This window comes from Triturus cristatus, chromosome 8 (assembly GCF_964204655.1).
Source record: "Triturus cristatus chromosome 8, aTriCri1.1, whole genome shotgun sequence".
In the NCBI taxonomy this organism is placed as follows: Eukaryota; Metazoa; Chordata; class Amphibia; order Caudata; family Salamandridae; genus Triturus; species Triturus cristatus.
In genome coordinates, this window is record NC_140591.1 from 1,075,351,628 (window position 1) to 1,075,423,716 (window position 72,089).

The 72,089-nt window shown below is 39.2% G+C and overlaps 1 pseudogene; it reads left to right on the forward strand.

The window, feature by feature from the left end:
- Positions 1 to 2,353: 2,353 nt before the first annotated feature.
- LOC146805402 (uncharacterized) lies at positions 2,354 to 30,644 on the forward strand (annotated as a pseudogene).
- Positions 30,645 to 72,089: the final 41,445 nt, after the last annotated feature.

Below are 72,089 nucleotides of genomic sequence, written 5' to 3' on the forward strand. Positions count from 1 at the left end.
TGAGGATGAATTTTTGGTGGAGACACCACCCAAAGAACGTTTTTCTTCAGTGGTGTGGAAATGTTTTACTTTTCCCGAGGGGCAGAATAAGACCAATGCCACCTTGGTCACATGCAAGATTTGCAAAAGAGTGCTGTTGCGAGGGGATCCTAACAAGAAATACTCGTACGGCACGTATGATGAAGCACATGAGGACCCTTCATCCAAACAATCTTGCAAGAGAAGAGTGCCGACGGATGAGAAACACTCCTGCTCCTGCGCCTTCCACCTCATCGCAGCCGAGCACATCAAGAGTGCATCCATCAGCCCAAACCTTGGACATCCGTCCTCAATTTCAATTTTTAAAAGTGCTCTGCACTAAGTGCAATAAGACTTTGTGCTATTGTGAGCAGTCGATCGATCTGATCTGCCGCCGGCAAGAAAGTCACATTTGCTAGTTTTTCTTTTTTTTTATTGTTCCCTGAAGTTCATTGTTTGGTTTCTCCTGTTTTGTTTTTTGTTTTTTTTTGCAGAAAACCCCCCAAAATGTTAAAAATTGTTCAGAAAACCCCCCAAAAATTATAAAAGAAGAAAGAAGAAAAAAAAAGTTCTTGTAAGAACTAACTTTCCTGGTTTAAAAAAAGAGCTACATTTCTTTGTTAGTGTTACTTTAGATGAACGTATGTGAAGTACGTAATTGACTGAATGAATGCATTAGTAGCGTATGGTGAATGTATAAGTGCAGAACAATGAGGAAGTGCTGCAGCATCACACAGTAACCTCTTTAACTGCAGTGTGCTGTAGTACTTCCGAAGCACAGGGATGCAACATATGTACATAAATAAGTTGCAAATCTATGCTTCTGTCTGCACGGCTGCTTAAACTGCAGCCGTGTGGTGACACAGGCACCCTTGCACCATAGTGCAAGGATATCTGTGTCATATGCTGTTTGTTTTTCTACGGGAAGACACACCTTCCTGCACAAAAACAATGAGAAAATGCATTTTTCTCCTTCAATGTATGCTGAACATTTCAGCATGCATTGAAGATATAAAAATGTGGAGAAATTAAAACAATTCTCCTTGTTGTGCTTTCCTACACCAATTTTAGAACGGTGCACCATTCACACACATATCAAGATTTATGATTTCTGATAAATCTAGACATGTGTCTTGTTCTATGAGTATTCAGTGCAATCATGCACAACAACACTTATAGAACACCCTTTCAACACAAAGTGGTCTGCACGATGAGCTTGTATTTACATTGAGTATAAAAACTGCACAGAGTGCCTTTTCCTCTCTTTGTAAATATGAAAGAGTATCTTACACAATAATTATGTTCCAAAAAGTGACATATTTCCGTTTTTAAAATCCCGTGCGAATGATAAAAGGTAAGCACAGAGTTTTGTCTGCAAAGATGTTCAAAGAAGAATGATTGAAATAATTGCGGTCCTTCAATAGCTAAAATAGGAAATATTATGAACCCCTCAAATCTCTTTTTTTACAGGTCACATGATATCTGATTATGGTCAGATTTCAAAACTACATAGGTATAAACAGAGTGTTTTTAGAAATGTTTCAACTTTGTAGCTTCTTGCAGACCTCCTCATTCTGCATATTGAGACTTAGTTAAACTTACCTTCACAGTAATAGGAATAATCAAGCATTTACAATGCAATGGTCTCGGCAATATTATAGGTAGAGCTATTGGTATTGCTCATTATTTTGTTATCATTTTTGTATCCCTAAATAAATGGCATTGTCATTTCTATTGGCATTAGTTTTTTTTTTGCATATGTGATACCTATTGCATTAGCAGAGAGAGAGTGAGGTAGTGAGATAGAGAGAGAGAGTGAGGTATTGAAATAGAGAGTGAGGTAGTGAGAGAGAGTGAGGTAGATAGAGAGTGAGGTAGTGAAAGAGTGAGTTAGTGAGTGAGGTATTTTCTGACGTAGTGAGATAGAAACAGTGAGTGATGTTGTGAGATAGAGAAAGATTGAGGTAGTGAAAGAGAGAGTGAGGTAGTGAGGGATGTTGTGAGGTATTAAGATAGAAACAGAGAGTGATGTAGTGAGGTAGTGAAAGAGTGAGTGTAAGTGACTTAGAGTATCTGAGAGAGAGAGTGAGGTAGTGAGATAGAGAGAGTGAATTAGTTCAAATGTCTTCGTACCAGCTGTGCTGCTGAAGTTTCTTTCACTTAGCATGACGTTTCAGAATACTGTCAATGGTTGCCTCGCGCGGCGCAAGATTTCTTTCACACCTCGTTATGATTGGCTGTAGCTGGAGACCATGTGTTTCCTGTTTGATACTAGCTCTGTGATTGGTCGGTTAGGCGGGCGCTGCCGGCCGGCCGGCTGGCCGGCTCCAGAATTATGGTGGAGGTCGGCCAGAGGTTGTTCTGGGTCCAGGCGCCCTGGAACCAAGTTGTCCGCGTAAAGGGGGTCCCGGAACACCACAGGGGAGTATTGGGGTTGAAGAAGGTGCTGTCTGGGTACTGGGGAATATGCAAAGAGTACTTGTCGGTGATCAAAGAGGTAGGGTATTTTGAGGAGGAGAATCTTTTACTGGAGTTGCAAAGAGAGTGTCAACAGCTGCAGTCTGGGGCCGCCAACCGCAAAGAAGATCACGCTTCATCTAGTCGGGATGTGAAGTCATTAGGGCAGGCAACCGAGTTTATGGGAGAATGGGTTGTGGGGCGGCATGAGAGAGCAGTCCGTAAAGACCAGCAAGGGGCAGTGAGCCCAAGACATTGGAAAGGAGAGGAGGGAGTCATTGGTCATAAGCTAGATGCTCTGAGGGTACTCTATATGCACCTTCTTAGTCGTGCTGCCTCTGCCGATCACTGGCCTTTGTCATCCTCACGTCAACGCTTCAGCTCAGCCAGAATGAACAGCGGCTCCACAGAGACAATTGTGGGCACTGCTGTCCACCCAACACACCGCAGGTTCCTGACAGTTGCTTTCAGGGAGCGTGCAATCGCGCCCTTCACGAGTTACAGGCTTTCAGCAAGTCCCAGGGGGCTGTTCTCTGCTGCCGGCCAACAGAACTCTTTCACCAGGGCATATTCCACCCCTAATGGAGCTGGGAGGAACAACGGCTTACTGAAGCAACCGCTCTTCCGCAGCCCGACCGCCTACTACTATATCCTTGGAGTCACCGGTTCAGCCACGCAGTCCCAGATCAAGACAGCCTACTACCGCCAGTCGTTCCGCTACCACCTGGACCGCAACAATGGCGACGAGGCGGCAGCGCTGCGCTTCACCGAGATTAGCGAGGCATACCTCATCCTGGGCAGCGTCACCCTGTGCAAGAAGTAAGACCGAGGAACCCCAAGCCAAGAGGACGTGCGGGCGGCGGGGAAGCCTCCGGGGAAGGTGGATGGCTCTACCATGCCCAAGAAGACCGAGAGCACGTCGTCCTCGTCCCGCTACACTCCCATCAAGCCAATCTTCGACGAGTTCTATCGAGCCCACTATGGCAAGCAGCTTGAACAGGAGCGGTACATGAAATGGAGACGCGAGGAGCTACAACGGCAAAACAAGCACACCACTGCCTTTCTCCGAGGCAAAGCAGAAATGCCTCGGAGAAATGCAGTGGCGTTTTCGGATTCGGGGGCGTGTTTCTTTTTCTCTCCTCTTGCCATTGGCTGGAGGAGAGAAAAACACGCCTGAGAAAGGGCGTGGCTAAAAAGTGGAAAGTACAGCACGGAACACACCCCCGAATCTGAAAAAGACGGAGCCTATTTGGAGGGACGGCTCTCTCCTCCAATGGCTGGCCTCCGTTTAGGAAGCCAGCCAATGGAGGAGAAGCAAAAAGAGAGGCGGGCTAAATAGCCACTCTAAGAAACATTAAATCTCCGGACTTCCGGTTCTGCCTTCGGCAGACCGGACGGTCCCTCGACCTAAAAATGGTACACATTTTTTTCACATTTTCATTCCAATGTAAATTCATAAAAATTGCTTATTTTAAAATTTAGATCTGTGAAAGAAAAGGAAAAAAAAATTATAACATGTAATAATAAATTTTTTACAACACAGCATAATTTCCACAAAGTATTTTCTTGCCTTTTTTGCTGTTCTCAGAATATATTAAATTTCACTAAAAATAGTGATTTCAATCGTACTCATCACTTAACAGCGGGCAAATAAAAAAACAATCTCAAAGATTGTTAAAAAAACCCAACATGCTATTCTCCCAAAAAAAAAAACAAGATACAAATCACAGATATATAAAATGCATACAGCTAACAAACTTTTATAAGTTTAACTTACAAAAACTGTAAATGTTGTCGCTTTAAAATATTCTCCAAATCTAAAGATTAATTTTTGGAGGCTGCACCACGCCCACAACGTTTTCCTTCAGTGGTGTGGAAACTTTCTACTTTTCTCGAGGGGCAAACAAAGACCAATGCCACCTTCATCACGTGCAAGATTTGCAAAAGAGTTCTGTTACGAGGGGATCCTAACAAAAAATACTCGTGCGGCACAGCAAGTATGACGAAACACCTAAGGACCCTTCATCCAAACAATCTTGCACGAGAAGAGTGCAAACAGATGAGAAAGACTCCTGTTCTGTATCTGTAAAAAAGAATCACAAATAAATGTATATTAATAACTTTAAAATGTATACTATTCCATTACTGTACAAACACATTTTATATAAAAACTGACTAAGAAACTATAGCCCTGAACCACAAGTGTGACGATGGTTAAAACACTACATGCATAGTGCATACTACTTTGAAGCAGTTCATGCCCTAAAGCCTACCTCACTAAAACACTACATGCTAACTGACTAAATGATTACAGTACTATAAGGAGACACACTGGGTGAGTGACAGGGTGTTTGCTAGAAGTGTATGAATACTAACTAGGGAATTGAAGGTGTGAAAGGCAACTGTGTAGGTGATTAGAGGACTGCATCCATACTGCATAGGCATTTAAAGCAATCTATGTGCTAAGGCCTGGCTCACTGCATGACTACTTGGGTACTGACTGAATGATTAGAGTACAGTAAGGAGAGTGCCTAGGTGAATTTATAAGTGCTAGGCTTTTCGCACTGGGAATGGATTAGTACTTGGTACTGAATGGGTCACTAGAGGAGTGCAAAGGCAGTGACAAGATGTTTGCTGGACTGTATGGATACTGACTAGGAAATTGAAAGTGTGAAAGACAAGTGTCTAGGTGGTTAGAAGACTGCATACATAGTGGATAGGGGTTTGAAGCAGTCCACGTGCTAAGGCCTGGCTCAGTGCATGAATACTTAGGCACTGACTGAATGATTAGAGTACTGCAAAGATAGTATCTTGGTGAATTTATAAGTGTTTGAGTTTTGGCACAGTGAATGGATTAGTACATGATGCTGAATGGGTCACTAGAGGACTGCAAAGGGAGTTACAGGGTGTTTCCTTGAAGTGTATGGATACTGACTAGCGAATTGAAAATGTGAAAGACAAGTATATAGTATGTTAGAAGACTGCATGCATACTGCATAGACATTTGAAACAATCTATGTGGTAATGTATGGTTCACAACATGAGTACTTGCAAACTGACTAAATCATCAGACTACTGCTACGTTAGTGCCTGGGTAAAACTTTAAAATTTTCAGTTCTGGCACAGTGAAGAGAATACTACATGGTACTGCACTTTAGTGTCAAACCCTGACTCATGTTATCAATGCATAAGCAAAGAATAGCTTCTAAAGCTAGTAAAACTTGACAACATGACTGATTTTAAAACAGTTTTCTGTCATCAAATACACTATGTTACCAAATGCTTCTCTCACAATCCTTACCCAAATGTACACAGACTCACAGTGTGATTTTAGACAAGCAACACTATCCCTAGCAGTTTACCAAAACTCATTCACTAGTCTAGAAGAGGTAATGGTACTTCACACAATCTACATATTTAAGAACAGCACATTAGTGTCAAAGCATGACTCATTTAATCAACACATAAGCAAAGACTGGCTTCTAATGATACTAAAACTTGACAACATGACATGTTTTAAAAGAGTTATCTGCTACAAAAATACATGATGTTACCAAATGCGTCTCTCACAGTGGTTCCCAAATGCACACAGACTCACAGTGTGATTCTAGACAACAACCACTATACCTAGGACTTTACCAAAAATCATTCACTACTGTGGAACTGATAAGGGAACTGCACACAATCGACACATTTCAGTACTGCACTTTTCTGTCACAGCCTGACTCATTTAATAAAAGCATAAGTAAAAACTGGCTTATAATTCTTCTAAAACATGACAACAAGACAGGTTTTAAAACAGTTATCTGTCAGCAAATACACAATATTACCACATACTTCTCTCACAGTGGTTCCCAAATGCACACTAACTCACAGTGTGATTCTAGACAAGCACCACTATCCCTAGGAGTTTACCAAACCTCATTCACTACAGTGCAAGTGGTAAGGGAACTGCACACAATCTACATATTTCAGAACTGCACTTTTGTGTCAAAGCCTGACTCATTTAATCAAAGCATAAGCAAAAACTGCCTTCTAATGCTACTAAAACCTGACAACAAGACAGGTTTTAAAACAGTTATCTGTCAGCAAATACACGATATTACCACATACTTCTCTCACAGTGGCTCCCAAATGCACACAGACTCACAGTGTGATTCTAGACAAGCAACACTATCCCTAGGTGCTTACCAAAACTCGTTCACTACTGTGCAAGGGGTAAGGAGACTACACACAATCTACATATTAAAGTACAGCACATTAGTGTCAAAGCATGACTTATTTTATCAATGCATAAGCAAAGAATGGCTTCTAATGCTACTAAAACTTGACAACATGACCAGTTTTAAAAGACTTATCTGTCAGAAAATACACAATGTTACCCAATCCTTCTCTCACAGTGATTCCCAAATGCACACACACTCACAGTGTGACTCTAGACAAGCACCACTATCCCTAGGAGTTTACCAAAACTCATTCACTACAGTGGAAGTGGTAAGGGGACTGCACGCAATCTACATATTTCACGACTGCACTTTAGTGTCAAAGCCTGACTCATTTAATCAAAGCATAAGCAAAAACTGCCATCTAATGCTACTAAAACTTGACAACAAGACAGGTTTTAAAACAGTTATCTGTCAGCAAATACACAATGTTACCAAATGCTTCTCTCACAGTGGTTCCCAAATGCACACAGACTCACTGTGTGATTCTAGACAAACAACACTATCCCTTGCACTATAACAAAACACATTTCTTCATCTAGAAGGAGCACTACATTTTAGTGTAGAAACATAACTCATTTCACAAATGTATAAACAATGACTGGTTTCTAATTCTACCAAAATATAAAAACAGCACAGTTATCTGTCTGCAAACACATGAAAAACACAAATGCTTATCACATAATTGTTTCTACATGCACACACACTGTCAATAAGATCGTAACCAAAAAAGTACTCCCTACACTTTAGCAGGAGAAATACATTAGTCTGATTAAAATCAAAATAGTCTGCATACATTCCCTCACAATTAAATAACTCACCTTTCAAGTTGTTTTATAGATTAAGAAGTATGTCAGTCACTCACCATATTTTCTTTTACAGAATCGCTGCACTGTGCACCTCTCAGCAAAAACAAAGAATGGAAAAGTTTCCCTTTCATTTTCCACACATATACATGTAAACATCAAATCACAATCCTTCACACATAAACTGAAAAGCAAACACACATTTCTATTGGTTAAACATTTCAACCCTTTCCAACTGAAATATATTTCAACCCTTCCCCCAATCTGCCTTCTGCCTGTTACCATAGAAACAGGTCATGGAACACTGCACTGAGCTCACAGGTCACAAGTTCAGCACACAATCTTACTAAACAAGACAGGAAGTGTGCTTGACTTTTCAACATATCAGCTTATCATATATAATGTTCCTTACAATCTGTTTTTGTTAACCAATAAGAATCATACCTTTAAAAAACAGAAATATACACCCTACCTTTCAGTGTTGAAAGTAGTCATACAACCAATGATCTCTTTTCAAAAAAGATTTCCGTGGATCCGCGCACACAACGCGAGAGAATCCGTGCAACCATCGCGATAGGATGCGCGCACCGTGCACGCATTTCACAGTTTAAAAAAAAGAAAAGGGGGCCCCAGGGGGTCCTTCTAGGACCCCCTAAGCACCTCTAGAGGGTCAGAGTATTTCCACTCTGCCCCCTTTATATTTTTTACACACTTATTCCTCGTGCTTCTTCAGCCTCGCTTCTACCGAGGCAGAAAATGGCCGCCAACAGTTCCTGGTTTCGAATGTAGACAGACACTCGACAGCCAATTAGCATTCAGCGTGCAATCGGGGGGGGTGCGCGCTCGGTTTGGGGAGGGTGCGCTTACTGTGCGAGTAGGGTCCGCGGATTCTCCCCGGCCATAGATATTTATGTACTTTTAAATCTAATTTTCTCAGGAACTACTGAACGGATTCACACCATTTATGCAAAAAAACGAGTCTGAACTGAGGACTACCTCTTTTCCAAATTTGGTGTCATTCCATTCAGCGGTTCGGGCTGTAGCTGCAACAACAGATCCTATGGGAAATTGCATGGGGAAAACACGTTTTGGGACCCCCCTTTTTTCTCGGCCCTCTTCACGAATCACCACAAAACTTTCAGGGTAGGAGCGGAGCGGAGCTGGCCAAAAGTTTGGAAAATTTCGCGAGCATTCGTCAACCGGCGCCAGACTTATTGGGAATAGAATGTTGCGGATTTCCTATGGAAAATAGGTCATAACTATAACTACCTACTGGCGACCGCCAGTAGGTAAAATATATATATTATCTACAGGCGGTCGCCAGTAGATAGTTATAGTTAGGACCGAGTTCCCATAGGAAATCTGAAAATTCTATTTTGAATAACTTTGGCGCAGGTTGACGAATCCTCGCAAAATTTTCAAAACTAATGGGGCGCTCCGCTCAGCTCCTACCCTGAATGTCTCGGGGTGATTCGTCAAGCGGGGGCTGAGAAAAAAGGGGGGTCCTAATTGTCTTTTCCCCATGCATTTTCCCATAGGACCTTTAGTCGAAGGTACAGCCCGAACGGCTGAACAGAATTACTTGCAATTTGGAAAAGAGGTAGTCCTCAGGTCAGGCATGTGCCTTTTGCATATATGGTGTCAATCTGTTCAGTAGTTCCTGAGAACATTGCAGTTAAAAGTACATAAATATCTATATGCGCGCACCGTGCGCGCACGGTGCCGTGCACGAGTGTAATTTTGATTGGTGGTTAGATGTCAGTCAACATTCGAATCGGTCGAAATCAGGAAGTGTCGGACGCCATTTTGTGTGTGGCAGTGAAAAAGAAAGGTGGAGAACGTGAAAAGGGGGCAGGGTAGAGAGTTCCTGATCCCCTAGCCTTTGTCAGGGGGTCCCTGAAGGATCCCGAAGGGTGAAAAAAACATTTTATTTTTTTTCAAAAATTCAAGGGGTGCGCGCACGGTGAGTGCACGGCGGCAAAAAATTCGTTAAAAAAATAGAATTAAAAATCAAGTGTAAGTGTTTAGATGTTGGTTGGCTCTAAAAAAAAACGTTGTATTCATTGAGTGTTTTTTGGTACCTATAAGTAAGTACCGATGCAGAGTCTTTAGTTCAAGAGGAAGACTCTGTTCCCTTCATCTGTAAAATGTACACCGTCTCCTCTATAAATGCCTTGCCACTCCCCTCACTATTTCTTCTTATTTCCTGGGAAAAGGAGCTGAACAGGTATCAATTTTACTTGAAAATGGTAGAACAGCAGTCTACTTCAGGGAGTAAGGAGGAGATGTGGATGCACTCAGAAGCATTGGTTCATAGTAGTTTCTGTTCCAGAATCTTCAAACACCACACCCACTCCCCTCACTATTTCTTATTATTTCCTGGGACAAGGAGCTGAACAGCTATCAATTTTACTTGAAAATGTCAGAACAGTAGTCTACTTCAGAGAGTGAGGAGGAGACCTGGATGCACTCAGAAGGTGTCTTTCAGTAGAATGGCAATATGAAAAGAAAGATAGTTGTAAAATAGAGGCTAACATACTTTTTTTTAATAAAAAGAACTCATTGGCTGTTTCAGACCATTCAACACTAAAAACTAGGCTGTATGTTTACATTTTTAAAAGCATGTTTTGTATTGGTTCAGAAAAATGTGTTCCCACAGAACATTACTTTGGATTTGCTGTTAGGTTTGAAAAGTCAAGCAATCTTGCTCTTTGGATTAGAAACATTGTGTGCTGAACTTCCGACCTCTCTGCTCACACCAGTGTTCCATGATCTGTTGCTATGCTAGCAGGCAGAAGTCATGTTGGGGGTAGGAATCATTTGGAAAGGGTTGAAATTTGCAACCAATAGAAATGTGTGTTTCCATTTAAAAGAAAAGTGGAGAACGTGAAAAGGGGCAGGGTAGAGAGTTCCGGACCCTCTAGACTTTGTCAGGGTATCCCTGAAGGATCCCGAAGGGTGAACATTTTTTTTTTAAATTCGCGGGGTGCGCGCACGGTGCGCGCACGGCGGCAAAAAATTCGTAAAAAAAATAGAATTAAAAATCAAGTGTAAGAGTTTAGATGTTGGTTGGCTCAAAAAGAGCCGTTGTGTTCATTGAGTGTTTTTTGGTACCTACAAGTAAGTACCGATGCACAGTCTAAAGTTCAAGAGGAAGACTCTGTTCCCTCCATCTGTGAAATGTACACCGTCTCCTCTATAAATGCCTTGCATGTTGTAATGCAAGTTGTTGTGGTATATAGAACCCATACCATAGTCTCTGAGGAAAGCAGAAACAGACTTATTGACGTGCTTTCTTGCTTTCTCAATCTGCGGACAGTATTGGTTGGACCAGTTCCACTTTTGCCTTTGGCATATATTAGAATATACAAAGGTAGTTTGTGGAAAAAGTGACATCAATTGCATAAAGGTGTCCTTAACAAGCATTTCCAGACCTACCCCAGTTAAAGTGCCTAGGTCATTTCCACCACAGTGCACAATTATAAGGTTAGGCTGTGGTAGATGTAGAAAGGATTTCACCAAAGGCATTAATTGGTGCCACTTTAACCCTCTCTGACCAATCCATTTAATGTCTACATTTGGCAAAGCAAGGTCTTTCACAATACCTCTTTTTTCTGCATACTTTTCACTCCAGAAGACATAGCTATGACCTACAATCCATACTGTGAACATCTTTCAAGGAGATCTGGATGCACTCAGATGGTGTCTTTCAGTAGAATGGCAATATGAAAAGAAAGATAGTTGTAAAATGGAGGCTTACATACTTTTTTTAAATAAAAATAACTCATTGGCTGTTTCACACCATTCTACACTAAAAACTAGGCTGTATGTTTACATTTTTACAAGCATGTTTTGTATTGGTTCAGAAAAATGTGTTCACACAGAACATTACTTTGGATTTGCTGTTAGGTTTGAAAAGTCAAGCACTCTTGCTCTTTGGATTAGAAACATTGTGTGCTGAACTTCTGACCTCTCTGCTCACACCAGTGTTCCATGACCTGTTGCTATGCTAGCAGGCAGAAGTCATGTTGGGGGTAGGAATCATTTGGAAAGGGTTGAAATATGCAACCAATAGAAATGTGTGTTTCCATTTGAAAAAATGTGGGAAGCAATGTGATTTGAAGTTAACATGTATATGTGTGAAAAAAGGAGAGGGAAAGTTTGCCGTTTACTGGTTCTGGTGAGAGGTGTACAGCTCAGAGATTCTGACTCTGATTATCTGCTGTGTGAGTGCCACATTTCTTTCTCAACTAACTACTTTTAAAGGTGAGTTATGAATTTGAGAGGGGATCTATGTGGTGCATTTTGATATAAATAATAGAAATGTGTTTCTTCTTTTAAAGTTGTGTTTTACATTTTATGTTTTTGAAGATATTTAACTGCCATGAACTTGTAAGATATTATGGAGTATGTCTTCACCATAAGTTAAGGTGTACTGGTATCACTCAGGAATACTGTTTTGTGCCTAGAATCACATCATGAGTCTGTGTGCACAAAGAAATTGTTGTCAGAGATTTAATTTGTGTTGCTCTTGTTCTGTAAGACTTGCACTCGCAGGAAAGGGGCAGCTTGTTTTCTTGAACTGTGATGGTTAGCATTCAGCACAAATCAATATCTCACAAATGAGAGGCAAATGCTAACTGACATATGATATCTCGATAACGAGTGAGGGTCAAAGGGATAAAGTTTTAAGACTCTAATAGTTGTGAAATCCCCAAGTCAACAAAATAATACACATAAACAACTTATGAGTCTAATATGGTTAAGGACCTTGACACAATAGTAAAAATGATGCTACAGCTAGTGAGACTGCGAAATCATGTATGCCAATGTGTGTATATACAACTATGTATGATTCCCATCATCCACCCGACGTGGTTAGCTTCATCATCTGGGAACCTAGGGATTTTTTCAGAGAACCATCTTCTACTTTAGAATTGTAGATCCTGGTCTCATGAATCTCCCAAACCATCCAATGGTGTGATTTTGTTGTTCGATGAAGATAGGGTGAGATGGTTGCAGTGCTTGTGCAAGTGCTAGTGTGTGAGTGCTATCTAAAAACTATCTAACAAGGCACTAAGAGAACTTTATTGAATCGCTACCTTATTGATAATATTTAAAAACAGTGCTGTAACAGTTTCAAAAATATAATAACTGTGTTGGGAAGGGTCTACATGTTTCTGCTACTGGACGAAATTCATCCAAGCTTTCATCAGGACCAATAAAGCTACTGCAAAGATCAATAGTGCCAAAGTGACTAAAAAGTGATAAATACAACCTGGACCCAAGTGGGGGCCAAGGAACTCCGTTGGAAGTAGTTTTACTTCTCTGACCCAATTTGTGGTGGGTGTGCGCCTCACCTCACCTGGCAACTGCTCAGGTTTTTGGAGGCCCCGCTCTATCCGTCGGTACCTCTTGTCGGAGCTGAGCTCGAAGGGGACGCCATTTGAAATCAACATGGTAGATTTTCCTTCCACTCCTGCAATGGGTGAGGTAGTTCCTACATGTTCAAAACTCCAATTAACCCTTACCACACATGTACTCTTACATACATCTCTGCAGTCTTCATGCAGTTGTGCAAGCGTCCATGCAGATCTCTCTTGCACCTGACAATACACAGTCTCCAGAAGCACACTCTTAGCACACAGGCAGCTGATTTTCCTGCACTCCCATGCTTACTATTCAGCACTGTGTGGTATTTCAGATACCAGTGTGTAACGCTAACACATTCAGCGTCACCAAGGCTCATTTCCTTTGCTCTAGTCTAATCACTCACCCAGGTTCCACATGCTCATGGTCTCAAGTAGCTGTTAGGACATGTGCTCTTTTCTGCCTCTCTAAACTATAAGGAAAATGTGTCAGGCTGTTACAGTAATTATCACTTGCTCTACCACAGTAGTAAATGTGCTTTGAAATTGCCAATCAAATATCGTTTTATGCCTAGAATGACACCATGAGTCTTTCTGCACACAGGAATTGTTGTCAGAGATTTAATTTGTGTTGCTCTTGTTCTGTAAGACTTGCACTCGCAGGAAAGGGGCAGCTTGTTTTCTTGAACTGTGATGGTTAGCATTCAGCAAAAATCACTATCTCACAAATGAGAGGCAAATGCTAACACATTTGAAATCAACATGGTAGATTTTCCTTCCACTTCTGCAATGGGTGAGGTAGTTCCTACATGTTCAAAACTCCAATTAACCCTTACCACACATGTACTCTTACATACATCTCTGCAGTCTTCATGCAGTTGTGCAAGCGTCCATGCAGATCTCTCTTGCACCTGACAATACACAGTCTCCAGAAGCACACTCTTAGCACACAGGCAGCTGATTTTCCTGCACTCCCATGCTTACTATTCAGCACTGTGTGGTATTTCAGATAGCAGTGTGTAACGCTAACACATTCAACGTCACCAAGGCTCATTTCCTTTGCTCTAGTCTAATCACTCACCAAAGTTCCACATGCTCATGGTCTCAAGTAGCTGTTAGGACAAGTGCTCCTTTCTGCCTCTCTAAACTATAAGGAAAATGTGTCAGGCTGTTACAGTAATTATCACTTGCTCTACCACAGTAGTAAATGTGCTTTGAAATTGCCAATCAAATATCGTTTTCTGTCTAGAATCACACCATGAGTCTGTCTGCACACAGGAATTGTTGTCAGAGATTTAATTTGTGTTGCTCTTGTTCTGTAAGACTTGCACTCGCAGGAAAGAGCAGCTTGTTTTCTTGAACTGTGATGGTTAGCATTCAGCACAAATCACTATCTCACAAATGAGAGGCAAATGCAAACACATTTGAAATCAACATGGTAGATTTTCCTTCCCCTCCTGCAATGGGTGAGGTAGTTCCTACATGTTCAAAACTCCAATTAACCCTTACCACACATGTACTCTTACATACATCTCTGCAGTCTTCATGCATTTGTGCAAGCGTCCACGCAGATCTCTCTTGCACCTGACAATACACAGTCTCCAGAAACACACTCTTAGCACACAACCAGCTGCTTCTCCTGCACTCCGATGCTTACTATTCAGCACTGTGTGGTATTTCAGATAGCAGTGTGTAACGCTAACACATTCAACGTCACCAAGGCTCATTTCTTTTGCTCTAGTCTAATCACTCACGCAGTTTCCACATGCTCATGGTCTCAAGTAGCTGTTAGGACATGTGCTCTTTTCTGCCTCTCTAAATTATAAGGAAAATGTGTCAGGCTGTTACAGTAATTATCACTTGCTCTACCACAGTAGTAAATGTGCTTTGAAATTGCCAATCAAATATCGTTTTCTGCCTAGAATCACACCATGAGTCTGTCTGCACACAGGAATTGTTGTCAGAGATTTAATTTGTGTTGCTCTTGTTCTGTAAGACTTGCACTCGCAGGAAAAGGGCAGCTTGTTTTCTTGAACTGTGATGGTTAGCATTCAGCACAAATCACTATCTCACAAATGAGAGGCAAATGCTAACAAATTTGAAATCAACATGGTAGATTTTCCTTCCAGTCCTGCAATGGGTGAGGTAGTTCCTACATGTTCAAAACTCCAATTAACCCTTACCACTCATGTACTCTTACATACATCTCTGCAGTCTTCATGCAGTTGTGCAAGCGTCCATGCAGTTCTCTCTTGCACCTGACAATACACAGTCTCCAGAAACACACTCTTAGCACACAGCCAGCTGCTTCTCCTGCACTCCCATGCTTACTATTCAGCACTGTGTGGTATTTCAGATAGCAGTGTGTAACGCTAACACATTCAACGTCACCAAGGCTCATTTCCTTTGCTCTAGTCTAATCACTCACCCAGGTTCCACATGCTCATGGTCTCAAGTAGCTGTTAGGACATGTGCTCTTTTCTGCCTCTCTAAACTATAAGGAACATGTGTCAGGCTGTTATAGTAATTATCACTTGCTCTACCACAGTAGTAAATGTGCTTTGAAATTGCCAATCAATATCGTTTTCTGCCTAGAATCACACCATGAGTCTGTCTGCACACATGAATTGTTGTCAGAGATTTATTTTGTGTTGCTCTTGTTCTGTAAGACTTGCACTCGCAGGAAAGGGGCAGCTTGTTTTCTTGAACTGTGATGGTTAGCATTCAGCACAAATCAATATCTCACAAATGAGAGGCAAATGCTAACACATTTGAAATCAACATGGTAGATTTTCCTTCCACTCCTGCAATGGGTGAGGTAGTTCCTACATGTTCAAAACACCAATTAACCCTTACCACACATGTACTCTTACATACATCTCTGCAGTCTTCATGCAGTTGTGCAAGCGTCCATGCAGATCTCTCTTGCACCTGACAATACACAGTCTCCAGAAACACACTCTTAGCACACAACCAGCTGCTTCTCCTGCACTCCGATGCTTACTATTCAGCACTGTGTGGTATTTCAGATAGCAGTGTGTAACGCTAACACATTCAACGTCACCAAGGCTCATTTCTTTTGCTCTAGTCTAATCACTCACGCAGTTTCCACATGCTCATGGTCTCAAGTAGCTGTTAGGACATGTGCTCTTTTCTGCCTCTCTAAATTATAAGGAAAATGTGTCAGGCTGTTACAGTAATTATCACTTGCTCTACCACAGTAGTAAATGTGCTTTGAAATTGCCAATCAAATATCGTTTTATGCCTAGAATGACACCATGAGTCTTTCTGCACACAGGAATTGTTGTCAGAGATTTAATTTGTGTTGCTCTTGTTCTGTAAGACTTGCACTCGCAGGAAAGGGGCAGCTTGTTTTCTTGAACTGTGATGGTTAGCATTCAGCAAAAATCACTATCTCACAAATGAGAGGCAAATGCTAACACATTTGAAATCAACATGGTAGATTTTCCTTCCACTTCTGCAATGGGTGAGGTAGTTCCTACATATTCAAAACTCCAATTAACCCTTACCACACATGTTCTCTTACATACATCTCTGCAGTCTTCATGCAGTTGTGCAAGCGTCCATGCAGATCTCTCTTGCACCTGACAATACACAGTCTCCAGAAGCACACTCTTAGCACACAGGCAGCTGATTTTCCTGCACTCCCATGCTTACTATTCAGCACTGTGTGGTATTTCAGATAGCAGTGTGTAACGCTAACACATTCAACGTCACCAAGGCTCATTTCCTTTGCTCTAGTCTAATCACTCACCAAAGTTCCACATGCTCATGGTCTCAAGTAGCTGTTAGGACATGTGCTCCTTTCTGCCTCTCTAAACTATAAGGAAAATGTGTCAGGCTGTTACAGTAATTATCACTTGCTCTACCACAGTAGTAAATGTGCTTTGAAATTGCCAATCAAATATCGTTTTCTGTCTAGTGTGGTAAATAATTTAATTACCGGGACTTAATTTGATACAGAAACATAATAAAAAATAGCTCAGTAAATAAGAGGCAGAATCCGTGGTATTAGAGGTTCGGAATGGGCTTTATTCCAATGGATGATTCGAATCGGTGACTCCAAGTTCCATCACCACGGAGGTTCAGGAAGTGAAGTACATACTTTATTGATAATTAATCACTTTTATACAATAGGCATTACAGTGAAGCAAATGCAAGAGGCGTAACAATTGATAGTGTAGATAGAACATTCATGCGTAGCAAAAAGTAGGCGTAACTGGGTGTGACTAAAGAACGTCATCAGGTGTGATGTCATAATAGGGTGGTTCCATGAAAGAATTTCGCAATGTCAGCAGAAATACTTGGCAGAAATGCGCGCGCAGCAGCATGACGTGTGATTGACGTGCAACTAGGGGGTGAAGGGGACTTGACATTTAGCTCTACATGTGGCGACAGAAGTCTGGAGGGTCAAGTCAACCTAATCCCAAATCATATCTAACATCCTATGTTTAAAGAACTATGTTATCCAAAAGAGAGGTCTTCTTAGAGTAGAATCTTATTCTATACTGACTATACTGACTGTTAGTGCGTGTACAAGCGTCTAAGTGTCTACACTAGATGCGAGGGCAGAAGTCTTCCATAATAATAGGGCTATGAATTACTTGCATAAAGACAGAGAAGCCGGGCCTTTGCTCGGTAGCTGGAAGAATGTTTACTTAAACTACTAGACAGGAATGCATTGGGCAGGGAGCGGAGCAGATAATTTCGAAGGTGAAATACAGTTTTTGGCAGGCAGCAGGCTGATGTCAGGCTTCGTGAGCCGCGCAGGGAATGAGACAAAGTTCATGGTCACAGATGCAGGCTCAGACTGGAGTTTCAGAGGCAGAAGGCAAGAAAAGCTTGATGACAGAATCAGGGCCTACTTGCCTGGACTGTAAAATGGCATAAGTGAACCATATAAAGCCGGTGGCCTTTCATACTTAGGAATGGAATATCCGGCCTATTTATGGCGGATCTGAAAGAGGACATGTTGACGGTGGACGCACATGTGTTTGCGTCTTCATAACTGGAACTGGAGGGAACATACATGTACTTGTGATTCGTACATGAAACCGTTGGGGTCCAAGAAAAGGGCAGCTTGTTTTCTTGAACTGTGATGGTTAGCATTCAGCACAAATCACTATCTCACAAATGAGAGGCAAATGCTAACAAATTTGAAATCAACATGGTAGATTTTCCTTCCACTCCTGCAATGGGTGAGGTAGTTCCTACATGTTCAAAACTCCAATTAACCCTTACCACTCATGTACTCTTACATACATCTCTGCAGTCTTCATGCAGTTGTGCAAGCGTCTATGCAGTTCTCTCTTGCACCTGACAATACACAGTCTCCAGAAACACACTCTTAGCACACAGCCAGCTGCTTCTCCTGCACTCCCATGCTTACTATTCAGCACTGTGTGGTATTTCAGATAGCAGTGTGTAACGCTAACACATTCAACGTCACCAAGGCTCATTTCCTTTGCTCTAGTCTAATCACTCACCCAGGTTCCACATGCTCATGGTCTCAAGTAGCTGTTAGGACATGTGCTCTTTTCTGCCTCTCTAAACTATAAGGAACATGTGTCAGGCTGTTATAGTAATTATCACTTGCTCTACCACAGTAGTAAATGTGCTTTGAAATTGCCAATCAATATCGTTTTCTGCCTAGAATCACACCATGAGTCTGTCTGCACACATGAATTGTTGTCAGAGATTTATTTTGTGTTGCTCTTGTTCTGTAAGACTTGCACTCGCAGGAAAGGGGCAGCTTGTTTTCTTGAACTGTGATGGTTAGCATTCAGCACAAATCAATATCTCACAAATGAGAGGCAAATGCTAACACATTTGAAATCAACATGGTAGATTTTCCTTCCACTCCTGCAATGGGTGAGGTAGTTCCTACATGTTCAAAACACCAATTAACCCTTACCACACATGTACTCTTACATACATCTCTGCAGTCTTCATGCAGTTGTGCAAGCGTCCATGCAGATCTCTCTTGCACCTGACAATACACAGTCTCCAGAAGCACACTCTCAGCACAGAGGCAGCTGCTTCTCCTGCACTCCCATGCTTACTATTCAGCACTGTGTGGTATTTCAGATAGCAGTGTGTAACGCTAACACATTCAACGTCACCAAGGCTCATTTCCTTTGCTCTAGTCTAATCACTCACCCAGGTTTCACATGCTCATGGTCTCAAGTAGCTGTTAGGACATATGCTTTTTTCTGCCTCTCTAAACTATAAGGAAAATGTGTCAGGGTGTTACAGTAATTATCACTTGCTCTACCACAGTAGTAAATGTGCTTTGAAATTGCCAATCAAATATCGTTTTCTGCCTTGAATCACACCATGAGTCTGTGTGCACACAGGAATTGTTGTCAGAGATTTAATTCGTGTTGCTCTTATTGTGTAAGACTTGCACTCGTAGGAAAGGGGCAGCTCATATGATAGGATTTGAAAAGCTCAAAAAAAATATAGTAATATATTTAAATTACATAAAGGTATTTTTTTTAGTTTCTTTTAGGTATTGCTGAACACTACTGAAATAAATTAAACATGCCTATACAATCAAGAAAGAGAAAATAACAGCAACAACATCTATATTTGAAGACAACTGGACAACACAAATTAGTTGAAGAACCTCATGTTGGAAAAAAGAAAAAGTCTTCTGGTAAGCAGACTAAGGATTTTTTTTTAAATATCCTCAAACATAGAAAAAATGTAAAAAATATATCAACTGCAAATAGTGTTTCAAGTAGAAAACAACAAGACTATAGAAAGAAAATACTAAATGCTAATGTACAATCAGAAGCAAGAAATAATGACTTAAAAAGAAAAACAGAATTTCAAAACATTCGTAGAAAAATGTTTCAGAGAAGAGTGATGTTCAATTTGCTAAAGGATGTGAAAAAATATAGTAAGAAAGCAAAATGTTATAAGAAAAAGAAACATATTGAATCAATTGTTGCAAAGGCTTTGGAATTAAAAAGAAAACTATTCATTTTCATTTTGAACAGGATCCGTACATTAGATAAAATAGTAAATGTAATGAAGTCAAAAAGCAAAAGGAAAAGAGTAGTGAAAAAAAATAACTTTTGTAAAGTGTTCTTAGGAGAATGGAAGCATAGTTCAAGTACTGAACCATTTTTTAATGAAGAGAGTTATCGTCAAAGTAATAGTTTGCTGCATGCAGTTGACACCAGTGGTCGAGCTTATGAAGTTAAAGATGGTTGTGTAATGGAAAAGGAGAAAATGGTTCCAAGAAATGAGGAAGAAGTGTTAGCTGATGAGGTTATGGGGAAACGTCCTAAAGCCCCAGTGTACACTTGGAATTGTAGTAGTATTTGTACTGTACGACAAGAATCTATTGATAATAAATTACGTGACTTTCTAAGAGAATATAGTAAAACAAGTGTAAAACAGAAGATTAAGGTGCTTCAAAGACTAGATCCATGCAGAGTGAGAGAGAATACTGGTTTGCAAGGACATTCTCTGGCTTGTCTTTCTAGGAAAGTTTGTCAAAGTGTTTTTCACCATTTTAGGATGCTGGCAGTTCATCATACTGAAATGAGAAAGTTTGTGAGAAGATTGTATTTTTCTAAAAGTCCAGCACTAAAGTTACATGAGTTAAATAGTGCTCTGTTCCGTGGATCTGTATCAGATGTGAAGAAGGTTTGTGAGGATATTGAGTTTTGTTACTTTGGTCCAGAGCAACAAAGTGCAGGAAATGACACAGTTATTGAAGAAAATGTGGAAGAGAATGTAGAACTCACTGTTAGTAAAAATTTTGAAGATCAAATGACAAAATTTGCTATCATCTCTAATGAAGGACCAAATATTACTTGTATTTGTTGCCGGAGAAGCCATTATAAAACTCAAACAAGGAATGTTGATCTCTATAAAAAAAGTGAAAAATAAAATAATTATGAGTGGAAGGATTTTGCTACATATTTATTTCTGGAAAATTGTTTTGATTTGGATGAAGATCAGCGTATTTGTAAATACTGTTCTAACAAGTTAGAAGAAAATAAAATGCCAGCTAGAGCTGTACATAATAATTTAGAATTGGTTGATATTCCTCCAGAACTTTGTAATTTAAATACGTATGAGTCTAGACTCATTCAATGTGTCCATCCGTTTCAGACTATAGTTCATATGGAGCCCAAAAAAGGTAACTTACCTCCTTCAGATTTACAAAGAGGTTTAAAAGCAATAGTTGTCTATTTGCCATTAGATTTGAAAAAAAATATTTAAACAATTGATGCAGATAGTTTGGAAACTGAACCATTAGTTATTCTGGTTAATGGTGTACCTACAAAGAATAAGAAAATTTGGCAGGAGCTAGTAGATGTACGAAAAGTACAAAGAGCAAATTTATATTTGAAAAGAAATAATAAATGGTATGAATCAATTTATATGGATGAAGATGACGAAGTTTTACTAGCAGACACAGGAATACCAACCGGGCAAATTGAAAAAGTGGATAAGTCAAAAGAAGAAGAAATTTATAAACATTTCAGCATACATCCTCTTCATTCTAAAGAAGTTATGGGAAAAACTATTGATCTGTTTCAGATGAAAAAAGCAAAAGGAACTCCCGTGAGTGTATGGGAGGAGAGCTTGGAAGCTCGTTATTTTCCCCAGCTGTTTCCTACAGGAAAAGGTGGACGATATGATGAACGTCCAGTACAGATTCCTGCTTCTGAGTATCGGACTACAAGATTATATGCAGAAGATCCAAGATTTCGTCAAAGTATTCCTTATTTGTTCCATCTTTTATTTGAAAGTGACTTGTCTGCACTATCTTATGCAGTAAATCACATTTTAAAAACTGGAGTACATCTACATAATGTGTCTGCAAAGGATTTTATGAACAAAGTGCAACAGCGAGATGATCATTTGGAATCTCAATTGATTAATCTGATGGCTTGTCAGCGTAGGACTAATGAATATTGGAATAGACACCATGGAGAATTGAAATGTATGTTACGGAATTTAGGAACTCCTACATGGTTCCTTACCCTAAGCTGTGCTGAGTACGCTTGGGATGATTTACTGGATTTTCTTCGAGAGGCAAATTTAAATATTGGAAAACACCCAATACAAGACAGCAGGAGAATTGTGCTCATTGGATCCGGTTAATGTTTGCAGATATTTCAATCATAGATTTGAGGCTATGATGTCCTTCATCTGCAATAAAAAAAATCCACCTCTTGGAGAAGTTGTGGATTTATTTTGGAGAAAAGAGTACCAAGCAAGAGGTGCTCCTCATATTCATATGCTGTTGTGGATCAAGGATGCCCCAAAATTTGGAACAGATTCTGATGATGCAGTTTTATCTTTCATTGAAGAATATGCAACATGTGCTATACCTAAAAGCACAGGAGAAAAAAACTTAAAAGAGCAAGTTTTACGTTTCCAAAGTCATCGGTGTGGAAAATACTGTCGACGAGAGTAAAGATAAATTCTACACAAAATGTCGATTTGGATTTCCACGACCTGTTCTTTCAAAAGGAAGAGTAAACAGTTTTATGTCAGCTGTGCGACATACCATTACAAGAAAATCTCCAAAAAATACCTACAACCTAAGAAGAAAAGAAGAGTCAAAATATATAAATGACTACAACCCAGTCATTTTATCCATGTGGAATGCTAACATGGATATTCAGTATGTAGCTGACAATTCTATTGCTGTTGCTCGGTATGTCACATCTTACATCACTAAATCTGAGAAACGGAATTGAAAGAAATGTGGGAAGAGATTTCTCACGAGAAGACTGTCAGTAAAAAGCTATACAGTTTCAGTTTAAAGATGTTATCGCATCGAGAAATTGGGTCATACGAATGCTCAGATAGGTTATCATCTGCAAGTCTGTACTCCAAATCCAGAAGAATAATTTGGGTAAGTTTAGGCCTTGCAGGAATGCGAAATCGGGTACTGAAATCTATTCGAGAAATTGAATGTTTAGCAGAGAACGAACCAGAAAGTACAGACATTTTGAAAACAAACATGTTGGACACATATTACCCAAACAGAAGTCATCATCTTGAGAACATGTGTCTCTATGAAGTGCTGCAGAACTACATTTTTAAACGGAATGCCACAGAAGACATCAACAATGGAAAATATAAAGTCATTGGTGAGGAAGGATGTTTGGTGAAACAAACAAAAGGAAGTTTGATTAATCACAGGAAGCTGAGTTGCGACACTACTGACAAGAAAGGAATTTTACTACATAGCACTTTTACAGCTGTTTAAACCATGGCGTTCAGAGGATGAATTACTTGGAGATTTTCAGAGCTATGAAGATTCCTTTAATCCATGCAAAGATACCATAGAATGCAGTACTTTCTCAAATTATGTACAAATGTTAAATGAAGAAATTGAAGAAGAAGCTTCAATTGCAGCTGAAGTAGCTAGAGACAGTTCTCAAGACAGTCAAAGTTCTGGTACGCTCAGTCAAGATCCCCTAGGACAACCAATCGTAGAAAATGAAGCTGCAATAGCCATGAATGAAGTGGAAACAGCTATGAATCAAGCTCAGGAAGATTTAATAAACTTACCAAATTTGAAACAACAACTGAATGATGAACAACAACAAATTTATGAAGAAGTCACAAAACAAATTGATCATGGATTACTACATGAAAATTAAGAGTGATCATGCATATCATTTGAACCAATCAGAATGTATGTGAGTGGACAAGCTGGAACTGGAAAAAGTTTCTTAATTAAAGTAATTAGAAGATACCTACAGAAAAAAACTGATTCAACTTTGTCTTGTGTTGTTACTGCTCCAACTGGGTTAGCAGCATATAACATAAAAGGAATTACCTTACATCGTTTGCTAATGTTACCAGTAGAGCAAGAGAACAAAATAGAATACCACAATCTAACAGGAGAAGCATGTTTTGAAGTTTCAAGAGTGTTGAAGAAAATGAAAGTTCTCATTATTGATGAGGTAATGCCTGCCTTTGTGCATTTAAGAATGCAGCAAATTCTAAAGACAGACTATGACGTGTTATTTGGAGGAAAACATGTTATAGTTTTTGGGGATCTACTGCAGCTCACTCCAGTTAAAGGACAACCAGTATTGAATACTCTTACACATGAAGACACGAAAAAGTTGTTAGGAAGTATAGGTAATGTGAATATTTGGTCATACTTTGAGTACAAAGAACTCATTACCAATATGCGGCAAGCAAATGATGATGATTATGCAAGTATTCTCAAAGATATCAGAATTGGACTACTCACAGAACATGGCAGAAAAGCTTTACAGAGTCGATTGATATATAATTTGAGAAGAACTTTTGAAATTGGAAAATGAAGAGATTATAAAAATGGAAGCCGTGGATAAAATACAGCATGAAGGAATAACTATTATATTGACAGGCAAATTGAAAACTAAATTGGATTCTCTAGAGAAAACATATCGAAACTAGCTGGTTTAGAAAAGAATCTTAATGTATGTATGAACTGTCGAGTAATTTTAAGACGTAATTTGAATGTAGAAAAAGGTTTAGTGAATGGAGCTATGGGTAAAGTTGTGGGTTTTGTTAATTACCAGAAAAAAGATGGAATTGTATTTTTAAAAATAAAATTTGATCAGATTGAAGAGGTTAAAGACATTAGTCGTTGTTCAGTTCGTTTTTTGTTTGTGAAAGACTCATATGTACGTAGGAAGCAGTTTCCGTTTTCTCAAGGATTAACTGTAGATAGTGCTTTTGTAAACATTGGATCTAGTGTGTTTAAAGAAGGTATGGCATATGTTGCTTTGTCACGAGTGAAACAATTATCTGGTTTATTCATGATAGACTTTGATGACTCAAAAGTTAGTGCTGATGCAAATTGTGTAAAGGAGTATAATAGATTAAGAAGAAGCTATGCTCCTCATTTAGGTCAGTATCCTGTGTTTGAAAAACGTGTTGTTTGTCGGAAAAGGAGAATTGAGAATATCTGTAATGAGGATGTACAGAAGAGAAAACAAAAAGAGAGTGATGTGATTGCAAGCAAAAAGAAAAAGGACAATGTTGAAGAGGTTGTTGGTTGTCATTTTGAAAATAGCTCTGGTGTCAAGTGCTACGCTAATGTAGTGCTGAATGTTGTATTTTATCTTGAAAGTTTGCAAGAGCAGATAATACTAAATCATGAAAAAAGATTTTGTTCTCTGCTGAGTTTCCTTTATGAGAAGCTGAGTAATGATAAAACTAAAATAGAAAGTGCTTCTGATGTTAGAAATCTTTTAGATGTATGTTCTGAATGTATACAGTTTACACAAAATGTCCAGCAAGATGCACAGGAATTCTTGATGTATATGCTTATGGTACTGAAAGATGAAGGGGTAGAAATTGAAAATATATTTGGTCTCTCTTATAAATGGGAACATTGTTGTGAAAACTGTATGAACACATGCAGCACTAATGTTGATTCTGAAAGGTTCATACATTTAACATTACCAGAGAGTAAATCAGTGATTTTTAGTAAATTAGTTAAAGATGCAAATGACAACATGGAATGTTCTCAATGTAAATTAGAAATGTTATCAACGTTATTTTTAAAGAAATATGGACAGTATATAATTTTAATGATACAACGTTGTAGAGCTGATGGAACAAAATTGGACACTTTAATAAAGAAGTTTGTAGGAAATCAATTATCAATATCAGGAAAGACTTTTGTTGCAGTTGCAATAATTATCCTTGATGGACCTTCTATAACTTCTGGTCATTACACAGTTTATCTAAAAGGGGAAAAAGGCTGGACACTGTGTAATGATTCTCAATTGATTTTCAAGCAACGTTTGCCTGCAGAATTACCAAATTGCTACTTAATTTTTCTAAAACCAAAATTTTAGATACAAATTGCAGCGTCTGAAGAAACCATTATTTCAATTTTATAGGATTACCATTGGATATTTCACCTAAAAACGATTTAATAATTACCATTTGGCCTCATGGAAAGGTAAATATTTCTATTGTGGACTTCTTTGACAGATATTATTTTGGTGTATGTGCTTAAGCAACAAGATTTACAGACGTTATTTATTGCAAATAGTTATTGTTCTTAGAAGATATTTTTAATATATATGTTACATTTCTATCAAGGTATGTTTTACTGAGGACAGATTCAGGGCTTTTTTAAACAATCTTTCAGATTGTTTATTTTTTTGCCCGCTGTTAAGTGATGAATACAATTGATATCACTATTTTCAGTGAAATTCAATATATTCTGAAAACAGCAAAAAAAGGGCAAAACATTTCTTTGTTAAATATGAAAATATGTGTACTGTTTTCTAAAATGTATTGTTAAATATTACTACTTTTTTTCTTTTTTTTCAGATCTAGAAAGACATTTTTTTTTCTTGCAATTAAAAACAACCATTTATTTCTAATTAAGTTATTTTGTTGGTCAGGTAAGTTTGAAATATCTGTATTTCTCACCCCTTCACTTTCATGCTCCCTTTTCTTCACTTCTCCTCACTCTGCTTTTCTCATTCCCCTTCTCTCTCTCTTCTTCCTTTACTGCTCTTTCGTAACTCCCTCACTCCTTCTCTACTACTCCCCTAGGTTTACTGCCTCCATCACTATTTTTTCAACCATGTTTCTCTCCCTGTCTCCATATGTCTCAATCATTCTAACTGCCTTACTCCTTCTCAGTTCCTTGCTCTCTGTCCCTGTTTCTGTCTCTCTCCCTTTGTCTGTCTTACCCTTAATTTCCTTAACATGTCTGGGGCAGATTTACAAGCCCCCTGCTCCACCATGACGTCACTTTTCATGACGTACTGGTGGTGCAGGTGGCTCCTCCATATTTACAAGGAGAGGAAAAGCCACCCTGCGTGACTTTTCCTCTCCTCGTAAATACAGCCACTTCACACACAGCACTGTGCGTTGAAGGGGCGTTCCATGGGTGTTGTTGTGGGTGTTCCCACGCAACACCCATAGAACTAGGCACATCTCCAGATTTACGAGAAATCGTAACTCTGGAGATGCGTGTGAATGCTACGCCACCCTAGAGTATTTTTTTTTGGATCTCCTCTAGATAAGACAACTCCACAAACAGTGCATTTGACTTTTGGGGGATTCACCTTCTTCTGGCCCTCTGGAAAAGTAAAGAACTTCCATATGAATGAGTCCTTTTGTTTTCTCTGCCTTGGTGGCACAAAGGTCTTCTCTTCACTCCCTGAAGAAGACTGCTGTTTTACCATTTTCATGTACTGGAAAAGCTGTTCAGCTCCTTCTCCCAGGAAATAAGAAGAAATAATGAGGGGAGTGGGTGTGGTGTTTGAAGATTCTGGAGCTGAAACTACTATGAACCAATGAAAAGTGTTGTTTCGTAATCACATGACTTGCCAAGCACGCACCATGCGCGCACGGAGCACGCACGCATGCGCACATGGAGCACGCACGGAGCACGCACGCATGCGCACATGGAGCATGCACGGAGCACGCACGGAGCAAGCACGCATGCGCACACGGAGCACGCATGCATGCGCACACGGTGCGGTGCGCGCACCGCGAAAAACCCTAAAAAAAAAAAACTGTTTATAAGTTTATGGAAGATATTAACTATGCTGTTCAACTTTATCCAAATTTTAAAAAAAAGAGCTATGCCATTCCATATTACAGGATACAGTCAATCTATAACTATATATATAGGTAGTTTATTGTAAAATAAATATATATAAAATATAAAAATACATACATAAATTAGCATTTAAAAAATCTTGCAAATATAGTAAAAAAAACATAGTTTTCACACACGTTATAGTTAGGAATTAGCATTTAAAAAACCTTTGAAATTCACTGAAAAAAACATAGGTTTCACACACGTTATAGTTAGGAATTAGCATTTAAAAAACCTTGCAAATTCACTGAAAAAACCATAGGTTTCACACACGTTATAGTTAGGAATTGTCATTTGAGATGTCATCAGTGATGTCATGAGTGATGTCACTGACCATGTCATGAGTGATGTAATATGTGACGGCATCACCAGTAGATTGCGGGCGCACGAGTTATAGTTAGCTGAACTAACTATAACGGGGGAATTTCAATGGTTTTGTACGAGTGAAATGTCCAGCTAACTATAACATGTGTGAAACCTATGGTTTTTTCAAGTGAATAAATATATATATATATATATATATATATATATATATATATATATATAGATTCTTTTTTTTTTTTTCAAACGTTCGCTGTGAAATCACCACTCTCCTCCCTCGCGACGCCGGTGCCAGCCACGGTCACAACTCCGCTTGAAATGTTTTAACCAGGATATGATTCGAGAATTCTCTGAAATAAATCCAGCGGCACACCAGGGACTAACACAATAAGACTTTATTGTGTCAAACAAACAGAACTACGCGTTTCGGCGAAGCCTTTGTCAAGTTACTGACCTATGCCCAAATTCCCCTAGAAATACAGGTCACGGTTAATAGACATGAAAGAAAAACTTTTCGAGCGCCCTGTAAGGTTCAAAATAAATTCATACATCGTAATAATAAATTGTTTACATTGACATTAACATGTGCGATTAGAATTCATGATCCTGAAAAATGCGAAAGAAAAATATAATCAAACATATTGAATATATAAATTTAAATATTTAAATATTTAAATATTTAAGATGGGGTAATGTACCCAATGTATCAGCCAACTAATTCAGGCAATACCTCTATCGCATATGCAACACGAACATAGCACATTAAGTCATGTAACGGATGGACAACATAATTAATATCATAATATAATGAATAGAATGATCCCGACATCAGGCATTTCTGTTTTATGCGGGGCAAAAAGATACATATATAATGTGTTGTATAACAGGGTAATGTACCCATAATGTCAAAAATCTAGTAGGCCAATGCCTGTTTAAGACAAGTGCACATCTTGTTATATACTTGTTTGTATCATATTGCCAAACAAGTCTATTTAGAAAAAAATAGCCTGCTAATAGGGGACCTATGGGAGGGCATAAAGGTAAGCTGCTGTTTGTTATGTGTGTACGACACCCTAATAAACTAATAAAAATGAAATAAAAATATATCATAATAATGGTGAAACCATCAAACAAAAAAAACCCTGGTGAAAATAGAAAATAACAATGGAGATAGGTGTAGATAATCTCAATCACTACGCTAAGCCTAGATAGTAACATGAAATTTCAAGGCCATACTCAATCAATGGATGAGTATACTGGGATAATGTTCCCAGGCAATCATAATGTATATCTATCCTATACTATCATAATAAAAAGGGGGGGGGGTGATATTAAAAGTTTGATTCAGAAAGGTAAGACAGAGAAGGACAAGGATAAGTGGCTCAACAGTAAGTCAATTAGCCTAGATGGGTGGCCAATTCTTCCCCATAATTCATCCCATTGGGAATCTTTGTGTTGAGTTCGATAATATATTTGGACTCAGTGATTCTCAGAAGTTTCTCACGGTCACCTCCCCTCTGAAGAGGTAGAATTCTGTCAATACCAAAGAATTTAATTAAATTGGCGTTACTCTGGTGTTTGTCCTGATAATGCCTCGCTACTGGGTAGTTGAGATCATTATTAGTTACTGCCCTCATGTGTTGTAATATACGGGTTTTCAACTGCAGTTTGGTACTGCCCACGTAGTTTAATCCACATAGGCATTCCAGGACATAGATCGTGTAGTCACTGGTGCAGGTGATGAATTTTCTAATGGACTTTCTCAATTTCGTGTTTTGACCAGGGATGTAACTATCACGATTATTGCTATGTTTACATGCCTTACAGGAACCGCATTTCCTGAAGCCCTTTGCTGTTCCTAGCCAAGTAGTGTTGTCTGATGTCGTTTGATAACTGTGTACGAGTTGATCTCTTAGAGACTTAGATTTTCTGTATGTTATTGCTGGTGTAATGCCTATGTCTGGGCCAATTATGGGGTCAGATTCAAGAAATCCCCAATGTTTTTTCATCAGATACTTCAGAGTGTTTGATCTACGATTAAAGGTGGTAATTAATCTGGGTGTCACTATGTTTCTCCCATCCTTTTGACGTGATGAGAAAAGAACTTCATTTCGTGACATATTCTCAACTTTATTGCTTGCAATAGCGATAACCTTGGGTGCATAGCCTCTTTGTCTGAATCTACTCTCCATGACACGTTTCTCGTTAAGGAATCCACCTTCAGTGTTGCAGTTCCTTCGAGCCCGAAGGAACTCCCCATAGGGAATACTGTTTAGTAGTGATTGCTATTTGCATGAAGCAAAGTGTTCCCCGAGGTCTCTTTACGAAAAAGGGAGGTCACTATTTGGTTATTCTCTATGTTGACGGAGATGTCAAGAAATTCACAGTGTGAGGTGCTAATGGAATGAGTAAAAGTCAGATTGAGATCGTTCTTCCCCAATTTGTTAATGAACTCTTTTGCTAGATCCAGGGGTCCATCCCATATCAGGAACAGGTCGTCGATATACCTGATCCAAATCGGGATGTGTTGTATAAATCTCTCATTCTCATCCACCCACACTACACATTCCTCCCACCAACCCAAGAACAGGTTGGCTAGACTGGGTGCAAAAGAGGTTCCCATTGCTGTACCGGACTTTTGGCGATACAGTGTTTTGTCAAAAATAAATATGTTTTCCTCCAGGCAAAAAAGCATCATCCTCTTTAACATCTGAGTGTGTTCCCACAATGATATATGTCTCTCATTCAAGAAATACATGCAAGCCTCCACACCTTTTTGTTGTTCTATACAGGTGTAGAGGGAACAGACATCTAATGTTATCATGAAATAATTACTTTCCCAGGTAACGTCATGTATTCTTCGTAAGAAATCGGTGCTGTCCTTACAAAAAGATCTTAATTTGGACACAAAAGGTGCAAGGAAAAGATCTAAAAAGATCGAGGTATTTTCCAACAACCCCCCATTAGAGGACACAATTGGTCTCCCCGGTGGTCTAGTGGGGTGCTTATGAACTTTTGGGAGCAAGTAAAAGCAGGGGACTCGTGGGTTTTCATTCTTCAGCCAAAGAAATTCATCTTTGGATAGCATACCACTCCGACACCAGCTTTCCAACGATGCATAATACTTTGTGATTGAGGCTTTATAAATGTCCCAATTTATCTGCTCATAGCATGAGGTATCCTGCAACTGTCTTAGAGCCTCCTGATTATACGGGAAAACATCCATAACAACTACATTCCCCCCTTTGTCCGAGGGTTTGATAATTATGCTGGTATCCTGACGTAATGCTGTTAGTGCTCCCCTTTGTGTTTTGGTTAAATTGTCATTATATCTCTTGGTTTTTTGTTCCTTCTCGAATCATATCCTGGTTAAAACATATATATATTCAGTGAAAAAACAATAAGTTTTAGGGGTGTTATAGTTAGCTGGACATTTCACTCGAACAAAACCATTGAAATTCCTCTGATATAGTTAGTTGTACTAACTACATCTCGCGCGCCCGCAATCCACTGCTGATGATGTCACATATTACATCATTCATGACATGGTCAGTGACATCACTGATGACATCTAAAATGACAGCACTGATGACATCACTGATGGCATCATCCACGAGAGAATCAGATACACCTCATCATACACTAGTATAACCTTTCATCACTCACTGTAAAATACAGAGTGCTAGATTTAAAACCATTGACACACCAATACAAGTTTCTAAACACCCACTCAGTGATTCCTAGATCTATACACACATCTAACCACTCACCTATAGATTCACTCATACATGCTGTCAATGATCAATAGAACACTATCAAATATACTTATACACCTATATCGACATTACACACCAGCACACAACCTATTCACTTATGAAGTCATCCTACTCACCTATGCAAACAATGGATCATACTTACTTTTACTTAGCTATACACTTATAAAAATACCACTTCATCTATCCATATATAATAATACCTCATTCTTAGTGTGTTATAAAAACACTATTACAAGTATACAGTTATCCATACAGTCACTCATACAATCACTGAGTCTTATGTATACTTATTTATATACAAGAACTGACGCATACACTGGCTTTTATTTTTCTAGTTTGTTGGACAAGTACCATTGAGACATATATTGGCTCATCACCATACCCATAAAGATATTCACTTACCCAAACAACTGTTATAACATGTAGTTTTAACTTCATATACCTACTGAATCAACTATTCACAGATCTTTGGGATGTCACACACCCCCCACCGAACCACATACACATTCAATCCCCATACAAATTCTCAGTTAACCAATCTATAACTAATATAGATTTTCAAGTAGCTAGTAACCAACTGGTGCAGCAGTTTACACAACAACTGACAAAGTGATACAGATATTCACACAGTTTAGTCACTATCCAATATATTTAGGGAGACACTATAAATTAGTCAAGTAAACAGTCAATCACACTGCTACTTAATTCTCCATCTAGAAATTATATATATATATATATATATATATATATATATATATATATATATATATATATATATCAGCACTCCGGGAGAATTCCGCACCACCGCGTTACAGCACCCGCCTATGAGTGCCTTGGCTTCTGGTGCAATTTGGTAGCGATTATATATATATATATATATATATATATATATTCAGTGAAAAAACCATAGGTTTCACACATGTTATAGTTAGCTGGACATTTTACTCGTAAAAAACCAATGAAATTGCCCCGTTATAGTTAGTTCAGCTAACTATAACTCGCGCGCCCGCAATGCACTGCTGATGACGTCACATATTACATCACTCATGACATGGTCAGTGACATCACTCATGACATCACTGATGATATCTCAAATGACATCACTGATGACATCACTGATGACATCATCCATTGAATGTGTGTTTTTCTGAAAATTAAATATGTTTTATTTATGTATATCTCAAGGTCGATGGAAGAATAAATGGGTATATAAGTGTCTAAATGGATGATTTGTTTTTGAAAAATTGATTGTTTAACTGACTGATTAAGTGTATCTTAGTGAATACATGGCTTAGTGAGTAATGTTTAAATATGTATATATCTGTATCAGTCTCTCACTTTGTGTATAAGTGGCTGCATGGGTTGGTGAGTAGCTACATGGGTGTCTATATAGGTTATTAGTTGGTTTTTTGAGTATCAGTCTGAGTGTCTGCATGGTTCGGTGGGGGGTATTACGTAGTGCATAGGTGCATGAATGAGTGACTCACTGTTTGTATGTGTTGAACAGACCATGTGTGCAGGACTGCATGGGTGGATGAGTGTGTGTATGGGTGTGTTAGTGAGTGAATGACTGTCTCAATAGTGTCTTTATGAGTAACTACATATGTTTTAAACTAGTATATGTGACTATTGGTGTATATATGTGAGTATATGCAAGGGTGAGAGATTGGAAGAGTTCCTGTATGAATAAGTATGTGTTTCTATAAGTGATTGTTTAAAAGACTAAGTATGTGTAAGTTTCCGTAGAAGTAAGTATGGTGGTGTGTGTATAACTGTATATGCAAGTAAATGTATGTTTGATTCTTTATTAGCACGAGTGACTATGTGTGTGAGTAACTCTATGCATGAGTGGCATTGTGTAACAGGATGTATAGGTATATGAGTACATATGATGAGTGAGTACATGTATGAGTGACTGTATTGGACTGTTGGTGAATGAGTGGATGTGTATGTGGATCTTAGAATTACTGAAGAGGTTGTTGTAACTGGTATTGGTATGTCCATTGTTTTGTAAATTTTAGTCTCTTTTTTTGAATGTGTGTGTCAAAGGTTATATTAGGGTGAGAGGAGGTCTACCACTCTATTACAAGGATGATGTCATCAGTGATGTCATCAGTGATGTCATTTGAGATGTCATCAGTGATGTCATGAGTGATGTCACTGACCATGTCATGAGTGATGTAATATGTGACGTCATCAGCAGTGCATTGCGGGCGCGCGAGTTATAGTTAGCTGAACTAACTATAACGGGGCAATTTCATTGGTTTTTTACGAGTAAAATGTCCAGCTAACTATAACATGTGTGAAACCTATGGTTTTTTCACTGAATTTCTAAGGTTTTTTAAATGCTAATTCCTAACTATAACGTGTGTGAAACCCATGGTTTTTTCAGCGAATTTGCAAGGTTTTTTAAATGCTAATTCTTTTTTTTTTTTTTTTTTTTCTAACATATTTTTAATTTAATTATCTTACCTTTTATAAAGACTATGATTAAATTTTTAAAATTCTTTAATATGTTTTTTTAAATATATTTTTAAAAATAAACATGTAAAATGTATTTGCAGTACTTTTTTTTTAAAAAAAATATTTTTTTAGTACGCGTACCGTAAGCTCACGGTAAGCGTACGGTTTACGCAACGTCCGTAATCTATCTACGCTGCTTGCGTATAGTTACGCACTTTGCGTTGCCGCGCGTACTGCGCGTGGGACGCGTGCGCGCTTACGCCACACGCGCACGTTACGCGGAAGTGTCGGGTAGTGACTGTTATGCGCATGCGCGCAAGCGCGTGTCTTTTTTACGCGCATGCGCACTTTTGCCGTAAGCGTACCGTAAGCGTACGGTAGGTCATGTGATCATGAAACACAACTTTTGATTGGTTGAAACTACTTTCAGTTCTAGAACTCTCCTACACCACACCCATTCCCCTCATTTCTGCTTGTGATCCCTTGGGAGAAGGAGCTGGTTTGTCTTTGGGATACGATGGCAGAACAGCAGAGCTCTTCTGAGAGTGAGGCTAGCACTAGCAGCACTGTCTTGAGGCAGAGATCGAGGAAACAAAAGCCCTCTTATGTATGGGATTATTTTACTTTTCCGGAAGGCCAGCAAAAGGTAAATGCACCCTTAGTGACTTGTAAGCTGTGTCAGCGTGTACTTTCTAGAGGTAATCCTAACAGGAAGTATTCCTTTGGGAATCACACCATGAAGAGACACCTCCAGGATGTACACAGAAGGACACATGGTCATCTTTTTGGAGGTAACTCTTCAGAAAGACGAGCCAGTACATCCACAGTAGCTCAGCCTGAACCATCATCTGCAGGGCTGACTCCTTCTTCTGCAGGTCTGTGGGGGGAGAATCTCCTTTTGCTGGCCCTCTGGAAATGAACCCTCGATTTCGGAAGGTTGATATTCATTGCACATTTTGTAAAGATCTAATTTGCCATAGGGAGACCAGTGTTTCCCTAGTGAACAACAAAATAGATCAGCACATTTGTCGCTTTGAATAATTTTCCCATGCTTCCTTTCCTCTGTCCCTGCATGAACACAACGGTTCTTTTAAGAGCCAACCTTATCTTTCATCTTTTTTTTACATATGTTTTTAAAAACTTTTTTTTATTTTTTTTTTACCGTACGCGTACGGTGCGCGTACTTTTTTTTTTTTTTTTAAAAAAACACTAAAAATCATTTATCACATTACATTGTCCTTGAGAGACTACAATTATTATTATTGACTTACCATACTCACTGAAAAAATATTTATTCATTTGTTTTTTTAAAAAAAAGTTTTAAAAATGTTTGTAGTTTTCGAAAATTTTCTATATCTATCTGGAAAAAAAGAAAAAAGTATTAATATTTTAAAAACATTTTATAATACAGTACACACATTTACATTTTTTTCCAAAAAATATTTTCGCCTTATTTTTGCTGTTTTCAGAATATATTGCATTTCACTATAAATTGTGTAAGCAATTGCATTCATCATTTTACAGCGGGCAAAAAAAAATAACAATCACAAAGATTGTAATAAAAAAGCCCAGAATCTCTTTTTACTTAAACTTAACATTATAGAAAAGCATAATATTCTAAAAAAATATCATCTAATACCAATAGTTATTTCTTTAAAATACCGTCTGATATGTTTGTTTCAGAAGTATAATCACAATATTATATCTCAAATAACTCCAAAATACATCTGATTTCATTTCCTTTAGACCAAATAGTAATTTTAAATTTTTTTTGGGAATAAATTTCCAACGGTAATCCAATAAAATTCTAAAGTTTAATTTGTCCAGATCTCACCGATTCTCTGTAACATTTTGGTTCACGAAAATTTTTTGAATAATTTATTAAGTCCACAATAGAATTGGTTACTTTTCCACATGGCCAAATAGTAATTTTTTAAAACATTTTTGAAAAAATTTCCAATGGCAGTCCAATAATATTCCAAAATTTAAAATGTGCAGAAGTTACCGATAATCTCTAAATTATTGGTTTTTCAAAGTTTCATAAAAAATTTAAAAAGTCCACATTACAATTGGTTATCTTTCCATTAGGCCAAATGATAATTTAAAAAATGTTTTTTTTACAAAATTGCAATGGTAATCCAGTAAAATGGTAAAATTGTTTTGTCCAGATCTTGCCAAGTCTCTCTAAAATTTAGGTTTCAGGAAGATTAGATAGGAATTTGCTAAATCAAAAGGCAAACGTTGTTTGAAAATCAATTGGGAATCATTACACAGTGTCCAGCCTTTTTCACATTTAAGATAAACTGTGTAATGTCCAGAAGTAACAGTAGGTCCATCATGGAAAATTATTGCAACAGTTAAAAAAGTTTTTCCTGAAATTGATAATTGCTGTCCTGTAAACTTCTTTATTAAAGTATCCAATTTTGAACCATCAGCTCTACATCGTTGCATCATTAAAATTACATACTGTCCGTATTCCTTTAAAATTAATGTTGAAAACATGTCAGAATTACACTCACCACATTTCATGCTATGATTAGCATCTTTAACTAATTTTGCAAAAGTGACTGTTTTACTCTCTGGCAATGTCAAATAAATAAACCTTTCATTATCAACAATAGAGCCACATATATTATAACAATTATCACAACTATGTTCCCATTTATAAGAGAGAGACCAAAAAAAATGTCAATGGGAACTCCTTCTTCTTCCACTACCTGAAGAAAATACATCAAAAATTCATGTGCATCTTGCTGTTCATTTTGAGAAAACTGTGTTCGTCCTGAACATACATCTAAAAGTTTTCTAATGTCAGTAGCACTTTCTATTTGAGTTTTATCTTTACTCAGCTTTTGAAAAAGGAGACTCAGCTCTGAACAGAATCTTTTTCCCTGATTTACTATTATCTGCTCTTGCAAACTTTCCAGATAAAATGCAACATTCAGCACTACATTTGCGTAGCAGTTGACACCAGAGCTATTTTCAAAATGACATCCTACAACCTGTTCTTCATTTTCCTTTTTCTTTTTGCTTGCAATTACATCACTCCTCTTTTTTTTCCTCTTCTCTACATCTTCACTACAGATATTCTCATTTTTTCTTTTACGAGAAACTACACGTTTCTCCAACACAGGATACTGACCTAAATGAGGAGCATAGCTTCTTCTTAATCTATTATACTCTTTTACACAGTTTGTATCAGCACTAACTTTTGACTCATCAAAGTCTATCATGAATAAACCTGATAATGTTTTGACTCGTGACAAAGCAACATATGCCATACCTTCTTTGAACACAGTTGAACCAATGTTCACAAATGCACAATCTACAGTCAATCCTTGAGACTTGTGAATAGTTACAGCATATGCTAGAGAAAACGGAAACTGCTTCCTACGTACATATAAGTCTTTCACAAGCATAAAACGAACTGTACAACGACAAATATCTTTAACTTCATCTATCTGATCAAATTTTATTTTTAAACATTCAACTCCTTCTTTTTTCTGGTAATTAATAAAACCCACAACTCTTCCCATCGCTCCATTAACTAAACCTTTCTCAACATCCAAATTTCTCCTTAAAAACACTCTACAGTTCATGCAAACATATAGATTTTTTTCTAATCCAGCTGTTTTGGAGATGTTCTTCTCTAGTGAGTCCAATTTATTTTTCAGTTTGCCTGTTACTGTGACAGTAATTCTTCCATCCTCAATTTTGTCCACTGCTTCCAATTTCCTGATCTCTTCCTTTTCCAATTTCAAAAGCTCCTCATTGAATATTGAGCATTCACGTAGAGTTGGCATTAAGCAGATGACTTTTTTGTTTTCTGCAATGTTCTTGTATATCTTCTCTGCAACTATTTCTTCCTTTGGAAATAAATTATGTAGCAGCCGACTCTGTAATGCTTTTTTGCCAACTTCTGTCAGTAGTCCAATCCTGATATCTTTCAGAATACTTCCATATTCTTCATCGTTTGCTTGCCTCATATTAGTAGTAAGTTCCTTGTACTCAAAGAAGGACCAAATATTTGTATTTCCGATGCTTCCCAATGACTTCTTCGTGTCTTCATGTGTCACAGTATTAAACACTGGTTGTCCTTTAACTGGAGTAAGTTGCAAAAGATCTCCAAAAACTATGACGTGTTTTCCACCAAATAACATGTCATAGTCTGTCTTCAAAATTTGCTGCATTCTTAAATGCACAAAGGCAAGCATTAGGTTTGATACCATGCTCACCTCATCAATAATGAGAACTTGCATCTTCTTCAATACTCTTGAAACTTCCAAGGATGCTTCTCCAGTTAGCTTGTTGAATTGTATTTTGTTCTCATGCTCCACTGGTAACATTAGCAAACGATGTAAGGTGATTCCTTTTATGTTATATGCTGCTAACCCAGTTGGAGCAGTAACCACACAAGACAAAGTAGAATCCGTTTTTTGCTGTAGGTAGCTTCTGATGACTTTTATTAGGAAACTTTTTCCAGTTCCAGCTTGTCCGCTTACATACATCCTGATTGGATGAAATGATGTGCATGAGCACTCTTTTTTTACATGTAGAAATCCGTGATCAATTTTGTTTTTGATCTCTTCATAAATTTGTTGCTGCTCTTGATTCAGTTGTCTTTCCAAATTTTCTAAGTCTATAAATTCTTCTTGAGCTTGATTCATAGCCGTTTCCACTTCATTCATGGCTATTGATGCTTCATTTTCAATGATTGGTTGTCCTAGGGGATCTTGACTGTGTGTTCCTGAACTTTGGCTGTCCTGAGAACTGTCTCTAGCTATTTCTGCTGCAATTGTAGTTTCCTGTTCAATTTCTTCATTTAACATTTGCAGATAAGTTGTGAATGTATTGCATTGTATGCTGTCTTTGCAACCATTAAATGAATCTTCATAGCTTTGAAATTCTCCCAGTAGTTCATCCTCTGTACGCCATGGTTTAAACAACTGTAAAAGAGCCAAGTAGTAAAATTCTTTCTTGTCAGTAGTGTCGCAACTCAGCTTCCGGTGATTTATCAAACTTCCTTTTGTTTGCTTCACCAAACATCCTTCTTCACCAACGACTTTATATTTTCCATTATTGATGTCTTCTGCGGCTTTCCTTGAATAAATGTAGTTCTGCAGCACTTCATAGAGACACATGTTCTCCAGATGATGACTTCTCTTGGGATAATATGTGTCCAACATGTTTGTTTTCAATATATCTGTACTTTCTGGGTCATTCTCGACCAAATATTCAATTTCTCCTACAGATTTCAGTACCCGATTTCTCATTGCTGCAAGGCCTAAACTTGCCCAAATTATTCTTCTTGACTTCGAGTAGAGACTTGCAGAAGATAACCTATCTGAACATTCGTAGGATCCAATTTCTCGATGCGATAACATCTTCAAACTGAAACTGTACAGCTTCTTACTGACAGTCTTCTCGTGAGAAATCTCTTCCCACATTTCCTTCAATTCTGTTTTTTCTGATTTCGTAATGTAAGACGTTACATATCGTGCCACAGCAATGGAATTGTCAGCTACATACTGTATATCCATGTTAGCATTCCACATGGATAAAATGACTGGGTTGTAGTCATTTATATTTTTTGATTCTTCTTTTCTTTTAAGGTTGTAGGTATTCTTAGGTGATTTTCTTGTGATAGTATGTCTCACAGCTGACATAAAACTGTTGACTCTTCCATTTGAAAGAACAGGTCTAGGAAATCCAAATCGACATTTAGTGTAGTATTTTTCTTTGCTCTTGTATTTCCGTCGACAGTATTTTCCACACCGATGACTTTGGAAACGTAAAACTTGCTCCTTTAACTTGTTCTCTTCTGTGCTTTTTGGTATAGCACATGTTGCATATTCTTGAATGTAAGATAACACTGCTTCATCAGCATCTGTTCCAAACTTTGGGGCATCCTTGATCCACAACAGCATATGAATATGAGGAGCACCTCTTGCCTGGTACTCTTTTCTCCAAAAGAAATCCACTACTTCTCCAAGGGGTGGATTTTTTTTATTGCAGATGAAGGACATCATAGCCTCAAATCTATGATTGAAATATCTGCAAACATTAACCGGATCCAATGAGCACAGTTCTCCTGCTGTCTTGTATTCGATGTTTTTAATGTTTGAATTGGCCTCTCGTAGAAAATCCAGTAAATCATCCCAAGCGTACTCGGCACAGCTTAGGGTAAGGAACCATGTTGGTGTTCCTAAATTCCGTAACATGCATTTTAGTTCACCATGGCGTCGGTACCAATATTCATTTGTCCCACGCTGACAAGCCATCAGATTGATCAGTTGTGTTTCCAAATGATCATCTCGGTGCTGCACTTTCTCCATAAAATCCTTAGCAGACACATTTTGTAAATGTACTCCACTTTTTAAAATGTGATTTACTGCATAAGACAGTGCAGACAAGTCGCTTTCAAATAAAAGATGGAACAAATAAGGAATACTTTGTCGAAATCTGGGATCTTCAGCATATAGTCTTGTAGTCCGATACTCTGAAGCTGGAATCTGTTCTGGACGTTCATCGTATCGTCCTCCTTTTCCTTTAGGAAACAGCTGAGGAAAACATCGAGCTTCCAAGCTCTCCTCCCATACACTCACAGGAGTTCCTTTTGCTTTCTTCATCTGAAAGAGATCAATATTGTCTCCCATAACTTCTTTCGAATGAAGAGGATGTATGCTAAAATGTTCATAAATTTCTTCTTCCTTTGACTTGTCCACTTTTTCAATTTGTCCAGTTGGTGTTTCTGTGTCTTCTTGAAAATCTTCTTCTTCTTCTTCTTCTTCTATATAAATTGATTCATACCATTTGTTATTTTTTTTCAAATACAAATTTGCTCTTTGTACTTTCCGCACATCTACCAGCTCCTGCCAAATCTTCTTATTCTTTGTAGGTACACCATTAACCAGAATAATTAATGGTTCAGTTTCCAAAGTATCCGCATCAATAGTTTCCATGTTTGTTTTCAAATCCAAGGGCAAATACACCACTCTACCTTTTAAACCTCTCAGTAAATCTGAAGGAGGTAATTTACCAGTTTTGGGCTCCATACGTACAATGGTCTGGAACGGATGAACACATTGAATGAGTATAGACTCATATGTATTTAATTCAGAAAGTTCAGCAGGAATAGCATCCAATTCTAAATTATTATGTACAGCTCTGGTCGGCATTCTATTTTCCTCTAACTTGTTGTAACAGTATTTACAAATACGCTGATCTTCACCCAATTCAAAACAATTTTCTAGAAATATATATGTGGCAAAATCCTTCCACTTATAATTATCTTCATTTTCACTCTTTCTGTAGAGATCAACATTCCTAGTTTGTTTTCTATAATGAGTTCTGCGGCAACAAATACAAGTAACATTTGGTCTTTCATTAGAGACTATTGCAAATTTTGTTATGTGATCATTAAATGTCTTACTTACAGAAGGTTCTACATTCTCTTCCACTTCTTCCTCATTTACTGTGTCCTTCTCTGCACTGTTTTGTTCAGGACCAAAGTAACAAAACTGAATTTCATCAACAACCTTCTCTACATCTGATACCGTTCGTCGGAACAGAGCCCTATTCAATTCATTTAACTTTATTGCTGGACTTTTGGCAAAATACAACCGTCTCACAAACTTTCTCATTCCAGTATGATGAACAGCCAGCATCCTAAAATGATGGAAAACACTATTGCACACTTTTCTAGATAGACAAGCCAGAGAATGACCCTGCAAACCAGTATTCTCTCTCACTCTGCATGGATCCAGACTTTGAAGCACCTTAATCTTCTGTTTTACACTTTTTTTACTATATTCTCTTAGAAACTCTCGAAATTTGTCAATAGATTCCTGACGCACAGTGCAAATACTACTACAATTCCAAGTGTACACTGGGGCTTTAGGACGTCTCCCCATTGCCTCATCTGCCATCACTTGTACCTCATCTCTTGGAACCATTATCTCCTTCTCCATTATGCAACCATTTGTTACTTCGTATGAACGACCTCTGGTGTCAACTGCATGCAGCAAACTATTACTTTGAAAATAGCTCTCTTCATTAAAAAAAGGTTCACTACTTGAACTATGCATCCACTTTCCTAAAAACACTTTACAAAAGTTTGTTCTGTTCACTACTCTTTTCCTTTTGCTATGTGATTTCAGTACATTAACCATTTTGTCTAATGTACGCATCCTATTCAAAATTAATATGAATAGTTTCCTTTTTAATTCTAATGCCTTTGCTGCAATGGCTTCAATTTCTTTTTTTCTCTTGTAATATTTTGCCTTTTGCTTATATTTCTTCACATCCTTTATCAAATTGGACATAACTCTTCTCTGAAACATTTTTCTACGTATCTCTTTAAACGCTGTTTTTCTGTTTATGTAAATCTTTTCAGTTGCAGAAGGTATATTTGCATTAACTAAATTCTCAATTTTTTCCTGTTCTCTTCCTTTTGTAACATTCTTTCCAGTACAGACATTTTGTACATTTTTCTTTGTTTTGAATACATTTTTAAGAAATTGTTTTTTCTGCTTACCAGAAGATTTTTTCTTTTTCCCAACATGAGCATCTTCTACTAACTTTGGTCCTCCAGTTGTCTTCAAATATAGTTTTTTTTTTAGCGTTTTTTGAACTCTGGATTTTGTAGGCATCTTAAATTTTGTTCACTGCTCTTCAGCAATACCTGAAAAAAACTAAAAAAAAAATCCTTTATTGTATTTAAATATATTACTACATTTCTTTTCACAATAGTCACAAAACGAAATTTCTTTGCCAATTTTGAATGCACACAAACTGCTCTTTTTTTTGGGCAAGTGAAAATCACTTTTACAAACTGTCACATTATTAAACCACTTTTCAGATTTTTTAAAAAGCCCATGTCCAGAGTGCTACACTCCAGCAAGGGCAACCAGCCTTAGTGATGCTGAATGTATTTGCATTACAGACTGAAACCTGAAAACCCCACTCGCTTGTAAATACTGTGCATGACTATACATGGCAAGCACATGGGTGTGTGCTAAGACTCTGCTTCTTCCCCCAAAAATTCGCTCCCCCTTTCCATCTAATGTAACTGTGAAATCACCAGAGCAATACGCAATAAATCTCTGCCTATAATTCCTCTCTGCACACAGTCATGTTTTCACATTAGTCCCAAAACTAAATTTCTTTGCCAATTTGAAAGCACACTTACTGCTCTTTTTTTTTTCGGGGCAAGTGAAAATCACTTTTTACAAGTGAAAATCACTTTTACAGGCTGACACATTATGAAACCACTTTTTTTGATTTATTTAAATGCACATGTCCAAACTGTTTTTTCAGACCACCACCATGTGTATTCTCGGTGACTGCCTACACTCCAGCAAGGGCAACCAGCCTTAGTGATGCTGAATGTATTTGCATTACAGACTGAAACCTGAAAACCCCACTCGCTTGTAAATACTGTGCATGACTATACATGGCAAGCACATGGGTGTGTGCTAAGACTCTGCTTCTTCCCCCAAAAATTCGCTCCCCCTTTCCATCTAATGCAACTGTGAAATCACCAGAGCAAGACGCAATAAATCTCTGCCTATAATTCCTCTCTGCACACAGAGTCATGTTTTCACATTAGTCCCAAAACGAAATTTCTTTGCCAATTTGAAAGCACACTTACTGCTCTTTTTTTTTTCGGGGCAAGTGAAAATCACTTTTACAGACTGACACATTATGAAACCACTTTTTTTGATTTATTTAAATGCACATGTCCAAACTGTTTTTTCAGACCACCACCATGTGTATTCTCGGTGACTGCCTACACTCCAGCAAGGGCAACCAGCCTTAGTGATGCTGAATGTATTTGCATTACAGACTGAAACCTGAAAACCCCACTCGCTTGTAAATACTGTGCATGACTATACATGGCAAGCACATGGGTGTGTGCTAAGACTCTACTTCTTCCCCCAAAAATTCGCTCCCCCTTTCCATCTAATGCAACTGTGAAATCACCAGAGCAATACGCTTTAAATCTCTGCCTATAATTCCTCTCTGCACACAGAGTCATGTTTTCACATTAGTCCCAAAACGAAATTTCTTTGCCAATTTGAAAGCACACTTACTGCTCTTTTTTTTTTCGGGGCAAGTGAAAATCACTTTTACAGACTAACACATTATGAAACCACTTTTTTTGATTTATTTAAATGCACATGTCCAAACTGTTTTTTCAGACCACCACCATTTGTATTCTCGGTGACTGCCTACACTCCAGCAAGGGCAACCAGCCTTAGTGATGCTGAATGTATTTGCATTACAGACTGAAACCTGAAAACCCCACTCGCTTGTAAATACTGTGCATGACTATACATGGCAAGCACATGGGTGTGTGCTAAGACTCTACTTCTTCCCACAAAAATTCGCTCCCCCTTTCCATCTAATGCAACTGTGAAATCACCAGAGCAATACGCTTTAAATCTCTGCCTATAATTCCTCTCTGCACACAGAGTCATGTTTTCACATTAGTCCCAAAACGAAATTTCTTTGCCAATTTGAAAGCACACTTACTGCTCTTTTTTTTTTCGGGGCAAGTGAAAATCACTTTTACAGACTAACACATTATGAAACCACTTTTTTTGATTTATTTAAATGCACATGTCCAAACTGTTTTTTCAGACCACCACCATGTGTATTCTCGGTGACTGCCTACACTCCAGCAAGGGCAACCAGCCTTAGTGATGCTGAATGTATTTGCATTACAGACTGAAACCTGAAAACCCCACTCGCTTGTAAATACTGTGCATGACTATACATGGCAAGCACATGGGTGTGTGCTAAGACTCTGCTTCTTCCCCCAAAAATTCGCTCCCCCTTTCCATCTAATGTAACTGTGAAATCACCAGAGCAATACGCAATAAATCTCTGCCTATAATTCCTCTCTGCACACAGAGTCATGTTTTCACATTAGTCCCAAAACTAAATTTCTTTGCCAAATTGAAAGCACACTTACTGCTCTTTTTTTTTTCGGGGCAAGTGAAAATCACTTTTTACAAGTGAAAATCACTTTTACAGACTGACACATTATGAAACCACTTTTTTTGATTTATTTAAATGCACATGTCCAAACTGTTTTTTCAGACCACCACCATGTGTATTCTCGGTGACTGCCTACAGTCCAGCAAGGGCAACCAGCCTTATTGATGCTGAATGTATTTGCATTACAGACTGAAACCTGAAAACCCCACTCGCTTGTAAATACTGTGCATGACTATACATGGCAAGCACATGGGTGTGTGCTAAGACTCTGCTTCTTCCCCCAAAAATTCGCTCCCCCTTTCCATCTAATGCAACTTTGAAATCACCAGAGCAAGACGCAATAAATCTCTGCCTATAATTCCTCTCTGCACACAGAGTCATGTTTTCACATTAGTCCCAAAACGAAATTTCTTTGCCAATTTGAAAGCACACTTACTGCTCTTTTTTTTTTCGGGGCAAGTGAAAATCACTTTTTCAGGCTGACACATTATGAAACCACCATGTGTAACTACAACAAAAACAATTTCCATTTCTATTATTCATTTTTAAGTTACCACATACATCCCCTCTCAAACTGTAAACTCACCTTTAAAATTAGTTAGTTGTGAAAGAAATGTGACACTCAAACAGCAGATTATCAGAGCCAGGATCTCTGTTGTGTTCACCTCTCTCCTCTCAGCAGAACCAGATAATGGCAAACTTTCCCTCTATTTTTCCACACATATACTTGTAAGTTTCAAATCTCAGTGCTTCCCCCTTTTTTTCAAATGTAATCACACATTTCTATTGGTTTAAAACCAACCCTTTTCCAAAAGTACCCTTCCCCCAACTTGACTTCTGCCTAGTACCCTTCCCCCAACTTGACTTCTGCCTGCTACCATAGCAACAGCTCATGGAACACTGCTGTGTTGAGTTAGGTCAGAAGTTCGCCAAACAATGTTTCAATTCCACAGAGCAAGAGTGCTTGACTTTTCAAGCCTAACAGCAAATCCATAGTACTGTTCTTTGGTTACACATTTTTTTTTACCAATAAAAAACATGCTTCTATTAATTTACACATACAGCCTAGTTTTTATTCTAGAATGGTATGAAACAGCCAATCAGTTCTTTTTGTTTTGAAAAAAATATGTATGCCTCCATTTCCAAACTGTCTTTCTTTTCATATTGCCATTCTACTGAAAGACACCTCCTGAGTGCATCCAGTTCTCCTTTGAAGATGTTCACAGTGTGGATTGTAGGGCACAGCTATGTCTTCTGGAGTGAAAAGTTTGCAGAGAAAACAGGTATGGTGAGAGACCTTGCTTTGCCAAATGTAGACATTAAATGGATTGGTCAGAGAGGGTTAAAGTGGCACCAATTGATGCCATTGGTGAAATCCTTCATTCAAATCCAACACCCTGACCTCATAATAGTGCACTGTGGTGGCAATGACCTAGGCACTTTGACTGGGGTAGGTCTGGAAATGCTTATGAAGGACACCTTTGCACAACTGTTTACACTTTTCCCTAAAACTGCCTTTGTGTTTTCCAACATATGCCAAAGGCAAAAATGGAACTGGTCCAATCATTTCTGTCCACAGATTGACAAAGCAAGAAAGCACGTCAACAAATCTGTTTCTGCTTTCCTCCGTGACTATGGTATGGGTGCCATTTACCACAACAACTTGCGTTATGACATGCAAGACATTTATAGAGGAGATGGTGTGCACTTCAATGATGAAGGGAACAGAGTCTTCCTCTTGAACCTTAGACTCTGCATCGGTACTTACTTGTAGGTACCACTAAAAAAATGACTTCATAAACACAACAGCTCTTTTTAGAGCTCCCTAATATCTAAACTCTTAAATCTGCTTTTCTTTTATTTCTTTTTATTTTTTTTTACCGTACGCTTACCGTAAGCTTACCGTACGCGTACCCCGTGATTTTTTTTAAAATCAATAAATGTTTTCTTTGTACTTTTCTGTCCATCTTTGACCCCCTTACAAATGTTAGGGGGTCTGTAACTCTCCTCATTGCCCCCTTTCCTTGTTTTCACTCTTTTTTTTCAGAGTGAAATACACAAAATGGCGGCCGCCGCTTCCTGGTTTCGACCGATTCGAATGTTTACTAAGATCTAAGAGCCAATCAGAATCGCGCTCGCGCACGCCACCGTACGCATACCGTAAGCTTACCGTAAGCGTACGGTAAGCGTACCGTAAGCGGGCTCAGATATATATATTGATTTAAAGGCTATTTTCTCAGAATCTACTGAACAGATTTACACCAAACCTACAAAAGGCACTTCCTTGACCTAGGGACTACATCTCTGCCAAATTTTGAGTAATTCTGTTCAGCCGTTCGGGCTGTAGCTCGTTCTAAAGGTCCTATGGAAAAATGCATGGGAAAAACGCGTTTTGGGACCCCCCTTTTATCTCAGCCCCCGCTTGACGAATCCCCCCGAGACTTTCAGGGTAGGAGCGGAGCATAGCGCCCCACCTATTTTGAAAAATTCGCGAGGATTCGTCAACCGGCGCCAAAGTTATTCAAAATAGAATGTTGCGGATTTCCTATGGAAAAGGGGTCCTAACTATAACTACCTACTGGCGACCGCCAGTAGGTAATATATATGTATATATATATGTATATATATTGCCACAATGTGATCCAAGGAGATCTTTGCGCGCTCAAATGCGGGTGCTCTGCGTAGGGGTCGGATCCAGACCCAAAATTAATTATTTCTCCAAAAGACGCGGCACACAGGAACATTAATTAAGGCTTTTTTATTGTGTGCCGCGTCTTTTGGAGAAATAATTAATTTTGGGTCTGGATCCGACCCCTACGCAGAGCACCCGCGTTTGAGCGCGCAAAGATCTCCTTGGATCACATTGTGGCAATTTGAACATGGATCTGGCAGCGCCCACTCCGCTACGCTAAGGATTTTGCCTGAAAGATAGTCACCGCTGGTTGAGCGTCGATAGACGGGGTCGGAGGACGCCGCCGATTCGGGAGTCTCCCGGGAGGTGAGTGGTGAATTATTCGATACAAAGTAGCGGTTTGCAGTGGCTCGCTTGTCATCTAACAATAGAACCGATCCGTAAACAGTGCGGCGGTCGTGAGGACAGCGAGTAGGAACATAAGTCTGGCAGTTATTTTGATAACGTAAAACACTCAGTTGTGTGAATAGGCGAGATACCATCGAAAGCATTAAGTAATGGAGGCACGAGCAGCAAAACGTGCAAGCAAAGCCGCAATAATGTTTAAAAATCCAGTGGAGTTACAAGCTGAAGCGGCAACCACGAGTGAAAAGAACAAAACACCCAGTACCTTGAAACAATTATTTAACGAAGGAGAAAAATTGTATAAAAAGGAAATCAACAAAAGTTGGGAAATCATTGCCTTGGAAAACTATATAGAAGTCAACAGGATACCGCGAGGTCTACGTATTTTTACGATGCCCACACACCCTGATACGAAGGTTGAATTACTTGATGAGTGGGTGGAAAATAATCAACAATGCTCATTAAACATGATGCGCATTTTAATTAAACATGCAAAAATAGATGTGATAGAGATCACAAAGAAAATTGAGGAAATTGAGGATCTCATAAAACAACAAGCGAACAAGGAGGACATTGTAAAATTACGAAAAGAAATGGATAGCAGACTTGAGAAATATGAAACAGAAATTGAGGAGCGCAAGCAACGCAAATTCAAAAGGGACGAATATGATTATGCCCAAGGTAGAATACTAACTTTTGCGAGACGATTCGACACACTCAAAAAGAATTTTCCAAATCAACAACAACAAGGAACGCCTGCAAGCAGTATTGAATCTGATGTGAGCGATGGGGAATTATCAAATGCAACATGTGGAACGGCCCCAATGAATTTTTTAGAAGAAATGCGACTCATGAATCTGGACAAAACACTAACCAGAGGACGGGGTCGCGGAAGAATCGCCAACCGAGGACGGGGAAGAGGAACAATGAACAATGGACAAGATCAAGGACAAGAAAAACTAGAAGAGCGAAAAGAAAAAAGACACTACTCTTTAAGAAATCGCAAGTAGAGAATTTAATTGTTAATCTGTCAGACTATGTACTCACTAAAGAGGAAACATCGCTACTCAATAAAGGATTGTCTTTCTGTCCTGAAAACCACTTCAATTACACTCAAGTCAGGATTGATCTTTATAAATATGTTCGCAAATTGAAATTAGCGAAAATACATGCGAATAAACCAGCAGCATTGCTTACAGAGAAGACAACATCAACAAATCAGTACCAATCGGAATGGACAATAGAGGAGATACCAGACCTGCAAAACATGTTTGATCTCATGTACAATCAAAATGACGAAGAAGTCTCAGAAACACAGTTAATTGACCATCTTGAAGTAAATACTGACAAAAGAGTAGACAGTGGCCTAAAAAGAAAATCAAAATACTGTCCATCATTATCTCCGGGAAATAAATTTGACTTATTTTCAGATGCCATCATTGAAGAGCTCGACAAAATGCCAAAGAAAAGGAATGAAAAACAAAGAGAGAATCTAACAAAAAAGGAAAGGGCAGCAATAAATAATTTGGTGGAGAATAATAAACTTACAATCAAACCCGCTGATAAAGGGGGAAACATTGTCCTTTTGAATACACAGGACTATGTGAATGAAGCCTTACGTCAGTTAAATGACACAACCAACTATTGTAAAATCAATACAAACCCAATCAACAAAATGACCATTGAATTGAATGAGTTTTTACAAGCATGTCATGCAAGAAATCTATTAAGTGAGCACGAATTCAAATTTCTCACCAATGATTTCCCAGTAATACCCACAATTTATTTCCTGCCCAAAATTCACAAGACTTTAATTAACCCACCAGGGAGACCGATAGTCTCATCTTGTGAATCACTTTATGAGAACATTTCACAATATGTGGACAGTTTTTTGGCACCAATCGCAAAATCAATGAGCTCGTATATCAAGGATACAGGCGACTTTCTTCGAATTCTGGAGGGAATCACTTGGAGCGAAGAATATCTTCTAATCACAATTGATGTGGTATCTCTCTACACCTCCATAAGACACGAGGTAGGACTCAATGCTTGCGGCTACTTTCTAAGACAAAGGAACATTTCGGAACTACAGCATACAAAGATGCTACTCCAAATGATCGAAATGTGTCTGACCAATAACGTGTTTTTCTTTAATAAGCAGCTGTACAAACAACAGTGCGGCACTGCCATGGGCATTTCTTTTTCTCCAAACTATGCCAACATAACGATGGGGTGGTGGGAAAAGATGATAGCATGGAACTCTGAAAACCAAGAAGATCTGGATAGGATAATACTATGGGTCCGATACATTGATGACTTATTTATAATATGGAATGGACCATTACAAAGCTTCAATGAGTATTATTTGAAACTAAGTAACAACGACATTGGTTTATCCTTTACATGCGCTTCAAGCAAGAAGGAAATTGATTTTCTAGACACCAAGATCTACATTGAAGGAAACAGAATTCACTCCACACTGTTTCGCAAAAAAACGGCGACGAACAGCATACTGCATGGGACAAGCTTCCACCCAACGAGCTTGATTACAAGTATCCCTTATGGGGAATTTACCCGGTTAAAACGCAACTGTTCCGAACCCACAGATGCAGAAAATCAAATTCTGGAATCACTGAGCAGATTAAGAGCAAGAGGCTACCATGAGAGAAACTTGCAAAAAAGTAAAAACAAAATTGACAAAAAAACAAGAGCAGAAATTCTCACACCCAAAAGTAAATGTCTAGAAAAAGATCAAGCACCACGATTTGTCACAACGTACAGCAAGGAAAGCAGCCAAATTATGCGAAAAATCAATAAATATTGGCACCTTATCTCTGGGGATCCAGACATAGGGAAACTACTGGGAGACAGACCATTATTATCATACAGGAAAACGAGATCTTTGAGAGATGCATTGGTACCCAGTCACTTCAAAGAAAAAGAACAGGAGAACTGGCTAGATAAACAACAGAAAGGCTTCAGAAAATGCAACACGTGCAAGGCATGCAAAATTGGCAAAAATGTAAGTTCATTTAAGGAACCCGATGGCAAAATGTTTGCTATAGATCAGAAAATCACATGCACCTCTACTTATGTGGTTTACATAGTGGAATGCAGATGCGGGATGAAATACATCGGCAGCACCATTTGCATGCTAAAAAAGCGAATCCTGGAACACATAAGAGCAGTGAAGAACAAGGATATGGCATACGCAACAGCAAAACACATGGCAGTGTGTCAGAAAAGTGACTGGAAAGCGATGAGCTTCTTTGGAATACATATGGTACCATCAAATGAACGTGGAGGAAATCGAATCAAAAAACTTCGTCAATTGGAATCAAAGTGTATAATTCGGCTGAGGACTAAGACCCCGAAAGGGATGAACAATGATGAAGAACTTTATGTTCATCTGAACTGAATATACAATGTTTAATTAATCAGGCATTAAGGAAGTAAGAAATTGTTCACTTGTGAGACCCACTCAGCTTGAAAACTAGGGTACTATACCCAAATATGTAGATAATGGCATTTAACTGAGTTTAAGGAATAGCAACCCAAAGTGAATAATGTTTTCATAAATGAAATAAGGTACTATACAATGTATATTGATAAACTGTTAAGTTGCCAATCTACAAGTTATTCAAACTACAAGTACGATAATACTGCCAATGCCAAGAATATTACCTAGAATGCACTAAACAGTTATGAGATATAATAACGTTTGCCTATTTAAGACTTTCTTCGTTTGATAATATAACAGTTGGTTAAATAGACTGCAAATCCCATAATGCCACATAACGGCAAAAATGGTATAAATTGTAGAAATAGAAGAGGGCTCACTGACCGTGAACAAAGCCAGGAGGGCTGAAACGCGTTGGTCTGAGTGTTTCAAAATAAAAAAGCCTTAATTAATGTTCCTGTGTGCCGCGTCTTTTGGAGAAATAATGTATATATATATATACATATATATATATATATATATATATATATGCAAAAAAGAAGCAGGGAACTCTAAGTAGTTCAACTGAAATGTTAGTTTTATATAGGAGAACAGATCCTCCGAGGATCCAACAGTCCCTTTGCTGATATGGGATTAGCTGCCAACACTTCAACCAGGAAACCAGCTAAAAAACATTAAGAAAAATAAAAAGGGGGCAGAGTAGAATACCCTGACCCCCTAACCCCTAACCCTGGTCCCGGCGTCCCTCTCCATTGCGCTCATGAAATCCCCGGGGACCACCACCTCCCTAGGGCTTTTTGCTCAAAATAGAAGGGAGCCTTGTGGGCCCCCATCTGGTGCTTTATTATGCCTCGAGGCCCACCACTTCCTCGGGGCAACATTGAATAACATGCCAGGGGACAGTGTGGACCACCTGGTTCCTGGGGACCAACACCTCCCGAGGCAAATCCAATTTTAAAAACAGGGAGGGGAGCCACTCGGTCCCCTCTTGAGCCATATATGGCCCCTGGGACCACCACCTCCCCGGGGCCGGACCATGAAAGTGAAAGTAGGGGCTGTGGGTCCACCCACCCTGAGGCAATAATGGCCCTGGGGACTGCAACCCCCAGAGCCAGCCCCTGCTTTCCCCCGGGGTTGCCCACCCTGGGAAGATAGTAGTTTACTGTTGCTTGGCTGAAGCTGTGACAACTCCCGCCAAGTGAGAGCAAGCACGAACTCCACTCCCAGCAAGCAGGAGCTTTCAAACTGCTCCCACTTGCTGGGAGCTCAGTTTTCCTCTCAGTTTTCCTCTGTTTTCCTGTCTGCTGTCAAGTGGACACGGAAGCAGCTGAAAGGATTGCTCCAACACACAAGCAGCTTGCTATGTGTTGGAGCAATGCTAGCTCCGGCTGGAGGCAGGGAGCCAGAGGGGACTGTGGGGGCACTCAGGCTCTAACCGTGGTTCCCAGCGGTGCAGAACTGTTGCACTAGGTGAGCTCCAGGGCATCCAGCATGACAATGTCAGACCACAGGGATGGGGTCCTCAGGGCTAAAATTGGCCCAGGAAGTGGGGACACGTAGCTCTCCTCCTCATGTATAAAACTTAAAACAGATATCATGGGTCTCATTTTTGGTTCCCCTAAGTGTGCAAATTCACACAATTATCTCCAAGCTTCACCCATTTAGCCATACACCGTTTACCTTAGTATGTAAAGGGCTTCCCGCTTTTTCCACGTTGATGGACAGCTTAACAAAAGGCCCTCTAGCATTTTTCCAGTCGATTTTTGTGATGCGTTATTTATGCGAAAGAATACAAGGACATCTCCATCAAACAAAGAAGTACTTACTTCCTTTAGTTTAGAGGAAGGGTATGCAGACAGAATATCGGGTTGGAAATATCGACTTACACAGATATCGAGTTGGAAATATCGTGACACAGAAATATCGACAGCAAGAATATCGTGGTCAAGAATATCGACTTTAAGGTAAGAAATATTGTTTTTTTATTGAAGTCATTATCATCGTTTGCTAAAATTTTGATTTTTTAATTAGTGTTATGCATTTTAGTATATATTTTAAATGTATGTGATCTATTTTTTTGTATAAGTATTGTTTTTGTTTTTTAATATCTGTGTTAAATTTTTAGTAATTATAAATTTTACATTAATTAAATGTTGCATTTTTAAGTTCTGTAGCCGGTTGTGAGTCTATAGGCGAAAAGGGTGGGAAGTACTTTAATAATAATAAATTAATGATTATTTTGTATTCAGTAATATTTCATTTAGATTTTATAGTGTTAACTGTGGGAAGTAATTTGTTATTAATTAATTATTTATTGGCTGTTAATTAATATTAATTAATTGATAATTAATTATGGTAATCATGTTATTTTTTTCGGAGCGGGTTGTGGGTTCTATAGGGGTAAAGGATGGGAAGTAATTGTTTTTAAATTAATTAATAATTATTTGTAAAATAATTCTAATTAATTTATTCAAATTTAAATATGGCAGTTGTGTTTATAGTGGTAAAGGGTGTGAAGTAGTTTTAATTAATTAAGTAGTTGTTAATTGATATTAATTTATAATTTGTTTTTTAATTAATAATATTTCTTTAATTGATAGTTCGTTATGTTAATTATGGAGGTACATTTTGTAAAAAGTTACATCTGTGTTGTGAATTGTGCGGTGTTATGGGGTAGGAAATAAAAAAGATTAAACTTATGTAATTATTAATGTTTTTGTTTATAAATACTTTTTGATTAAAAATAGTTGTTTGTAAATAATTTTTACATTTATTTAATATAATATTTCTATGTATTTGCCATATGTATTTAACACTGATAACATGTTTTTATTTTTTAGATTTTCTAAAACATTTTTAATTATTTTTCATTTATTTTATTTTTTAATATTCTGTATTGATGATATTTTGTTTTATTTTAAACTGACTGGAGTGGGAATAGTATTTTTTACCCCTCAGCTATCCAGCACTTTCCCTAGTGTTGCCCTAACAGGAGTGGGAATAGTATTTTCTACCCCTCCACTATCAAACACTTTCCCTACTGTTGCATTGACTGGAGTGGAAATAGTAATTTTTATTCCTCCGCTATCCAACACTTTCCCTAATGTTGCACTCACTGGAGTGGGAAAAGTCATTTTTATTCCTCCGCTATCCAACACTTGCCCTTCTGTTGCACTCACTGGAGTGGGAATAGTATTTTTTACCCATCTGCTATCCAACACTTTCCCTACTGTTGCACTCACTGGAGTGGGAATAGTAATTTGTACCCCTCCGCTATCCAACACTTTTCCTACTGTTGCACTCACTGGTGTGGGAATAGTAATTTTTACCCCTCCGCTATCAAACGCTTTCCCTACTGTTGCACTGACTGGAGTGGGAATAATACATTTTATACTTCCGCTATCCAACACTTTCTCGACTGTTGCACTCACTGGAGTGGGAATAGTAATTATTACCCCTCCGCTATCCAGCACTTTCCCTACTCTTGCACTCATTGAAGTGGAGATAGTAATTTTTACCCCTCCGCTATCCAACACTTTCCCTACTGTTTTCACTCACTGGAGTGGGAATAGTAATTTTTACCCCTCCGCGAACCACAACTTTCCCTGCTGTTGCACTCACTGAAGTGGGAAGAGTAATTTTTACCCCTCCGCTATCCAACACTTTACCTACTGTTGCATTCACTGAAGTGGAAAATGTAAGTTTAAAGACTTTTAAATAGTTAAATGTTTTAATTTATGATATAATGCTTTTTTAATAAAATTGTATGCTATTGGTGTTCGTTTATATATATAAATTTATTTGTCAATTTTCATTCATACAATTAAAAAATAAATTAAAATTGATACTTTATTAATTGGTTTTAAAGTAAATATATATATATATATATATAAAACATTTTATATACCTATGTTAAAAAATTTGAATTAAATGTATTTGTTATATTTGTTAAAATGTATATCAAATCAAATATATTTTTTAAAGTACATTTTATTATTTAATATTATTTTTATACATATATTAAGATCGATATTTTGTACAACTAGAGTTTTTTACATCAATATTTTTTTCAATATTTTTGTACTTACCATGATAAAAGGATGTCAATATTTTCGACATCGATATTTATAGCTCGATATTTGGGTATGGGTATATTTTGGGGGTCGATATTCTATCAGTGAACCAAGAGGAAGTACCCCAGTTTGGTAGAGATTCACCTCTTTGTCGTCTCAGCGTCTTCTCTTGACAAGGATCGATGTTATTACAGATTTTTGGATGTAGACGCTCGAGGAATAATCAAATTGCTAAAATCACATGCACATAAGATCACTGGAAACATTACCATGTGGTCCTTTTCACAGCTGTAATTTAGAATATGCGTGAGACATTTACCCAGTGAGGTAGCCCTTACTAATTAACCAGCTGAAAGTACTGTAGTTGGGTAGTCATTTTCAGCAAAACTGGAGACTCTTCTTGGAAAAAATGAGGTTCGAATCTGGCCTTGGTCCTGTTTTCATAGAAATTAAACCACAACGGGGAACATTTACAAATATAAACATAGAAGGTGCCTCAGTTGAAGCTCCACCTCAGTAAAGCACAAATGATCCTACCTTCTTAGGCTTGGCGAAGGCAAAATAAGTGTGCTTCCTCTCGTAGTACATGTTGAAAAACAATATGAAATCTTTAATGACGGTGAATTAATCGTTGAACTATCGGAACACAAACTGATGTGTACTGACTGTGATGAGCGGTTTCTTTCTTGTCATCTCCTGGTGAGAGCAGAGTCCATTGTTCTCCCTTTTAAAAACCCTAAGTATGCAAATGCCCAAATAGCACCACTCACATGCCCACTCACAGACATACACAGGTACTCACACACCCACTCACAGGCCCATACAGGCATTCACAGACCCACACAGGCACTCACACACCCACTCAGACACTCACACAGGAGCTCACAGACCCACACAGACACTCACACACTCACATACTCACACAGGTACTCTCAACGGTGAGAGGTTTCCGTGGCAATTGAACTCATAGAATCACACAGGTACTACCTATGCTTTCATGCAATCACCCTGGCACCACTCATGCACTTACGTAATTACCCAGACATTACACAATCACTCAGAGATACATACAGCCCCTCATACACCCAGTCACCAACCTCTACAGCCACTCACACACCCACTCTCAAAGTTTATAAGTTACAGTTAGGAAATAACATTAAAAATACCTTCGAAATTCCCTGAAAAAATCAAAGGTTACAGGGACATTATGGTTACGAATTAGTATATAAAACAATGTTGACATTTAATGAAAAAAACAAATGTTATAGGTAAGTTATAGTTACGAAATAGAATTAGAAGAACCTTAGAAATTAATGAAAAAAACCCCAAAGATTACAAGGCTATTCTAGTTAGGAACAGATTTCACTCATATAAAACCATTGAAAATCAGAGGTTATAGTTACCTGAGCTAACTATAATTTATACCCCTGCAATGCACTGCTTATAACCTCACATATTACATCACTCATGACATCACTCATGACATCTCAAATGATATAACTGATGACATTACTTCTGACATCATCCACAGACTTACTCAGACAACCACTCACACCCCAATTCAACCCCCTTTCTTTCATTGACACACACATACAACCACTCACATACCCATTCACAAACCATGCAATGACACACACACACCCACTGACTCTTTCATATAGACACTAACACAGCCAAACCACCCACCCATACAGCCACTAACACAAACACACGTGCACACACACACACACACACACACACACACACACACACGCACACACACACATATATGTACTAGAAGATGGAGAATCACATGAATACAACAGTCAGTCAGGGCAAAAATCTGGATCCCAGAGAAATGAAATATCCAAGAAAGAAGTTACTCAAACAGATGGACTCACCAAAGAGCAAAAATATGTTTTCTCTACAATGTTTCATCTTGCATCTTCCTCAGGTACTACAGACTCACACTCTTGTTTAAAAGGAAAAAAACCCGGGTGGGCCCCGGGACATTTATTTTTGGGGAGGAGGGGGTATGCATGCGGGGTTGGTGTTGGCTGCAGGGCCTGGGCACAGGTCCAGTCCCCATGAAACCCTCTCTGCATGCAACCAACCCCACGCTATGTAGGGCCTTTGGCTGTGCGCAGTGGGGGTTGCCCACGTGGCCTGGCCTGTGGCCAGGCCCTGTGGCCAATCCCCTGCATGCAACCAACCACATGCTGTGCACAGCCTTTGGCCATGTACAGTGGGGGGCTAGCCACAAGGGCTGGCCTCTGGCCAGGCCCTGTTGCCAACCACCCAAAAGCAGTTAACCTGTGGTGCCCTGTATGTGAAAGTGGCTGTGTGAGTCTATGAGTGGTTGTGTCACTAGTTGAATGGGTGTGTATGTGGGTGTCTGAGTGGATCTGTGTCTCTAGATATACATACATCTTTTTTCTTTAATAAATCCCAAACTACTGAACAATTATACACCAAATTACAAAAAACTCTTTCTGAACCAAGATCTAGCTTTCAGGCAATGGGAAATTGCATGGGGAAAATGTGTTTTGGAACCTCTCCTTTTTCTTGGCCACCGCTTGACGAATCACCCCAAAACTTTCCAGACAGCCCCTGAAGTAACTGGCATTCTAATTTTGAAGATTCGTCAAAAGGCGTTAAAGTTATTAGCAAACTAAAAATGCTTTTCCTTTGGAAACTATGCTCTAACTATAACTACCTACTGGTGAGTACCATTAGGATATATATAGATATATATATGTATAAAGAGACTAATCATCAAGCACCACAGTTTTAATCATTGGGGATATGGCGCTACATAGAGACTTACAGGATTTACAAAAAGAAAGCTCTAGTCAAGATGAACTCAACGAAGAAGCTATACAAGCAACCATGCCAAAGACCTCTCCATCAGGTATATTCTCCAGATCCTATACACCCTTTAAAAATAAATTGACGTTTAATCCAATCATGCCAAGGGACTCATTGGATATTTCTAATGAACAGGTGGTGGCACAAACTAAGAAATTAAATTTTGCTCTTCAAAAAACAAATCTGAAATCTACAAGCAAGGAGTGGAGATATCGCCAACTCATTTCTAAACAACAGAAAGACAAACAAGTAGTAATTAGAAATTAGGACAAAGGTTGAAATATTATCCTTTGGCCAAAAAAAGACTATATGGAGGAGGCATTATCCCAACTCAACGATAGCACCTGCTACAAGAGAAAGCTTCCCACAAACAGTTAGAACTACATACAATGAATTTAACACTAAACTGTTGGCCTGGAAAAGTGTGGAGTTATTAAGTCTGGAGGAATATAATTTTTTGAAAATGAACACCCTTTCATGCCAGTGATCTATTTTGTACCTAAGGTACATAAAAATGAAAGAAAGACACCAGGGAGACCAATAATATCTGCATATGACGGGTGTTTGGAGAATACATCCCATTATATTGATTACCTTTTGCAGGCCCACGTGAAAAGTCTCCGGTCCTACATAAAGGGCACTAGCGATTTCAGGCAGAAGATACATAAACTAGAGTGGCAGGAAGGATATGTTCTGATATCACTGGATGTCACATCACTATTTACTAGTATACAACATCAAGATGGCAAACAAAGTCCTGCGCACACAATCAGGGTAACGCTATTGTAAGCATATAAAGCGAACTGAACAATATTCAGAGACTCAGGTTTCTTGAAAGGAAAACATCAACAACAATCGCATTTTTCAGAGTGATGTTCTTTATATATAACAAAGTCTGACCAATACATGGTATAAGAACATTCAGCCGACACGTGTTTCGTCACACTGTGTGTAGCTATGACTCTTCAGGGCTGAGAAGGACAAGGAAATAAAGAAAAATTCTTTAGAAGAAAATCATACATGATTTGGCAAAAAAGAAGAAATAAAACACATGGGTTCACATGGCCGAGTACTTGACCCGTACAAGTTAATCACTTGATCCAACACAAAACGATAAAGAGCAATGTGACTATATGGTACTAAAGGAGAACCACCCTAAGTGTTGGGGTGGAAGTGACTGTCCAGTCAAAGAGGAAAATCATTGGCCATGCGAAGTGCTCGTGGATGAGGATAATAACATAAGGTGTTGAGAAGATTGAAAATGTGAGGAATGAAAAAGTCAAAATCGCATCACTGGGTAAACGTGAGTGAAAGCCTTAAATAATATTAAGGTGGGACCCCAAACTATGGGCCCAATATTATTTTAACTGGAAAGCGAAAAGGACCGGAAAAATAAGGTGGGGAGACAGAAAAGGAGTGAGCAGTAACAATCGTGAAGTAAAAAAACATCAAATTTGGAAGAGAAACATTCGATATTAAGAAAAGATGCATTTGTAAAACTGTAAGTATTTGGTTATAGAGCGATTGAACTTTTGACACTGACATAATTCAAGATCACGTGGTATAGACATTATCCGTGAGAATGCTAATGCGTAGCAATGTACATAGTTAAAACAAACTGTAACATGCCTGCCTTGATGCGGCGAGAAGTAGTAAGTGCTGGGTTCGATTTTACGAGAAAAAGAACAAGAATTTACGACATTAGATAATGATTGTAACAATGCTTGTAGATAAACAAACTCCTACAATTATGGAAAACAGAGGTACAAGGAGTCAGCCCCAAGGGGCAAAATAGAGAATCAAAAAACCAGTGTTGTAGAGAAAGAGCAACGTAAGGAAGATTAAGCTCGCACGTATTGTGACAGAGATCGCATGGGGGTAGAAAGAACACAAAAACAATCCCGTACCTGTATTAATGTACGAGAACGTTGTTATAGATGATATTGTGCTATAAAAATAAACCGTATCCGGAGTAATCAGGAGAGCGGCGAGATATTTCGAACAGCTAGGGTAATCAGCTGGGCGCTCTAGGGTAAAAAAGGCAGAGTGAGCCTGTGTGTCGGTATAGGAACAGTTAGTGAAACTGGCGGGAAAAACACTCTTACCAAAATCTATTGCGGATCACGGGTGGTGGATCCTCCGGTACGGGTGAAAGCTCTGGAGTGGGGAAAGGGGCAGAGTGAGCCGAGCGTACTGAGCAAAAAAACCAAAATAATGGTTGGTGCTGGTGGAGTCTTACCCGATGTCTGAGTGAATCGCGGATAACGAGTTCCCGGTTTCCAAGATGTTGGAACCCCGAGGTCTAAGCACCGGAAGTTTAAGTAGGTCCGGTGCCTCTGGGGGAAAAAAACAACTAGAACGCGCGATGCATGCAGCTGAAATAGTGAGAAGGAAGTGAGGGAGAGGTAGTGTCGCGTCGTCATGGTGACGCGTGTTGGAAGCGGCACACCGACGGATGTGAGGGCCATGCACGTAGACAGGAAAGATTATAAGAGGCAGTGTCAAAGAATTCAAGATAAACAGTATGTGAAACATGACAGAATTGATGAGCTAACTTGCTGAATATACAGTATACATGTATAGGGCAACATTTAAATTTATGTTTTTGGTGTTGTAGGATGAGAAGAGGGCATAGGGTAGAAAGTCAAACAATCTGAGAATTATATGTCACACAAACTTAATCAGATATGAGTAATCAATGAAAGGGATAGGGATCCCTGCTAAAGAGAGAAAAAGTAAGACCAAAACATATAATGCATTGATAGGAAATGAGTACATGTATGGGGAAGCAGGATAGTCAGTGCTATCTATACAAAAGAAAATCGCATTAATGCACATGGAGAAACCTCAATGAAAATTTTACAAGAAAACAGTTTAGGTTCCTAGAAAGTACTGTAGTTCGTGGTCGATATTGAGACCGTGTTTCACCGACTGAAGACGCATGATCCATGTCGCCTCCTGTCGTCTCAGTCTTAGCTCACGGTTGCCACCTCGGGCATTCTTCCTTGTGATGTCTATACCGAAAAATGAAAGTTTTTTCCGTGCGCTCTGTGTCTTGCACGATGCTATGTGTGACGCCATCGGGTATTTGGCATCCACGTTATGCATGGCACGTACATGTTCACTGATGCGCTCTTTTAATGGTCTGATCGTGCTTCCCACGTATTGGAGATTGCACGTACATTGTAGGATGTAGACTACAAAAGAGGAATTGCAGTTGATGTTACAGGATATTTTGTATTTTCTGCCATTCCAGCTACTGAATTCCTTGGTGCCGTTCGCGGCCCATTTACAATTGCCACAGCAGCCACACTTGAAAAAACCAATGGTGTGGGGTTTAAGCCACATGGTAGATGCCGGTGTGGAGTGAGGAATCGTTGGACAAAGTCTGCTTTTTAGCGTTCTTCCTCTTCTGAATGTGATTTGTGGGTGATTACTGATGTTCTCTTTGATGCTTGGGTCAGCTAGTAGTACACCCCAATGTTTGTTGAAACTTTTGCGGATGGTGGTACTGATAGCATTATATTCCGTGATCAGTCTTACGGGTTGTTTATCGGTGGAACCACCGGTTTTTATTTGTAGAGTTTTGTTTCTAGTGATGTTTTGGATTCGGGTGGCTGCTTTATTGAGGGTCTGTGGTTTGTAACCTCGTTTCTCAAGTCTGTTCTTCATGTCATTTAAGCAGTTTGAGAATTCTGTGTCTTCACTACAATTCCTCCTGGCCCTGGTGAATTCCCCAAAAGGGATCGTCTCTATTTGGTGGATGGGATGAGCACTGTTGGCATGCAGAATGGCGTTGCATGAGGTCTGTTTGCGATATAATTTACTTTGTAGGGAATCATTTTTGACATAAAGTTCCACATCCAAAAAGGAGATATTAGTCTTGCTTGATTCACATGTAAATTTCATGTCCATGTGGTTTGAGTTGAGATAATCACAAAATAGATTGAGGTTATCATGCGTGCCTGACCAGAGCAGAAGACAATCGTCGATGTATCTGCCCCAGTATATGATGTAGTCAGTCCATTGGGCTGCTTTCTTGCCCCACACCCATTCTGTTTCCAGGGCACCCATATACAGGTTGGCAAAGGATGGTGAGAATTTGGAACCCATTGCCACGCCCTTGATTTGTCGGTACCAATTTTGTTCATACATGAAGACATTATTATGAAGTATGATTTCCATCATGTTGGTAATCATGTTGGTGTGTTGCCACAGAGAGGCTGATCTATGGTGAAGAGATTTAGACACCACCTCGAGTCCCAGATCAGGTTTGATGGATGTATAAAGGGAGACGACGTCGAGAGTAGCTATAATCATGTTCGGTTGCCATTGTATGTCATTCAGGATCCCTAGTATGTGCTTAGTATCTTGTATATAAGAAGGCAAGTTTCTGACCACTGGGCTGAGGAACAAGTCCACATACTGGGAAAGTCTTTCAGTTGGTCCTCCTATGCCAGAGATTATCGGACGGCCAGGAGGAAAAGGGGCCTGCTTATGTACCTTGGGAAGTGTATATAGTACAGGATATGTAGGTTTGCTGGTAGTCATGTAGCATGTCTCGGCCTCATCAATCAGTCCCATCTCCTGCCAACTACGGAGTTTGCTGTTTATGAGGCTAGTCAGAGGGCCAATCGGGTTGTTGTCGAGTAATTCATAACAAGTGTTGTCCTGTAATTGGCTCATGATCTCGTTGTGGTAGTCCTCGCGGTTCATCACAATGACGTTCCCTCCTTTGTCGGCTTCCCTGATGATAATGTTCGGCTCCGCGGACAAATTCTTGAGGGCTATTTTTTCGCCCTTGGTAAGATTTTCTTTGGTGTTATGGTTGCTCCTTCGTAAGTTATTTTCATATTTTTCAAGATCTTCCAGTACTAAGTTATGAAATGTGTCAATGTTATTCCCTCCAGACAGAGTAGGCGTCCATCTTGATTTGTTCTTAAGGCCACTAGGGATGGTGCCAAATGGGTCGATGTCGAGGTCTTGTAATAAGAGTTCCAGGCTTGGAGGTGGATCATCTAATTCAGAGATGGACAGGAGTAGGTGAGTGTCGTAGACCTCTTTGATGGTTTGAGGGTTGAGAGGGCCGGTATTGCGAGTAGGTTCAGTATGGTATGTGGGCATGGTTTGAAAATGTTTTTTGAGTTTGAGTCCTCTGATGAATTTAAACAAATCTACTTTGGTTCTGCACACGTCCCCTACTTCGTACGGATTGAAGCTGAGGCCTTTGCTGAGTAGAGAGATCATATTGTTGTTGAGAGGAAAAGAGGAAAGGTTGACTACTTGTATTGCAGAGCTGTCGGTCACTGTTTTTCGTTGCCCGATCTCAGTTTTTTCTTGTATTGTTCGGTTTCCTCCCCTTTTCCCCCTGTGGGTTTTTTGTCCCCTGTGCCCTGTCTCTGTTGTGTTCTCGTCTCGCGTCTGATGGCTTGTACCTCGCGTAAAAAACTGGAACTAGTTGTCTGTGGATTGGCTCGATCTGTGTTTTCCGGATCACTTTCACTGGTGGCCTCAGTGTTGAGGGATGAAGTGCTCGAGGAGGTTGGAGATTTGTTGATATTTGTGGTTCTTGGTGCATTAGGGACTACGCGGTCGTATTTGCGAGCAAAGGTGAATACCCGTCCCTCTTTGTAGTCAGCCTCATCTCTTTTTAGTTGTCTAGTTTTTCTTTCTTTTATGTCATTTTGATGTTTGGTCAATACTTCTTTCAGAATTGCATAGTTTTTTTCGGTTGCGTCTTTCAAGTTAAGTTCCGCAATTTCTTTTTCCAGATTTGTGATTTCTAGTTGTAGTTTATTCACTTTGCGCTCTGCATTTTCTATTAAGATGTGAATGAGTGTTTTAGAGTTATTTGTTAAAGATTCTTCCCATTTGCCCAACAAGTCATCATCCAGGTCATCAAAAGTAGGGAATATTTGTGAGCGTAATCCTCTTGGTACTCTGCTTAATCTCAGGTAATGTTTCAGTGTGGCGCTGTCCCACCATCTAGAATTTTCTGTCTTTTTTAGCTTTTCCAATTTGATGAATTTTTCTTTAAGTCCTTCTTTACGTTGTGGATCACTATTATTAGCTGTACCGGTCAGTGGTGTACCTTTTTCTAAATTTTCAAAGAGATCTGCTGCCACCTTGTCTCTATCCATAACAAGGGAGATGGGCACGGTGCTTGGAATATAGAAAAATATGAGTGAGGAGATTGGTGCTATGCGGCTGCCCTTCCTTATTTTGTCCAGAAAAATATACAAAAATGGCCGGGTTGGATGGGTATGAAGGAGATGGCGCTCAAGCGTGTGCACTAAGGGTATCACTTTTCGATAGTAAGTTTAGGTGCTGCCAGGTCAGGGATACCAACCCAAAGGATCCCTGCGATAAAGTGGGAGAACCCACTTAAGGAAATAGAAAACAAAGTCCTGCGCACACAATCAGGGTAACGCTATTGTAAGCATATAAAGCGAACTGAACAATATTCAGAGACTCAGGTTTCTTGAAAGGAAAACATCAACAACAATCGCATTTTTCAGAGTGATGTTCTTTATATATAACAAAGTCTGACCAATACATGGTATAAGAACATTCAGCCGACACGTGTTTCGTCACACTGTGTGTAGCTATGACTCTTCAGGGCTGAGAAGGACAAGGAAATAAAGAAAAATTCTTTAGAAGAAAATCATACATGATTTGGCAAAAAAGAAGAAATAAAACACATGGGTTCACATGGCCGAGTACTTGACCCGTACAAGTTAATCACTTGATCCAACACAAAACGATAAAGAGCAATGTGACTATATGGTACTAAAGGAGAACCACCCTAAGTGTTGGGGTGGAAGTGACTGTCCAGTCAAAGAGGAAAATCATTGGCCATGCGAAGTGCTCGTGGATGAGGATAATAACATAAGGTGTTGAGAAGATTGAAAATGTGAGGAATGAAAAAGTCAAAATCGCATCACTGGGTAAACGTGAGTGAAAGCCTTAAATAATATTAAGGTGGGACCCCAAACTATGGGCCCAATATTATTTTAACTGGAAAGCGAAAAGGACCGGAAAAATAAGGTGGGGAGACAGAAAAGGAGTGAGCAGTAACAATCGTGAAGTAAAAAAACATCAAATTTGGAAGAGAAACATTCGATATTAAGAAAAGATGCATTTGTAAAACTGTAAGTATTTGGTTATAGAGCGATTGAACTTTTGACACTGACATAATTCAAGATCACGTGGTATAGACATTATCCGTGAGAATGCTAATGCGTAGCAATGTACATAGTTAAAACAAACTGTAACATGCCTGCCTTGATGCGGCGAGAAGTAGTAAGTGCTGGGTTCGATTTTACGAGAAAAAGAACAAGAATTTACGACATTAGATAATGATTGTAACAATGCTTGTAGATAAACAAACTCCTACAATTATGGAAAACAGAGGTACAAGGAGTCAGCCCCAAGGGGCAAAATAGAGAATCAAAAAACCAGTGTTGTAGAGAAAGAGCAACGTAAGGAAGATTAAGCTCGCACGTATTGTGACAGAGATCGCATGGGGGTAGAAAGAACACAAAAACAATCCCGTACCTGTATTAATGTACGAGAACGTTGTTATAGATGATATTGTGCTATAAAAATAAACCGTATCCGGAGTAATCAGGAGAGCGGCGAGATATTTCGAACAGCTAGGGTAATCAGCTGGGCGCTCTAGGGTAAAAAAGGCAGAGTGAGCCTGTGTGTCGGTATAGGAACAGTTAGTGAAACTGGCGGGAAAAACACTCTTACCAAAATCTATTGCGGATCACGGGTGGTGGATCCTCCGGTACGGGTGAAAGCTCTGGAGTGGGGAAAGGGGCAGAGTGAGCCGAGCGTACTGAGCAAAAAAACCAAAATAATGGTTGGTGCTGGTGGAGTCTTACCCGATGTCTGAGTGAATCGCGGATAACGAGTTCCCGGTTTCCAAGATGTTGGAACCCCGAGGTCTAAGCACCGGAAGTTTAAGTAGGTCCGGTGCCTCTGGGGGAAAAAAACAACTAGAACGCGCGATGCATGCAGCTGAAATAGTGAGAAGGAAGTGAGGGAGAGGTAGTGTCGCGTCGTCATGGTGACGCGTGTTGGAAGCGGCACACCGACGGATGTGAGGGCCATGCACGTAGACAGGAAAGATTATAAGAGGCAGTGTCAAAGAATTCAAGATAAACAGTATGTGAAACATGACAGAATTGATGAGCTAACTTGCTGAATATACAGTATACATGTATAGGGCAACATTTAAATTTATGTTTTTGGTGTTGTAGGATGAGAAGAGGGCATAGGGTAGAAAGTCAAACAATCTGAGAATTATATGTCACACAAACTTAATCAGATATGAGTAATCAATGAAAGGGATAGGGATCCCTGCTAAAGAGAGAAAAAGTAAGACCAAAACATATAATGCATTGATAGGAAATGAGTACATGTATGGGGAAGCAGGATAGTCAGTGCTATCTATACAAAAGAAAATCGCATTAATGCACATGGAGAAACCTCAATGAAAATTTTACAAGAAAACAGTTTAGGTTCCTAGAAAGTACTGTAGTTCGTGGTCGATATTGAGACCGTGTTTCACCGACTGAAGACGCATGATCCATGTCGCCTCCTGTCGTCTCAGTCTTAGCTCACGGTTGCCACCTCGGGCATTCTTCCTTGTGATGTCTATACCGAAAAATGAAAGTTTTTTCCGTGCGCTCTGTGTCTTGCACGATGCTATGTGTGACGCCATCTGGTATTTGGCATCCACGTTATGCATGGCACGTACATGTTCACTGATGCGCTCTTTTAATGGTCTGATCGTGCTTCCCACGTATTGGAGATTGCACGTACATTGTAGGATGTAGACTACAAAAGAGGAATTGCAGTTGATGTTACAGGATATTTTGTATTTTCTGCCATTCCAGCTACTGAATTCCTTGGTGCCGTTCGCGGCCCATTTACAATTGCCACAGCAGCCACACTTGAAAAAACCAATGGTGTGGGGTTTAAGCCACATGGTAGATGCCGGTGTGGAGTGAGGAATCGTTGGACAAAGTCTGCTTTTTAGCGTTCTTCCTCTTCTGAATGTGATTTGTGGGTGATTACTGATGTTCTCTTTGATGCTTGGGTCAGCTAGTAGTACACCCCAATGTTTGTTGAAACTTTTGCGGATGGTGGTACTGATAGCATTATATTCCGTGATCAGTCTTACGGGTTGTTTATCGGTGGAACCACCGGTTTTTATTTGTAGAGTTTTGTTTCTAGTGATGTTTTGGATTCGGGTGGCTGCTTTATTGAGGGTCTGTGGTTTGTAACCTCGTTTCTCAAGTCTGTTCTTCATGTCATTTAAGCAGTTTGAGAATTCTGTGTCTTCACTACAATTCCTCCTGGCCCTGGTGAATTCCCCAAAAGGGATCGTCTCTATTTGGTGGATGGGATGAGCACTGTTGGCATGCAGAATGGCGTTGCATGAGGTCTGTTTGCGATATAATTTACTTTGTAGGGAATCATTTTTGACATAAAGTTCCACATCCAAAAAGGAGATATTAGTCTTGCTTGATTCACATGTAAATTTCATGTCCATGTGGTTTGAGTTGAGATAATCACAAAATAGATTGAGGTTATCCTGCGTGCCTGACCAGAGCAGAAGACAATCGTCGATGTATCTGCCCCAGTATATGATGTAGTCAGTCCATTGGGCTGCTTTCTTGCCCCACACCCATTCTGTTTCCAGGGCACCCATATACAGGTTGGCAAAGGATGGTGAGAATTTGGAACCCATTGCCACGCCCTTGATTTGTCGGTACCAATTTTGTTCATACATGAAGACATTATTATGAAGTATGATTTCCATCATGTTGGTAATCATGTTGGTGTGTTGCCACAGAGAGGCTGATCTATGGTGAAGAGATTTAGACACCACCTCGAGTCCCAGATCAGGTTTGATGGATGTATAAAGGGAGACGACGTCGAGAGTAGCTATAATCATGTTCGGTTGCCATTGTATGTCATTCAGGATCCCTAGTATGTGCTTAGTATCTTGTATATAAGAAGGCAAGTTTCTGACCACTGGGCTGAGGAACAAGTCCACATACTGGGAAAGTCTTTCAGTTGGTCCTCCTATGCCAGAGATTATCGGACGGCCAGGAGGAAAAGGGGCCTGCTTATGTACCTTGGGAAGTGTATATAGTACAGGATATGTAGGTTTGCTGGTAGTCATGTAGCATGTCTCGGCCTCATCAATCAGTCCCATCTCCTGCCAACTACGGAGTTTGCTGTTTATGAGGCTAGTCAGAGGGCCAATCGGGTTGTTGTCGAGTAATTCATAACAAGTGTTGTCCTGTAATTGGCTCATGATCTCGTTGTGGTAGTCCTCGCGGTTCATCACAATGACGTTCCCTCCTTTGTCGGCTTCCCTGATGATAATGTTCGGCTCCGCGGACAAATTCTTGAGGGCTATTTTTTCGCCCTTGGTAAGATTTTCTTTGGTGTTATGGTTGCTCCTTCGTAAGTTATTTTCATATTTTTCAAGATCTTCCAGTACTAAGTTATGAAATGTGTCAATGTTATTCCCTCCAGACAGAGTAGGCGTCCATCTTGATTTGTTCTTAAGGCCACTAGGGATGGTGCCAAATGGGTCGATGTCGAGGTCTTGTAATAAGAGTTCCAGGCTTGGAGGTGGATCATCTAATTCAGAGATGGACAGGAGTAGGTGAGTGTCGTAGACCTCTTTGATGGTTTGAGGGTTGAGAGGGCCGGTATTGCGAGTAGGTTCAGTATGGTATGTGGGCATGGTTTGAAAATGTTTTTTGAGTTTGAGTCCTCTGATGAATTTAAACAAATCTACTTTGGTTCTGCACACGTCCCCTACTTCGTACGGATTGAAGCTGAGGCCTTTGCTGAGTAGAGAGATCATATTGTTGTTGAGAGGAAAAGAGGAAAGGTTGACTACTTGTATTGCAGAGCTGTCGGTCACTGTTTTTCGTTGCCCGATCTCAGTTTTTTCTTGTATTGTTCGGTTTCCTCCCCTTTTCCCCCTGTGGGTTTTTTGTCCCCTGTGCCCTGTCTCTGTTGTGTTCTCGTCTCGCGTCTGATGGCTTGTACCTCGCGTAAAAAACTGGAACTAGTTGTCTGTGGATTGGCTCGATCTGTGTTTTCCGGATCACTTTCACTGGTGGCCTCAGTGTTGAGGGATGAAGTGCTCGAGGAGGTTGGAGATTTGTTGATATTTGTGGTTCTTGGTGCATTAGGGACTACGCGGTCGTATTTGCGAGCAAAGGTGAATACCCGTCCCTCTTTGTAGTCAGCCTCATCTCTTTTTAGTTGTCTAGTTTTTCTTTCTTTTATGTCATTTTGATGTTTGGTCAATACTTCTTTCAGAATTGCATAGTTTTTTTCGGTTGCGTCTTTCAAGTTAAGTTCCGCAATTTCTTTTTCCAGATTTGTGATTTCTAGTTGTAGTTTATTCACTTTGCGCTCTGCATTTTCTATTAAGATGTGAATGAGTGTTTTAGAGTTATTTGTTAAAGATTCTTCCCATTTGCCCAACAAGTCATCATCCAGGTCATCAAAAGTAGGGAATATTTGTGAGCGTAATCCTCTTGGTACTCTGTTTAATCTCAGGTAATGTTTCAGTGTGGCGCTGTCCCACCATCTAGAATTTTCTGTCTTTTTTAGCTTTTCCAATTTGATGAATTTTTCTTTAAGTCCTTCTTTACGTTGTGGATCACTATTATTAGCTGTACCGGTCAGTGGTGTACCTTTTTCTAAATTTTCAAAGAGATCTGCTGCCACCTTGTCTCTATCCATAACAAGGGAGATGGGCACGGTGCTTGGAATATAGAAAAATATGAGTGAGGAGATTGGTGCTATGCGGCTGCCAAATCATGTATGATTTTCTTCTAAAGAATTTTTCTTTATTTCCTTGTCCTTCTCAGCCCTGAAGAGTCATAGCTACACACAGTGTGACGAAACACGTGTCGGCTGAATGTTCTTATACCATGTATTGGTCAGACTTTGTTATATATAAAGAACATCACTCTGAAAAATGCGATTGTTGTTGATGTTTTCCTTTCAAGAAACCTGAGTCTCTGAATATTGTTCAGTTCGCTTTATATGCTTACAATAGCGTTACCCTGATTGTGTGCGCAGGACTTTGTTTTCTATTTCCTTAAGTGGGTTCTCCCACTTTATCGCAGGGATCCTTTGGGTTGGTATCCCTGACCTGGCAGCACCTAAACTTACTATCGAAAAGTGATACCCTTAGTGCACACGCTTGAGCGCCATCTCCTTCATACCCATCCAACCCGGCCATTTTTGTATATTTTTCTGGACAAAATAAGGAAGGGCAGCCGCATAGCACCAATCTCCTCACTCATATTTTTCTATATTCCAAGCACCGTGCCCATCTCCCTTGTTATGGATAGAGACAAGGTGGCAGCAGATCTCTTTGAAAATTTAGAAAAAGGTACACCACTGACCGGTACAGCTAATAATAGTGATCCACAACGTAAAGAAGGACTTAAAGAAAAATTAATCAAATTGGAAAAGCTAAAAAAGACAGAAAATTCTAGATGGTGGGACAGCGCCACACTGAAACATTACCTGAGATTAAACAGAGTACCAAGAGGATTACGCTCACAAATATTCCCTACTTTTGATGACCTGGATGATGACTTGTTGGGCAAATGGGAAGAATCTTTAACAAATAACTCTAAAACACTCATTCACATCTTAATAGAAAATGCAGAGCGCAAAGTGAATAAACTACAACTAGAAATCACAAATCTGGAAAAAGAAATTGCGGAACTTAACTTGAAAGACGCAACCGAAAAAAACTATGCAATTCTGAAAGAAGTATTGACCAAACATCAAAATGACATAAAAGAAAGAAAAACTAGACAACTAAAAAGAGATGAGGCTGACTACAAAGAGGGACGGGTATTCACCTTTGCTCGCAAATACGACCGCGTAGTCCCTAATGCACCAAGAACCACAAATATCAACAAATCTCCAACCTCCTCGAGCACTTCATCCCTCAACACTGAGGCCACCAGTGAAAGTGATCCGGAAAACACAGATCGAGCCAATCCACAGACAACTAGTTCCAGTTTTTTACGCGAGGTACAAGCCATCAGACGCGAGACGAGAACACAACAGAGACAGGGCACAGGGGACAAAAAACCCACAGGGGGAAAAGGGGAGGAAACCGAACAATACAAGAAAAAACTGAGATCGGGCAACGAAAAACAGTGACCGACAGCTCTGCAATACAAGTAGTCAACCTTTCCTCTTTTCCTCTCAACAACAATATGATCTCTCTACTCAGCAAAGGCCTCAGCTTCAATCCGTACGAAGTAGGGGACGTGTGCAGAACCAAAGTAGATTTGTTTAAATTCATCAGAGGACTCAAACTCAAAAAACATTTTCAAACCATGCCCACATACCATACTGAACCTACTCGCAATACCGGCCCTCTCAACCCTCAAACCATCAAAGAGGTCTACGACACTCACCTACTCCTGTCCATCTCTGAATTAGATGATCCACCTCCAAGCCTGGAACTCTTATTACAAGACCTCGACATCGACCCATTTGGCACCATCCCTAGTGGCCTTAA